The 72,089-nt window shown below is 42.1% G+C and overlaps 4 protein-coding genes and 1 pseudogene across 4 annotated transcripts; 4 read left to right on the forward strand and 1 right to left on the reverse strand.

The window, feature by feature from the left end:
* Nucleotides 1-26,406: 26,406 nt before the first annotated feature.
* LOC113344308 (cation/H(+) antiporter 15-like) lies at nt 26,407-30,865 on the forward strand. Its single transcript, XM_026588313.1, has 3 exons — nt 26,407-26,768; nt 26,842-27,891; nt 27,992-30,865. Exons 1-3 carry the CDS (start codon nt 26,559-26,561, stop codon nt 28,049-28,051), a joined length of 1,320 nt encoding a protein of 439 aa, XP_026444098.1. The 5' UTR covers nt 26,407-26,558; the 3' UTR covers nt 28,052-30,865.
* On the forward strand, nt 28,469-29,167 carry LOC113344367 (cation/H(+) antiporter 15-like). The gene has a single exon (XM_026588359.1). It carries the CDS (start codon nt 28,469-28,471, stop codon nt 29,165-29,167), a length of 699 nt encoding a protein of 232 aa, XP_026444144.1.
* LOC113344309 lies at nt 29,359-30,435 on the reverse strand (annotated as a pseudogene).
* An 8,939-nt stretch (nt 30,866-39,804) lies between the features above and the next one.
* Nucleotides 39,805-41,015, forward strand: LOC113344368. Its single transcript, XM_026588360.1, has 2 exons — nt 39,805-40,879; nt 40,987-41,015. Exons 1-2 carry the CDS (start codon nt 39,805-39,807, stop codon nt 41,013-41,015), a joined length of 1,104 nt encoding a protein of 367 aa, XP_026444145.1.
* A 13,047-nt stretch (nt 41,016-54,062) lies between these two features.
* Nucleotides 54,063-54,791, forward strand: LOC113344369 (F-box/kelch-repeat protein At3g23880-like). The gene has a single exon (XM_026588361.1). The coding sequence runs from the start codon at nt 54,063-54,065 to the stop codon at nt 54,789-54,791; it is 729 nt and encodes a 242-aa protein (XP_026444146.1).
* The last annotated feature ends 17,298 nt before the right edge of the window (nt 54,792-72,089 follow it).

Consider the following 72,089-nt stretch of genomic DNA (forward strand, 5'->3'; position numbering starts at 1 on the left):
TGCGTGTGTTAGTGTTACACAATAAGTCTTGCCCACTTCTCCCATCATCACTATCCGTCCATGACTTCCTGACACGTTCTTGTGATGGAGCGTTGTGCGCTGGACGCTGTAAACCGCCAGACCAACACCCCAGTATGTATCCCCCAGTTTGTGACATGATTGATGTCTCGAGTGTGTGGATCGTGGGACTCACAAAAAGCAGCATGTGATGCTAGATTAAATAACTAAGTTATTTAGGAAGTCGATACTTGTGAAGTATCGTGTGTATTCTATGCTAGTAATGCATCGAATATACTCAGCATGTATGAAGCATCGCTGTTTGAGCGTCCTAAAATAGCTTCATGTCCAACCTACTTCATGTGATGGTTTGGAGGCTGCGCAAGCAAGTCCTGACTTGGCCAACCACATGTTGTGGTAGAGTGGCGGATGATAATCACTACGACACCTCATTGACCAGTTAACTCCTGACCAGGGTTGTATAACCAAGCAGGTGAATTTGAACGGACGAGATGATCTTTGAGACACTCATCTGCGACCGTTAGTGGAATTAGGGTTTGTGAAGAGGTGCGCAAGCATCACTCTTCAGCTTGGTCGAAACCAAGATCGGGACATAATTTTGGCCAGGCCGATTGTGTATGCGTGTAAACGGCATGCCGGTATAGGCGCCTATACCTTGCTGCCCCATGAATGCGTGATTTGGACCGCTCAATCTGTCCGGTAAAGAGGAGCGGCTAGGATCGATTTGTGACAGAAATTTTGTGCCGCAAAGATCGCGAGACAAACCAACTTCGGGCGCGCGTTTCGAGACGACCAAGCTTGGTCGGTCTTGGCCGATCAGTCTGGCGTGCAGATGGCGGGCAGGTGTGCACGCATATACTTTACTATCCCATTGAAAAGTGGTCTAAGCCGCTCAATTTGTCCGGCAAAGTTGAGTGGTCGAGATTAGTTTGCAATTGGGAGGTGTGACCACGCCTAGTTTGGGCGTGCGGATCGAGGAAACCAGGCATGATAATCTTTGTCCGATCGGGTGTGGAGATAGATGGGTCCACAATGATCATGTTGATGTTCACCGGATCTGCTTAGTCTACTCCTAAACCCTTCCTCCGAGCAGGAGAAGATGGACGCTCGTGATCGCAACACAATCCCTAATTAGGGTTTTGTCGGCCGTGCGTCATGCCTTGTTTGGGCGCACGAATTGGGACGACCAACCATAGTTGGTCCTGACCGATTGGTCATGTATGTAGGCGGGCCCACGGTGTTTTGTTGACATGCTCTGGGCCCTTTGAATCTATATCTACACCCTCCATCTATGCCTGCGAAGATGGATTGAGACCGATTTGCGACACGTAATGTGCCGCAAACCCTAATTTAGGGTTTCACGTTCGCACTGCTTTTTTGGACGTATTAGCAAGCTATGCTACCCTTTTGGGGACGCCGACCATGGGGGTACGCATTGGGTCGGTGGTGAATACTCCAACACCTGCCTGGGGGTTATGGATCCGATCTAAGCCATCCAATCATGCTGGTGAAGTTGGATGGTCGTGATCGTTTCTGAGACTGATACGGACAGTCCAATGCTCGATCGGGCTAGTAAACACTCAGAGAGTTATAGCCTGTACAGGTATTTCGTATGCCTCCTTATTTGATGCTTGGAGATTCATGTTGCTCTGCTGAGAGAAACACTCAGTCGTCATGCCACATAATGATAAGAGTGAAGCAGTACAGGAAATACAAGATGGTCATGCATTAATTGGTAATGCTATAATTTATAGTGAAGAAGTATTCTCCACTTTATCAGTGGCTTTATCCTTTGCAGGATGTTAGCGCATAGTTTTGGCTTTTACAATTTTAGCCTTAAATGAAAATCCACCATCAACATTAAGTCCCCTGCCTAGCACATAATGGTTACACTATTGTGGGGTAGGCATGAGATGGTGACAAATTTGTATAAGGAAATGACTAAGTTAAAGTAAATACATTTACCGCATAGATAGACATCGCCAGGTGGAGCTGGTCAAATTAGGGTTTGGGAGAAAAGCACGACGGTCGGCGTCGAGACCTCCGGATAAGCTCTGTTGTAGCTGATTTGGTCTTCCTTTAGGGTTTCCTTCAACATGTATGCGGGGTTTAAAAACCGTTATTCATTGATAGGCTTTTCTTGCAGAAACTCTATCTCTTTGACATGTCGAACAACACAGATCATCTTCTTCATATCACCCAGGACTTCTGTTAAACGCGTACGCCCATCTGAGGTTCAGGATGAACAGCTTTGCGATGACTCTCCTGTTCGTGTTCGCCGGAAGACCGTACCAGTTCTCTCCTCCTCTTTTTGGAGACGCCCATGTGTGACAGTGGTCGATGATGATGATTTGACCAGTCCCCTTCCTTCAAATTCGAATACGCCCACTCCTGCGGATCTCGACGATGCCGATCTAGGTATCTCGTCTTACGAATACCCCAACGCAGGTCTTCCATTCGATATTCACATGAAATGGTCTTCTAGCTATCGAACCATCGGCGGATTCTTGGTGCGGAAGGAGTTCGTACCCTTATACAAAAAGTATGGAAGAGGTATGCCATATTCAACACTGTGCATCTGCTTTTTACCACGTAAACTGCCTTCTTCCCCTGATTGCTGAGATGGAGGGTATCTCCATCCGTAACGTTGCCGAATCAAAATTTGAAGAGTGGGAGAACATGGTGTCTACCTGTGAATCGATGGAATTCAATGTGGGTTGGCTGCGTCAGCGTCTTGACATCATCAAGGTTGATCGAGCCGGCATCCTTGCGAACGTAGTTCCTGCTGCGAAGGCTATCTTGGAAGAAGAAAAGGCTCTGGCTGCTGAATTGGAGAAGGTGGAGCAGGCAATACAGAACTTGAAGAATAGGACAGAGAGATATCAAGCTATACTGAAGATGATGCTCTCAAGGAATTATAATCTGTTAGATGACCTCTTCTAAGCCGCATTCAACTGTATTTTCTCATTGTTAACGACGTTCATGTCAAAAGGTTTTGAACATCTTTGCGGAATAAATTGTACTGGTTTTTTGATTGATGAAACAGGTTTTTCATTAAAGCATCTCTGAATAAATTGATAATTCAAATATGTAATGAAAATAAATGCATGTGTTGTTGTGTCATGAGACAGAGCGGACAATGATCAAGCATGATATGCCTTGAGCCATTTTCCGTTGATGACTGTCTCTAGCTTGCCCCCGTCTACTTTAATGATCTTGTAGTAGCCGGTATTGTAAGCCTTGGTCATCGTATAAGGACCTTCCCATTTCGGTGAGAATTTCGGTGCGGACATGTCTTGCTGGATGTGTTTGGCCGTTTTCAAGACCAAATCCCCCACTTTGAAAACACGTGGTTTCACAGTTTTGTTGTATGCCCTGGAAATTCTATTACTGTACACGTGAGTGTGTTCTTATGCTTTGCTTCTTCTGAAATCCAGAGTGTATAACTCCGTTACTCAAGAGTTGGATGCTTCAGCCTCATCCCAGTGGACCCCGGTTGCTGCTGCAATCCTGGCTGATGGGATTTTGATCTCTGCTGGGAGAATTGCGTCTGCACCGTAAACAAGTGAGTATGGAGAAACTCCAATGGAGCTTCTGGGTGACGTTCGATATGCCCATAGCGCCATTGGTAACTGGTCATGCCATTCTCTAGGATTGTCATGCACTGTTCGACTGATGATCCGGATCAGTGTCTTGTTGGTACTCTCAGCTTGTCCGTTTCCTTGAGGATAGTAGATAGTGGAGAAGACCTGTTTAATTCCATACTCTTCAAGTAACTCTCGTACCTGTTTGTTGGCGAAGGGAGTGCCGTTATCAGTGATGATATGCTTTGGCACACCGAAGCGACAAATGATATGTTCTTTAATGAAAGCCGCAATCGTTGCTCCTGTAATCCCTCGTAGAGGAATGGCTTCTACCCATTTAGTGAAGTATTCTGTCGCGGTTATGATGTACTCGTGCTGTTTTTGATTTTCCCGATAATGTCCAGTCCCCAGCTGTAAAATGGCCATGGACTGCTTATCGAGTGTAAAGGGGTGGAAGGAGCGTGAACAAGGTTCCCATGAATTTGACATTTGTGGCAGCTTTGAACGAAAGCGGCTGCGTCATCCTCCATGGTCGGCCAATAGTATTTCTCGTGTATCTGGAGAAACAGTTTCCTCTTCCCTTGATGTTCCCCTTCGTGCGTTTCCTTCAGCATGATTGGGATTTCTACCCCAGCCAGGCATCGCAATAGATCACCTCCGAAGCTCTTGCGATACAGATCCCTTCGTGATACGAACCGCTTGGCTTTTTGCTTTATCTTGACAGCATCCTTTTGATTAGTGGGAGTTGCCCCGTCGCGAGATAGCTAATGTACGGCTCTCTCCAGTCCCCAGTGTGGTTCACACTAAAAACCTCCAATTGGTGTGGCGGCGCTTGACAATTTGAGCAGGACTTCTGAAGTAGTCTGGATTGAGTCTCCATCTCTCCAGTAATAGCCCAGGCGTTGAAGTCGTCGGTAAAGCGTTACCACCAGTGATTGTCCGCAAATTTCATTGTGAACGGTTAAGCTGTTGTTGTGCCTCATCATCTCCAAGACATCTTGATAGAGAACCATCCGGGTTTCGATGATATAGCATACCATGAAGCATGAAGAAGTTCTGCAGGGTTTTGAGACTGACCTTTCCTTGGGAGAGTGAGCTGCTGAGCTCCTGAATGATCGGCGTTCGCCAATCGTGAGCCTCAGTGTCTTTGTATTGTGACAACCATGTTGATTCTATGGTTCTCCTCTTTACTGTCAGGGTTTCCTCAAAACGTTCGAACTTCAATTTGGAAGCCAGCGTTGCTAGGAAATCGACGTGTTTGTTGTTGCTGCGACCAATATGGGTTATGGTTGCATCGGCAAAGTAGTTTAGTAACCTTTGTGATTCTGACGGTATGGAGCTAGCATTACTTCCTTCAATGCGTATACTCCATTCATCTGATTCACCAGTAGTTTGGAGTCACCTCTTATCTCCAGACGTGTGACTCCTGCTTGTTTGGATATTGACAACCCTATGAGGAAGGCTTCATACTCTGCTGAGTTGTTGGTGCATTGGAAGTCCATCTTGAAGGAGTGTGAGAATACTTCCCCAGTCGGGGATACTAAGACCACGCCTTCTCCTCCGGTGTTACTGCTAGGGGTAGCGGAGCCGTCAAAATACAAGATCCATGCTTCTTCCTCGACAACAGAGATGTCTGGAAATTATCCAGGAAGATCTTCGTGTAGCCCTGTAGTGCCTTCTCCAGGGAATGCTTCTAATAAGTCTGCGACTGCTTTCCCCTTGATATCTCTAGGCGACGTATGTGTTATGTCCAACTCCGACATTTGGAGAAGCCACTTGGCCGTCCTTCCCATCAGGACTGGTTTTGAAATCAAAAACTTCGCAGGATCAGATTTAGATATGAGTACCACCTTGTTGGACAGTAGGTAATGTCCGAACTTCTTAATGGAATGGATTAGAGCTAAACATGCCTTCTCCTCCTTGGGATATCTTAGCTCAGCATCTCTTAATATTCGACTGAAGTAATATATGGGGCGTTCGATTCCCTCATCGTCTTCCTGGGCGAGTAAAGCCCCTACAGCGATATCGCTGGAGGCGGTGTAGAGACATAACGGCTTCCCTTGGACGGGAGACCTCATGATGGATGGAGATGATAGTATTTGTTGAATCTTTTGAAACGCTTCCTGTTGAGTTGCGGTCCAAATAAAATTTTCTCCCTTCTTCAGCAAGGGGGTGAATGCAGCGACAAGCTGGGCCAAGCCAGGTATAAAACGACGAATGTAGTTCACCTTTCCCATGAAGCTCTGAAGTTCCTTCACAGTTTGTGGTGGCGGCATCGTGAGGATGGATTGAGTCTTGTACGGGTCTACTTTGATCCCTTCAGCAGTCACTTGGAATCCCAGAAATTTGCCTGAAGAGAAACCGAAGGTGCATTTCAAAGGATTCATCTTCAATTTATATTCACGACACCTTTAGAACACTTGTCGTAAGACTCCTGTGTGATCTGCCCGAGCTCTTGACTTGAACACAATATCATCCACGTAGTCTTCTACTTGCTTATGCATCATGTCATGGAAGATTGCCGCCATAGCGCGTTGATACGTTGTACCGGCATTCTTTAAACCGAAGGGCATAATAATATATTAAAAATTTCCAAGAGGGGTTCGAAAAGCTGTCTTATATGCATCTTGTTCATACATCCTTATCTGATTGTAGCCACTGTAACCATCCATGAAGGATAACATGCCTTGTCCGCTGGTAGCATCTACTAACATGTCGATGTTAGGCAGAGAAAAATCGTCCTTGGGGCATCACTTGTTCAGGTCTCTGAAGTCCACGCAACATCGTATCTGTCCGTTTTTCTTATTTACTGGAACCACATTAGATAACCAGGTCGGATGGTGAATAGGTTTGATAAAGCCAGCAGCTAGCAACTTCCGAATTTCGATTTTGATTTGTTCTTCCACTTCGTGTCTGAATTTCCTCGGAGACTATTTGATCGCCTTGGATCCAGGTATGATATGTAGAGGGTGAGTGACCAATTTTCATCCAGACCAGGCATTTACTCACACGTCCAGGCAAATACGTCTTGATAATCCTTGAGAAGCTGTACAAGACTCGCGCGTTTTTCTGTGGACAAAGTCGAACTGATAAAGACAGGACTGAGAGATTCTTCATTCCCGATGTTAACAGTTTTGAGCTCGTAAGTTGTGGAGTTGGTGCCATCTTGTAACTGTCGCGGAGCGTCCAATACTTCTTCTTGCGGCCCATCGTTCTTGAAGCACTCATCTGGGAGGAGAGACTCGGTGCCAGTCTCTCTTGCTAATTGCTAACAGCGGCGTCGGTATATTGTTTTCCCCTTCTTATCACGGCTTGCCTCGAAAGTTCGTTCCCTCTTGGTGTGAACATGGGTTGAAGTTTCACCGGATAAAGATGGACGCCTCATTAGCAAAGGTGATGCAAGTCGGTCTTCTTCCTGAATTGAAGCCCACATGGGCAGTGTGGTGCACATGACTTTGTCTGATCTTCCCTGCGGAGTTTCTTTTGGCTCGAAAAGTTCCACTCCGCATATTTGTGCGTACGGAGACAATGATGCAGGAATACGGATGACTTCCTCATTTAGCATGGTCTTTAGGCACTGGTGATACGTTGAAGGGATGGCCTTGTTGTCATGAAGCCACGGTCTCCCTAGTATCATATGATAGTCCGTCTCCTTCTATATGACTTCAAATTTCACTTTTGATTGAACAGGCCCTACTGATAAATTCAGATTGACAAACCCGTATGTGCTGGTCTGGTTTCCTTCGAAGTATGTCATTGTGGTGGGCTATCGTACGATCTTGCATGGGAAAACCTTGACTGTCCTGAGATTCTTGAGATTAATCACATTCGAAGATTCTCCTGTGTCGATGAGGGCCCTTCTGAACTCTGAACCCTTGATGTATGCTGTAACATGCAGGGCTCGGTTGTGACCTTCTTCTTCCATCATATCTTCTTCTGTAAATGTAACATTATTTACAGATGTTTCCGATGCCCTTAGGACCTCTGGACACGAAGGATCCAGGTGTACTTCCAGGGCTATCTGGTTAATTGCAGCAAACGTCTCCGCCCGCTGATTCTTCGAGAGGTGTAAAAGTTCACACAAACTTTCCACTAGAGATGCCGCTTCCTGATCCACTGGCCTCTAGTTCGTAGTAAAGATATTGATTTGAGAGGGACCAGTCCCCGGTGTGGAAGCCTTTGGAACGCCCATCTCTGATGTTATCTTGACGAATAGGTCAAGTATGCCATTTATCGCTTCCTTGATCAGCTCCATGTTCTTCGTGTGAATCTCCTGTACCCGCGCTAGTTCACTCAACGTTGGAAGTCTCCTGATTATACTGTCAGGTACGCCGTTGGGAGGAGGGGTATCTCCGTTGGAGGAATCACCAGGATTTGAGGCCGTTGAGGCGATCCTAAGACCAACCATTTGAAATCGATCGAATGGTATTGAAGAAATTGACTTTACAATCGAGAGATTAACCTCCCGCAGTGGTCGCCAATTGTTTATGGGTGAAAACTATTCCTGCCGAATTTGGTAATTTGGGGTGTGGATGAGGAATGAATCTAAACCCTAAACAAATGCACTGCACGGAGTGCTTTGTGATTCGAGAAATCAATCTGTACAATTCTGGCCTAAACCAAGAAATGGCCGTTCCAGACTTGCTTCGGTCACAAAGTGAAGGAGATGGGGTTGATCTTAGGGAGGGAAGCGAAGAAGGTGTTGATATTGTGAAGGTCTTGGCTATGTATGACTGTATCAGAAAGCTGAATTGGCTGAATGTAAGCTATCAGTTCCGGTGTTTGAATACGTTTGTATCAACACTTGCTTATGTTGTCTTGTCCTATTTGAAAATAGAGAGGAGAACCTATTTATACAAGTCATTGAGCCTAACCCACGTCTCTCATGGGAAGTGGAGAAAGTGGAGTGATGGAGTAGTGGAGTGCGTGTGTTAGTGTTACACAATAAGTCTTGCCCACTTCTCCCATCATCACTATCCGTCCATGACTTCCTGACACGTTCTTGTGATGGAGCGTTGTGCGCTGGACGCTGTAAACCGCCAGACCAACACCCCAGTATGTATCCCCCAGTTTGTGACATGATTGATGTCTCGGTGTGTGGATCGTGGGACTCAAAAAGCAGCATGTGATGCTAGATTAAATAACTAAGTTATTTAGGAAGTCGATACTTGTGAAGTATCGTGTGTATTCTATGCTAGTAATGCATCGAATATACTCAGCATGTATGAAGCATCGCTGTTTGAGCGTCCTAAATAGCTTCATGTCCAACCTACTTCATGTGATGGTTTGGAGGCTGCGCAAGCAAGTCCTGACTTGGCCAACCACATGTTGTGGTAGAGTGGCGGATGATAATCACACGACACCTCATTGACCAGTTAACTCCTGACCAGGGTTGTATAACCAAGCAGGTGAATTTGAACGGACGAGATGATCTTTGAGACACTCATCTGCGACCGTTAGTGGAATTAGGGTTTGTGAAGAGGTGCGCAAGCATCACTCTTCAGCTTGGTCGAAACCAAGATCGGGACATAATTTTGGCCAGGCCGATTGTGTATGCGTGTAAACGGCATGCCGGTATAGGCGCCTATACCTTGCTGCCCCATGAATGCGTGATTTGGACCGCTCAATCTGTCCGGTAAAGAGGAGCGGCTAGGATCGATTTGTGACAGAAATTTTGTGCCGCAAAGATCGCGAGACAAACCAACTTCGGGCGCGCGTTTCGAGACGACCAAGCTTGGTCGGTCTTGGCCGATCAGTCTGGCGTGCAGATGGCGGGCAGGTGTGCACGCATATACTTTACTATCCCATTGAAAAGTGATCTAAGCCGCTCAATTTGTCCGGCAAAGTTGAGTGGTCGAGATTAGTTTGCAATTGGGAGGTGTGACCACGCCTAGTTTGGGCGTGCGGATCGAGGAAACCAGGCATGATAAGCTTTGTCCGATCGGGTGTGGAGATAGATGGGTCCACAATGATCATGTTGATGTTCACCGGATCTGCTTAGTCTACTCCTAAACCCTTCCTCCGAGCAGGAGAAGATGGACGCTCGTGATCGCAACACAATCCCTAATTAGGGTTTTGTCGGCCGTGCGTCATGCCTTGTTTGGGCGCACGAATTGGGACGACCAACCATAGTTGGTCCTGACCGATTGGTCATGTATGTAGGCGGGCCCACGGTGTTTTTGTTGACATGCTCTGGGCCCTTTGAATCTATATCTACACCCTCCATCTATGCCTGCGAAGATGGATGATTGAGACCGATTTGCGACACGTAATGTGCCGCAAACCCTAATTTAGGGTTTCACGTTCGCACTGCTTTGGTTGGACGTATTAGCAAGATATGCTACCCTTTTGGGGACGCCGACCATGCAGGGTACGCATTGGGTCGGTGGTGAATACTCCAACACCTGCCTGGGGGTTATGGATCCGATCTAAGCCATCCAATCATGCTGGTGAAGTTGGATGGTCGTGATCGTTTCTGAGACTGATACGGACAGTCCAAATGCTCGATCGGGCTAGTATAACACTCAGAGAGTTATAGCCTGTACAGGTATTTCGTACGTGCCTCCTTATTTGATGCTTGGAGATTCATGTTGCTCTGCTGAGAGAAACACTCAGTCGTCATGCCGCACGAGTAATGATAAGAGTGAAGCAGTACAGGAAATACAAAGATGGTCATGCATTAATTGGTAATGCTATAAGTTTATAGTGAAGAAGGATTCTCCACTTTATCAGTGGCTTTATCCTTTGCAGGATGTTAGCGCATAGTTTTGGCTTTTACAATTTTAGCCTTAAATGAAAATCCACCATCAACATTAAGTCCCCTGCCTAGCACATAATGGTTACACTATTGTGGGGTAGGCATGAGATGGTGACAAATTTGTATAAGAAAATGACTAAGTTAAAGTAAATACAGATTTACCGCATAGATAGACATCGCTAGGTGAAGCTGGTCAAATTAGGGTTTGGGAGAAAAACACAAACAGCGTCGAGACCTCCGGATAAGCTCTGTTATAGCTTATTTGGTCTTCCTTTAGGTTTTCCTTCAACATGTATGCGGGGTTTGAAAATCGTTATTCATTGATAGGTTTTTCTTGCAGAAACTCTATCTCTTTGACATGTCGAACAACAACAGATCATCTTCTTCATATCACCAAGGATATTCTGTTAAACGCGTACCCCCATCTGAGGTTCAGGATGAAAAACTTTGCGATGACTCTCCTGTTCGTGTTCGCCGGAAGACCGTACCAGTTCTCTCCTCCTCTTATTTGTGGAGACGCCCATGTGTGACAGTGGTCGATGATGATGATTTGACCAGTCCCCTTCCTTCAAATTTGAATACACCCACTCCTGCGTATCTCAAAGATGCCGATCTAGGTATCTCGTCTTACGAATACCCCAACGCAGGTCTTCCATTCGATATTCACATGAAATGCCCGTCTTCTAGCTATCGAACCATCAGCGGATTCTTGGTGCAGAAGGAGTTCGTACCCTTATACAGAAAAGTATGGAAGAGGTATGACCATATTGCAACACTGTGCATCTGCTTTAATTACCATGGTAAACTTCCTTCTTCCCCTGATTGCTGAGATGGAGGGTATCTCCATCCATAATGTTGCCGAATCAAAATTTGAAGAGTTGGAGAACATGGTGTCTACCTGTGAATCGATGGAATTCAATGTGGGTTGGCTGCGTCAGCGTCTTGACATCATCAAGGTTGATCGAGCCGGCATCCTTGCGAACGTAGTTCCTGCTGCGAAGGCTATCTTGGAAGAAGAAAAGGATCTGGCTGCTCAATCGGAGAAGGTGAAGCAGGCAGTACAGAACTTAAAGAATAGGACAGAGAGATATCAAGCTATACTGAAGATGATGCTCTCAAGGAATTATAATCTGTTAGATGGCCTCTTCTAAGCCGCATTCAGCTGTATTTTCTCATTGTTAACGACGTTCATGTCAAAAGGTTTTGAACATCTTTGCGGAATAAATTGTACTGGTTGTTTATTGATGAAACAAGTTTTTCATTAAAGCATCTCTGAATAGATTGATAATTAAAACATGTAAAGAAAATAAATGCCTGTGTTGTTGTGTCATGAGACAGAGCGGACAATGATCAAACATGATATGCCTTGAGCCATTTTTCATTGATGACTGTCTCTAGCTTGCCTCCGTCCACTTTAATGATCTTGTAGTAGTCGGTACTGTAAACCTTGGTGATCGTATAAGGACCTTCCCATTTCGGTGAGAATTTCGGTGCGAACATGTCTTGATGGATATGTTTGGACGTTTTCAAGACCAAATCCCCCACTTTGAAAACACGTGGTTTCACAGTTTTGTTGTATGCCATGGAAATTCTATTCCTGTACACGTGAGTGTGTTCTTCTGATTTGCTTCTTCTGAAATCCAGAGTGTCTAACTACGCTACTCTAGAGTTGGATGTTTCAACCTCATTCCAGTGGACCCCGGTTGCTGCTGCAATCCTGGATGATGGGATTTTGATCTCTGCTGGGAGAATTGCGTCTGCACCGTAAACAAGTGAGTATGGAGAAACTCCAATGGAGCTTCTGGGTGACGTTCGATATGCCCATAGCTCCATTGGTAATTGGTCATGCCATTCTCTACGATTGTCATGCACTGTTCGACTGATGATCCGGATCAGTGTCTTGTTAGTACTCTCAGCTTGTCCATTTCCTTGAGGATAATAGATAGTGGAGAAGACCTGTTTAATTCCATACTCTTCAAGTAACTCTCGTACCTGTTTGTTGGCGAAGGTAGTGCGGTTATCAGTGATGATATGCTTTGGCACACCGAAGCGACAAATGATATGTTCTTTAATGAAAGCCGCAATTGTTGCTCCTGTAATCCCTCGTAGAGGAATGGCTTCTACCCATTTAGTGAAGTATTCTGTCGCGGTTATGATGTACTCGTGCTGCTTTGATTTTCCCGATAATGTCGAGTCCCGAGCTGTAAAATTGCCATGACTGCTTATCGAGTATAAAGGGGTGGAAGGAGCGTGAACAAGGTTCCCATGAATTTGACATTTGTGGCATCTTTGAAAGAAAGCGGCTGCGTCATCCTCCATGGTCGGCCAATAGTATTTTTCGTGTATCTGGAGAAACAGTTTCCTCTTCCCTTGATGTTCCCCTTCGTGCGTTTCCTTCAGCATGATTGGGATTTCTACCCCAGCCAGGCATCGCAATAGATCACCTCCGAAGCACTTGCGATACAGGATCCCTTCGTGAGATACGAACCGCTTGTCTTTTTTCTTTATCTTGACAGCATCCTTTTGATTAGTGGGAGTTGCCCCGTCGCGAAGATAGCTAATGTACGACTCTCTCCAGTGCCTAGTGTGGTTCACACTAAAAACCTCAAATTGGTGTGGCGGCGCTTGACAATTTGAGCAGGACTTCTGAAGTAGTCTGGATTGTCTCCGTCTCTTTCCAGTAATAGCCCAGGCGTTGAAGTCGTCGATAAATCGTTACCACCAGTGATTGTCCGCAAATTTCATTGTGAACATGGTTAAGATGTTGTTGTGCCTCATCATCTCCAATACATCTTGATAGAGAACCATCCGGGTTTCGATGATATAGCATACCATGAATCATGAAGAAGTTCCGCATGGTTTCGAGACTGACCTTTCCTTGGGAGAGTGAGCTGCCGAGCTCTTGAATGATGGGCGTTCGCCAATCGTGAGCCTCAGTGTCTTTGTATTGTGACAACCATGTTGATTCTATGGTTCTCCTCTTTACTGTCAGGGTTTCCTCAAAACGTTCGAACTTCAATTTGGAAGCCAGCGTTGCTAGGAAATCGACGTGTTTGTTGTTGCTGCGACCAATATGGGTTATGGTTGCATCGGCAAAGTAGTTTAGTAACCTTTGTGATTCTGACGGTATGGAGCTAGCATTACTTCCTTCAATGCGTATACTCCATTCATCTGATTCACCAGTAGTTTGGAGTCACCTCTTATCTCCAGACGTGTGACTCCTGCTTGTTTGGATATTGACAACCCTATGAGGAAGGCTTCATACTCTGCTGAGTTGTTGGTGCATTGGAAGTCCATCTTGAAGGAGTGTGAGAATACTTCCCCAGTCGGGGATACTAAGACCACGCCTTCTCCTCCGGTGTTACTGCTAGGGGTAGCGGAGCCGTCAAAATACAAGATCCATGCTTCTTCCTCGACAACAGAGATGTCTGGAAATTATCCAGGAAGATCTTCGTGTAGCCCTGTAGTGCCTTCTCCAGGGAATGCTTCTAATAAGTCTGCGACTGCTTTCCCCTTGATATCTCTAGGCGACGTATGTGTTATGTCCAACTCCGACATTTGGAGAAGCCACTTGGCCGTCCTTCCCATCAGGACTGGTTTGAAAATCCACCATCAACATTAAGTCCCCTGCCTAGCACATAATGGTTACACTATTGTGGGGTAGGCATGAGATGGTGACAAATTTGTATAAGAAAATGACTAAGTTAAAGTAAATACAGATTTACCGCATAGATAGACATCGCTAGGTGAAGCTGGTCAAATTAGGGTTTGGGAGAAAAACACAAACAGCGTCGAGACCTCCGGATAAGCTCTGTTATAGCTTATTTGGTCTTCCTTTAGGTTTTCCTTCAACATGTATGCGGGGTTTGAAAATCGTTATTCATTGATAGGTTTTTCTTGCAGAAACTCTATCTCTTTGACATGTCGAACAACAACAGATCATCTTCTTCATATCACCAAGGATATTCTGTTAAACGCGTACCCCCATCTGAGGTTCAGGATGAAAAACTTTGCGATGACTCTCCTGTTCGTGTTCGCCGGAAGACCGTACCAGTTCTCTCCTCCTCTTATTTGTGGAGACGCCCATGTGTGACAGTGGTCGATGATGATGATTTGACCAGTCCCCTTCCTTCAAATTTGAATACACCCACTCCTGCGTATCTCAAAGATGCCGATCTAGGTATCTCGTCTTACGAATACCCCAACGCAGGTCTTCCATTCGATATTCACATGAAATGCCCGTCTTCTAGCTATCGAACCATCAGCGGATTCTTGGTGCAGAAGGAGTTCGTACCCTTATACAGAAAAGTATGGAAGAGGTATGACCATATTGCAACACTGTGCATCTGCTTTAATTACCATGGTAAACTTCCTTCTTCCCCTGATTGCTGAGATGGAGGGTATCTCCATCCATAATGTTGCCGAATCAAAATTTGAAGAGTTGGAGAACATGGTGTCTACCTGTGAATCGATGGAATTCAATGTGGGTTGGCTGCGTCAGCGTCTTGACATCATCAAGGTTGATCGAGCCGGCATCCTTGCGAACGTAGTTCCTGCTGCGAAGGCTATCTTGGAAGAAGAAAAGGATCTGGCTGCTCAATCGGAGAAGGTGAAGCAGGCAGTACAGAACTTAAAGAATAGGACAGAGAGATATCAAGCTATACTGAAGATGATGCTCTCAAGGAATTATAATCTGTTAGATGGCCTCTTCTAAGCCGCATTCAGCTGTATTTTCTCATTGTTAACGACGTTCATGTCAAAAGGTTTTGAACATCTTTGCGGAATAAATTGTACTGGTTGTTTATTGATGAAACAAGTTTTTCATTAAAGCATCTCTGAATAGATTGATAATTAAAACATGTAAAGAAAATAAATGCCTGTGTTGTTGTGTCATGAGACAGAGCGGACAATGATCAAACATGATATGCCTTGAGCCATTTTTCATTGATGACTGTCTCTAGCTTGCCTCCGTCCACTTTAATGATCTTGTAGTAGTCGGTACTGTAAACCTTGGTGATCGTATAAGGACCTTCCCATTTCGGTGAGAATTTCGGTGCGAACATGTCTTGATGGATATGTTTGGACGTTTTCAAGACCAAATCCCCCACTTTGAAAACACGTGGTTTCACAGTTTTGTTGTATGCCATGGAAATTCTATTCCTGTACACGTGAGTGTGTTCTTCTGATTTGCTTCTTCTGAAATCCAGAGTGTCTAACTACGCTACTCTAGAGTTGGATGTTTCAACCTCATTCCAGTGGACCCCGGTTGCTGCTGCAATCCTGGATGATGGGATTTTGATCTCTGCTGGGAGAATTGCGTCTGCACCGTAAACAAGTGAGTATGGAGAAACTCCAATGGAGCTTCTGGGTGACGTTCGATATGCCCATAGCTCCATTGGTAATTGGTCATGCCATTCTCTACGATTGTCATGCACTGTTCGACTGATGATCCGGATCAGTGTCTTGTTAGTACTCTCAGCTTGTCCATTTCCTTGAGGATAATAGATAGTGGAGAAGACCTGTTTAATTCCATACTCTTCAAGTAACTCTCGTACCTGTTTGTTGGCGAAGGTAGTGCGGTTATCAGTGATGATATGCTTTGGCACACCGAAGCGACAAATGATATGTTCTTTAATGAAAGCCGCAATTGTTGCTCCTGTAATCCCTCGTAGAGGAATGGCTTCTACCCATTTAGTGAAGTATTCTGTCGCGGTTATGATGTACTCGTGCTGCTTTGATTTTCCCGATAATGTCGAGTCCCGAGCTGTAAAATTGCCATGACTGCTTATCGAGTATAAAGGGGTGGAAGGAGCGTGAACAAGGTTCCCATGAATTTGACATTTGTGGCATCTTTGAAAGAAAGCGGCTGCGTCATCCTCCATGGTCGGCCAATAGTATTTTTCGTGTATCTGGAGAAACAGTTTCCTCTTCCCTTGATGTTCCCCTTCGTGCGTTTCCTTCAGCATGATTGGGATTTCTACCCCAGCCAGGCATCGCAATAGATCACCTCCGAAGCACTTGCGATACAGGATCCCTTCGTGAGATACGAACCGCTTGTCTTTTTTCTTTATCTTGACAGCATCCTTTTGATTAGTGGGAGTTGCCCCGTCGCGAAGATAGCTAATGTACGACTCTCTCCAGTGCCTAGTGTGGTTCACACTAAAAACCTCAAATTGGTGTGGCGGCGCTTGACAATTTGAGCAGGACTTCTGAAGTAGTCTGGATTGTCTCCGTCTCTTTCCAGTAATAGCCCAGGCGTTGAAGTCGTCGATAAATCGTTACCACCAGTGATTGTCCGCAAATTTCATTGTGAACATGGTTAAGATGTTGTTGTGCCTCATCATCTCCAATACATCTTGATAGAGAACCATCCGGGTTTCGATGATATAGCATACCATGAATCATGAAGAAGTTCCGCATGGTTTCGAGACTGACCTTTCCTTGGGAGAGTGAGCTGCCGAGCTCTTGAATGATGGGCGTTCGCCAATCGTGAGCCTCAGTGTCTTTGTATTGTGACAACCATGTTGATTCTATGGTTCTCCTCTTTACTGTCAGGGTTTCCTCAAAACGTTCGAACTTCAATTTGGAAGCCAGCGTTGCTAGGAAATCGACGTGTTTGTTGTTGCTGCGACCAATATGGGTTATGGTTGCATCGGCAAAGTAGTTTAGTAACCTTTGTGATTCTGACGGTATGGAGCTAGCATTACTTCCTTCAATGCGTATACTCCATTCATCTGATTCACCAGTAGTTTGGAGTCACCTCTTATCTCCAGACGTGTGACTCCTGCTTGTTTGGATATTGACAACCCTATGAGGAAGGCTTCATACTCTGCTGAGTTGTTGGTGCATTGGAAGTCCATCTTGAAGGAGTGTGAGAATACTTCCCCAGTCGGGGATACTAAGACCACGCCTTCTCCTCCGGTGTTACTGCTAGGGGTAGCGGAGCCGTCAAAATACAAGATCCATGCTTCTTCCTCGACAACAGAGATGTCTGGAAATTCTCCAGGAAGATCTTCGTGTAGCCCTGTAGTGCCTTCCCCAGGGAATGCTGCTAATAAGTCTGCGACTGCTTGCCCCTTGATAGCTCTAGGCGACGTATGTGTAATGTCCAACTCCGACATTTGGAGAAGCCACTTGGCCGTCCTTCCCATCAGGACCGGTTTTGAAAGCAAAAACTTCGCAGGATCAGATTTAGATATGAGTACCACCTTGTTGGACAGTAGGTAATGTCTGAACTTCTGAATGGAATGGATTAGAGATAAACATGCCTTCTCCGCCTTGGGATACCTGAGCTCAACATCTCTTAATATTCGACTGAAGTAATATATGGGGCGTTCGATTCCCTCATCGTCTTCCTGGGCGAGTAAAGCCCCTACAACGGTATCGCTGAAGGCGGTGTAGAGACATAGCGGCTTCCCTTGGACGGGAGACCTCATGATGGCTTGAGATGATAATATTCGATGAATCTTTTGAAACGCTTCCTGTTGAGTTGCGGTCCAAATAAAATTTGCTCCCTTCTTCAGCAAGGGGGTGAATGCAGCGACAAGCTGGGCCAAGCCAGGTATAAAACGACGAATGTAGTTCACCTTGCCCATGAAGCTCTGAAGTTCCTTCACAGTTTGTGGTGGCGGCATCGTGAGGATGGCTTGAGTCTTGGACGGGTCTACTTTGATCCCTTCAGCAGTCACTTGGAATCCCAGAAATTTGCCTGAAGAGAACCGAAGGCGCATTTCAAAGGATTCATCTTCAATTTGTATTCACGACACCTTTCGAACACTTGTCGTAAGACTCCTGTGTGATCTGCCCGAGCTCTTGACTTGACCACAATATCATCCACGTAGTCTTCTACTTGCTTATGCATCATGTCATGGAAGATTGCCGTCATAGCGCGTTGATACGTTGCACCGGCATTCTTTAAACCGAAGGGCATAAAATATAGTAAAAATTCCAAGAGGGGTTCGAAAGGCTGTCTTACATGCATCGTGTTCATACATCCTTATTGATTGTAGCCACTGTAACCATCCATGAAGGAGAACATGCCGTGTCCGCTGGTAGCATCTACTAACATGTCGATGTTAGGCAGAGGAAAATCGTCCTTGGGGCAGCACTTGTTCAGGTCTCTGAAGTCCACGCACACGTATCTGTCCGTTTTTCTTCTTTACTGGAACCACATTAGATAACCAGGTCGGATGGTGAATAGGTTTGATAAAGCCAGCAGCTAGCAACTTCTGAATTTCGGTTTTGATTTGCTCTTCCACTTCGTGTCTGAATTGCCTCGGAGACTGTTTGATCGGCTTGGATCCAGGTATGATATGTAGATGGTGAGTGACCAATTTTTCATCCAGACCAGGCATTTCCTCATACGTCCAGGCAAATACGTCTTGATACTCCTTGAGAAGCTGGACAAGACTCGCGCGTTTCTGTGGACAAAGTCGAACTGATAAAGACAGGCCTGGGAGATTCTTCATTCCCGATGTTAACAGTTTCGAGCTCGTCAGTTGTGGAGTTGGTGCCATCTTGTAACTGTCGCGGAGCGTCCAATACTTCTTCTTGCGGCCCATCGTTCTTGAAGCAATCTGGGCGGAGAGACTGGGTGCCAGTCTCTTGCTAATTGCTAACAGCGGCGTCGGTATATTGTTTTCCCCTTCTGATCACGGCTTGCCTCGAAAGTTCGTTCCCTCTTGGTGTGAACGTGGGTTGAAGCTTCACCGGATAAAGATGGACGCCTCATCAGCAAAGGTGATGCAAGTCGGTCTTCTTCCTGAATTGAAGCCCACGTAAGTAGTGGGGTGCACATGACTTTGTTTGATCTTCCCTGCGGAGTTTCCTTTGGCTCGAAAAGTTCCACTCTGCATATTGGTGCGTACGGAGACAATGATGCAGGATTACGGATGACTTCCTCATTTAGCATGGTCTTTAGGCACTGGTGATACGTTGAAGGGATGACCTTATTGTCATGAAGCCACGGTCTCCCTAGTATCATATGATAGTCCGGCTCCTTCTCAATGACTTCAAATTTCACTTTTGATTGAACAAGCCCTACTGATAAATTCAGATTGACATACCCGTACGTGCTGGTCTGGTTTCCTTCGAAGTCTGTCATTCTGGTGGGTTGTCGTATGATCTTGCACGGGCGAACCTTGGCTGTCCTGAGAGTCTTGAGAGTAATCACATTCGAAGATGCTCCTCTGTCGATGAGGGCCCTTATGAACTCTGAACCCATGATGTGTGCGGTAACATGCAGGTCTCGATTGTGACCTTCTTCTGCCATCATATCTTCTTCTGTAAATGTAACTTTATTTACAGATATTTCCGATGCGCTTAGGACCTCTGGACGTGAAGGAGCCAGGTGTACGTCCAGGGCTATCTGGTTAATTGCAGCAAACGTCTCCACTCGCTGATTCTTCGATAGGTGTAAAAGCTCACACAAACTTTCCACTATAGATGCCGCTTCCTGATCCACTGGTCTCTGGTTCGTAGTAAAGCTGTTGATTTGAGAGGGACCAGTCCCCGATGTGGAAGCTTCTGGAACGCTCATCTCTGATGTGATCTTGACGAGGAAGTCAAGTATGTCATTTATCGCTTCCTTGATCAGCTCCATGTTCTTCGTGTGAATCTCCTGTACCCGCGCTAGTTCACTCAACGTTGGAAGTCTCCTGATTATACTGTCAGGTACGCCGTTGGGAGGAGGGGTATCTCCGTTGGAGGAATCACCAGGATTTGAGGCCGTTGAGGCGATCCTAAGACCAACCATTTGAAATCGATCGAATGGTATTGAAGAAATTGACTTTACAATCGAGAGATTAACCTCCCGCAGTGGTCGCCAATTGTTTATGGGTGAAAACTATTCCTGCCGAATTTGGTAATTTGGGGTGTGGATGAGGAATGAATCTAAACCCTAAACAAATGCACTGCACGAGAGTGCTTTGTGATTCGAGAAATCAATCTGTACAATTCTGGCCTAAACCAAGAAATGGCCGTTCCAGACTTGCTTCGGTCACAAAGTGAAGGAGATGGGGTTGATCTTAGGGAGGGAAGCGAAGAAGGTGTTGATATTGTGAAGGTCTTGGCTATGTATGACTTGTATCAGAAAGCTGAATTGGCTTGCTGAATGTAAGCTATCAGTTCCGGTGTTTGAATACGTTTGTATCAACACTTGCTTATGTTGTCTTGTCCTATTTGAAAATAGAGAGGAGAACCTATTTATACAAGTCATTGAGCCTAACCCACGTCTCTCATGGGAAGTGGAGAAAGTGGAGTGATGGAGTAGTGGAGTTGCGTGTGTTAGTGTTACACAATAAGTCTTGCCCACTTCTCCCATCATCACTATCCGTCCATGACTTCCTGACACGTTCTTGTGATGGAGCGTTGTGCGCTGGACGCTGTAAACCGCCAGACCAACACCCCAGTATGTATCCCCCAGTTTGTGACATGATTGATGTCTCGAGTGTGTGGATCGTGGGACTCACAAAAAGCAGCATGTGATGCTAGATTAAATAACTAAGTTATTTAGGAAGTCGATACTTGTGAAGTATCGTGTGTATTCTATGCTAGTAATGCATCGAATATACTCAGCATGTATGAAGCATCGCTGTTTGAGCGTCCTAAAATAGCTTCATGTCCAACCTACTTCATGTGATGGTTTGGAGGCTGCGCAAGCAAGTCCTGACTTGGCCAACCACATGTTGTGGTAGAGTGGCGGATGATAATCACCACGACACCTCATTGACCAGTTAACTCCTGACCAGGGTTGTATAACCAAGCAGGTGAATTTGAACGGACGAGATGATCTTTGAGACACTCATCTGCGACCGTTAGTGGAATTAGGGTTTGTGAAGAGGTGCGCAAGCATCACTCTTCAGCTTGGTCGAAACCAAGATCGGGACATAATTTTGGCCAGGCCGATTGTGTATGCGTGTAAACGGCATGCCGGTATAGGCGCCTATACCTTGCTGCCCCATGAATGCGTGATTTGGACCGCTCAATCTGTCCGGTAAAGAGGAGCGGCTAGGATCGATTTGTGACAGAAATTTTGTGCCGCAAAGATCGCGAGACAAACCAACTTCGGGCGCGCGTTTCGAGACGACCAAGCTTGGTCGGTCTTGGCCGATCAGTCTGGCGTGCAGATGGCGGGCAGGTGTGCACGCATATACTTTACTATCCCATTGAAAAGTGATCTAAGCCGCTCAATTTGTCCGGCAAAGTTGAGTGGTCGAGATTAGTTTGCAATTGGGAGGTGTGACCACGCCTAGTTTGGGCGTGCGGATCGAGGAAACCAGGCATGATAAGCTTTGTCCGATCGGGTGTGGAGATAGATGGGTCCACAATGATCATGTTGATGTTCACCGGATCTGCTTAGTCTACTCCTAAACCCTTCCTCCGAGCAGGAGAAGATGGACGCTCGTGATCGCAACACAATCCCTAATTAGGGTTTTGTCGGCCGTGCGTCATGCCTTGTTTGGGCGCACGAATTGGGACGACCAACCATAGTTGGTCCTGACCGATTGGTCATGTATGTAGGCGGGCCCACGGTGTTTTTGTTGACATGCTCTGGGCCCTTTGAATATATATCTACACCCTCCATCTATGCCTGCGAAGATGGATGATTGAGACCGATTTGCGACACGTAATGTGCCGCAAACCCTAATTTAGGGTTTCACATTCGCACTGCTTTGGTTGGACGTATTAGCAAGATATGCTACCCTTTTGGGGACGCCGACCATGCAGGGTACGCATTGGGTCGGTGGTGAATACTCCAACACCTGCCTGGGGGTTATGGATCCGATCTAAGCCATCCAATCATGCTGGTGAAGTTGGATGGTCGTGATCGTTTCTGAGACTGATACGGACAGTCCAAATGCTCGATCGGGCTAGTATAACACTCAGAGAGTTATAGCCTGTACAGGTATTTCGTACGTGCCTCCTTATTTGATGCTTGGAGATTCATGTTGCTCTGCTGAGAGAAACACTCAGTCGTCATGCCGCACGAGTAATGATAAGAGTGAAGCAGTACAGGAAATACAAAGATGGTCATGCATTAATTGGTAATGCTATAAGTTTATAGTGAAGAAGGATTCTCCACTTTATCAGTGGCTTTATCCTTTGCAGGATGTTAGCGCATAGTTTTGGCTTTTACAATTTTAGCCTTAAATGAAAATCCACCATCAACACTGGCCTCTAGTTCGTAGTAAAGATATTGATTTGAGAGGGACCAGTCCCCGGTGTGGAAGCCTTTGGAACGCCCATCTCTGATGTTATCTTGACGAATAGGTCAAGTATGCCATTTATCGCTTCCTTGATCAGCTCCATGTTCTTCGTGTGAATCTCCTGTACCCGCGCTAGTTCACTCAACGTTGGAAGTCTCCTGATTATACTGTCAGGTACGCCGTTGGGAGGAGGGGTATCTCCGTTGGAGGAATCACCAGGATTTGAGGCCGTTGAGGCGATCCTAAGACCAACCATTTGAAATCGATCGAATGGTATTGAAGAAATTGACTTTACAATCGAGAGATTAACCTCCCGCAGTGGTCGCCAATTGTTTATGGGTGAAAACTATTCCTGCCGAATTTGGTAATTTGGGGTGTGGATGAGGAATGAATCTAAACCCTAAACAAATGCACTGCACGAGAGTGCTTTGTGATTCGAGAAATCAATCTGTACAATTCTGGCCTAAACCAAGAAATGGCCGTTCCAGACTTGCTTCGGTCACAAAGTGAAGGAGATGGGGTTGATCTTAGGGAGGGAAGCGAAGAAGGTGTTGATATTGTGAAGGTCTTGGCTATGTATGACTTGTATCAGAAAGCTGAATTGGCTTGCTGAATGTAAGCTATCAGTTCCGGTGTTTGAATACGTTTGTATCAACACTTGCTTATGTTGTCTTGTCCTATTTGAAAATAGAGAGGAGAACCTATTTATACAAGTCATTGAGCCTAACCCACGTCTCTCATGGGAAGTGGAGAAAGTGGAGTGATGGAGTAGTGGAGTTGCGTGTGTTAGTGTTACACAATAAGTCTTGCCCACTTCTCCCATCATCACTATCCGTCCATGACTTCCTGACACGTTCTTGTGATGGAGCGTTGTGCGCTGGACGCTGTAAACCGCCAGACCAACACCCCAGTATGTATCCCCCAGTTTGTGACATGATTGATGTCTCGAGTGTGTGGATCGTGGGACTCACAAAAAGCAGCATGTGATGCTAGATTAAATAACTAAGTTATTTAGGAAGTCGATACTTGTGAAGTATCGTGTGTATTCTATGCTAGTAATGCATCGAATATACTCAGCATGTATGAAGCATCGCTGTTTGAGCGTCCTAAAATAGCTTCATGTCCAACCTACTTCATGTGATGGTTTGGAGGCTGCGCAAGCAAGTCCTGACTTGGCCAACCACATGTTGTGGTAGAGTGGCGGATGATAATCACCACGACACCTCATTGACCAGTTAACTCCTGACCAGGGTTGTATAACCAAGCAGGTGAATTTGAACGGACGAGATGATCTTTGAGACACTCATCTGCGACCGTTAGTGGAATTAGGGTTTGTGAAGAGGTGCGCAAGCATCACTCTTCAGCTTGGTCGAAACCAAGATCGGGACATAATTTTGGCCAGGCCGATTGTGTATGCGTGTAAACGGCATGCCGGTATAGGCGCCTATACCTTGCTGCCCCATGAATGCGTGATTTGGACCGCTCAATCTGTCCGGTAAAGAGGAGCGGCTAGGATCGATTTGTGACAGAAATTTTGTGCCGCAAAGATCGCGAGACAAACCAACTTCGGGCGCGCGTTTCGAGACGACCAAGCTTGGTCGGTCTTGGCCGATCAGTCTGGCGTGCAGATGGCGGGCAGGTGTGCACGCATATACTTTACTATCCCATTGAAAAGTGATCTAAGCCGCTCAATTTGTCCGGCAAAGTTGAGTGGTCGAGATTAGTTTGCAATTGGGAGGTGTGACCACGCCTAGTTTGGGCGTGCGGATCGAGGAAACCAGGCATGATAAGCTTTGTCCGATCGGGTGTGGAGATAGATGGGTCCACAATGATCATGTTGATGTTCACCGGATCTGCTTAGTCTACTCCTAAACCCTTCCTCCGAGCAGGAGAAGATGGACGCTCGTGATCGCAACACAATCCCTAATTAGGGTTTTGTCGGCCGTGCGTCATGCCTTGTTTGGGCGCACGAATTGGGACGACCAACCATAGTTGGTCCTGACCGATTGGTCATGTATGTAGGCGGGCCCACGGTGTTTTTGTTGACATGCTCTGGGCCCTTTGAATCTATATCTACACCCTCCATCTATGCCTGCGAAGATGGATGATTGAGACCGATTTGCGACACGTAATGTGCCGCAAACCCTAATTTAGGGTTTCACGTTCGCACTGCTTTGGTTGGACGTATTAGCAAGATATGCTACCCTTTTGGGGACGCCGACCATGCAGGGTACGCATTGGGTCGGTGGTGAATACTCCAACACCTGCCTGGGGGTTATGGATCCGATCTAAGCCATCCAATCATGCTGGTGAAGTTGGATGGTCGTGATCGTTTCTGAGACTGATACGGACAGTCCAAATGCTCGATCGGGCTAGTATAACACTCAGAGAGTTATAGCCTGTACAGGTATTTCGTACGTGCCTCCTTATTTGATGCTTGGAGATTCATGTTGCTCTGCTGAGAGAAACACTCAGTCGTCATGCCGCACGAGTAATGATAAGAGTGAAGCAGTACAGGAAATACAAAGATGGTCATGCATTAATTGGTAATGCTATAAGTTTATAGTGAAGAAGGATTCTCCACTTTATCAGTGGCTTTATCCTTTGCAGGATGTTAGCGCATAGTTTTGGCTTTTACAATTTTAGCCTTAAATGAAAATCCACCATCAACAGCCATCTAGTTCTTCTCTCTTTTTTTTCTCTCCAAAGGAAAAAAAAAACAACAACCAAGCTTTCATCAACCTCTTGCTCAGATTTGGTCCTTTTGGACCAGTCTGAGCAAGATTTCTTTTCTTATTTAAGTTTTAATCATTAGTTAATGAAATAAACATGTTTTTTATTGTTTTGATGTCTTTCGGCATATTTCTTCGCCATGTGAGGCAGTTTTTCTTCGTCATTTTGGGCAATTATCTCCTCTTTGCGGGCGATTTTTGCAAATCTTCATGGCTTGATCGTGTCTTGCTATTCTCGATTAAGAAACACCAATCGTTCAGCATGGTATCACTTCGAATCTGTTTTTAATATAAGAGATTTAGGGCATCAGGCTTCGTTTGGCTATACAAGATTCAGGGCAAAGTACTCCTTTCTTTTAGGAGCATCTCTTATCAAAGAAGAAGAGAATCAGATTAAATGGTCGGAATTGCTTCCGGATAATACCATCATCTTTCCCTACTACATAAACAAAAATTGAGTATCTTTAAGGTTTATGGCTCTTTGTCTTCGCCATGTATTTGTAATTGGTATCTATAATTGTATTAGGGTTTTAATCATCTTGTATTTTGATGTTTTTGTTATTCTTGTAAGCGATCATGTAATCAGTATCTTGATCGGAATGAATTGAAATATGTTGATTGACCAAAAAACATATGTCATATTAAACTTATAGTATGATGAGCCACCTAGTGTAATAGAGTCCCAACTTTCTTTGGGTCATTTTGGGGGAGCTAGTTAATCAATAAATTTTACATTTCGCATCCAAAACTAAAATAAAATAACGCATGCGCTATACATGTAGTTTTTTTTTTTTGAAGCAACTATACGTGTAGTTGTTTGTCAATGGGTACCTCGCTCACGCCATAATGAGGTGGAATTTTCTTTTTAATGTTTTTATTTCATTTGTCTAATTCTGGTCTTTAAATAAATTATGATTTACACGGGTGAGTATCCTGACCCAACAGATTTACTGCCACTAAAAGTGGAGGTAGAAGTTTCTCTAAAAGATAAACCAGATGAAATTGTTCAGGTGCCACCAAAAATGCCCACTATTTTTGGAGTTGCCAGGCTGAATATCATCCACTACTTTTGATAATAGTCAAAAATAATCAATGGATTCATTCGACCTTATTTTGCTTCCAATTTTCTTTCCCTCATTTGGTCTGCAATTCCTCCATTGAAAACTCAGAAGACGAAAAACAGAAGGAAAACATCTGTTTTCTTTCCCTTTTGCTTCTTTTCTCCTCTTCTGGTGCCTTAGGGGTATACGGGGAGAGAGGCATGGCGCAAAATCCCCAGAACCATCGTGTATGTACAATTCCAGGCAAAGTCAGCTCACGAGGGTTATTTTATAAACATTTATCTAATTTTTCTAGTTTTGCTCCTCTACCAAGTATTTGCTTGCAAATTACAATGCTTTCTCTTGCACCTCATCTAGTGCACATCATATTGTCACGGTTCCATCAACCCTTACTTGTTTCTCAAATCCTGGTACGCTTATTGTGCTTAAATTATTTTCTCGAGTGCATATATTTTTATTGTTATTGACTATTTGCTCATACAGATATATGATATGTATAGGGAGGTGTACTTGCTAGTCCATGGATTCTTGGCTATCCGTTTTAAAATGAAAGACGGCAGGCCTATGGGGATTACGCATTTCGTATTCGCTCCAGAAGGATTTCAAGCACTAGACATGCTTGCTCAATTCAGTTCCATGTTTTTTATGTTTAAAGTTGGAGTTCAAATGGATCCCAAAATATTAAAGAGAGCTAGGTGGCGAACGTATATCATCGGGTTTTGTTGTATCCTCTGCTCTTATATATCCGGAGTTCTACTTTCACATAGATTCAAAAATTATCGTGTACCTGGAATAGAAGGGTTTCCCACCTCTACGAGAATTATAAATCTATTCCGCATGATTTCTGTCCCTGTTATCGCTTATGTACTCAATGATCTCACCATTCTTAACTCTGAACTAGGTAATTTAGCAGTTCAAATTGCAATGGTTGCTGATTTTCTTCATATGAGTGAAAAATTTACGACCTTATATCTCCATGTAACCGCGGATGGAAACCCAAGACAGGCACTAACTGTTGCGTCACTCTTATTGGGGACGTTGATATATATATATTTTATTGTGCGGCCGGCAGGGATATGGATTGTAAAGAATACACCCGAAGGAAGACCAGTGAATGATATTTACATTTCCTTATTAATGATTTCAGTTCCACTGTGTGGTCTAGCTAGTGAATATTGTGGATTGAATGGTACAGTTGGGGCTTTTTTTCTTGGTTTGGCTATACCTGATGGTCCACCTTTAGGATCTGCTCTAGTTGACAAGCTACGCATTGTTTCTGTATTCTTCATGCCTCTTCATATGGGTATCATCGGATATAGGACGGACATTCATAAAGTTCAGTTTTCGTATCTATGGCGGGTTTTACTGGTCATCCTCAGTTGTATCCTTGGAAAGATTATCGGGCTTTTCCTCCCAGCTGTGCTTCTTGGAGTGTCTGCGCGAGATAGTTTGCTGCTTGGAATCATTATGAACTTTAAAGGCATTGTCGAGGTTTCCATACTTAGCACCTGGCTAGATTTAAAATATCAAAGAGTGCGTCTTCATACACCAAGATTTTTTTAGTTATTGCAGAACAGCATCTCAACTTGAACACTTAATTAACATGTTTTGTTTTTCTTTTTTTATTCTGCAGGATATTGTAATTGCTTCAGATACAATAATGGTTCTCACACTTGTAGTGCTAGTCACGTAGCAAGCAGTTATTACACCCGACGTGAAATACCTCTACGACCCTTCATCGAAATACTTAACCTACAAAGGAAGGTCAATCTTGCAGTCGAACCAAAACATATCAGATTTTCGTGAACTTGCATGTGTTCACAGCCAAGATGATATTCCAGGCATTATCAGACTCCTTGAAGCCACTAACCCTACCAAACTCCACCCCCTCACCGTGTACGTCCTCCATCTCATTGAACTCGTGGGTCGTTCTACTCCTCTCTTTATTGCCCACCCATTGCGTAAACGTGCTTCAACATCAAACCCTACTAAATCGGAAAGGATAGTCAATGTTTTCCAACAATTCCAAAACCGATACCAGAACCTTGTTACGGTTCATCCCTTATCTACCATCTCTCCGTATGCTTCAATGCACAACGATATATGCACTATGTCAGTTGACAAGAAGACTGCTCTCACAATCTTCCCATTCTGCAGGCAAGATGATCTTGCAAGACCAGATATTTCTAATCGTTCTATCGAAACCCTTCTTAAAAATCTGTTGCGAAGCTCCCCATGCTCAGTCGGGATCTTAGTTAATTGTAATAATTACCAAGGACACTCTGCTCGCTTCCAAGGACAGGCAACTGGCTTCTTGCCTGACAGGCCTTACCGTGTGATAGTATTCTTTTTTGGTGGCCCGGATGATCGTGAAGCATTGGCTTTTGCGATGAACATGATTCGTAATCCATCAGTCTTCGTTACTCTTGTTAGGTTTCGTGGTCCTGCAAGTTTACCATCCGACGGAGTTATCGACTATTACAATTATGTTGAGAGACATGAGTTTCTTGATGATGAATTGGTAGATAATTTTAGGCTTAACGTTAACGCAATGTATGACGCAACTTTGATATATAAAGAAGTAGAGGTGAAAGATTGTGGGGAAACAATTTGGGCAATCCGGTCACTTTACGTAGATTATGATCTAATGGTCGTAGGAAGGCTACAAATCACTGATTCAAATATAATCCCAGGATTAGCAATTGACTGGGATGACTGTGAAGAGCTAGGAGCTAGCGGAAACACAGTAACATCTCTTGATTTTGGCGCAGAGAGCTCAATCTTAATAATTCACCAAAGCGTTAGTTAATCATGGCAAAAAAATGGTACACGCTTAATGATCTCCAATTTTCAGACTCATGTACACCTTATTACACGACATGCTACATATCCTACTTACGCCATGAGAAGAGTAGCCTAGCTACAGATCAGTTACATGAGTTCCATGTTATGGATGTGCATGTGCAGATTAACTATATCAGAATACTTAAAGAGCGCCACTTAATCTTCCTCAGAACTTCCCTCGCTACTATATTCACTGCTGCTATCACCCTGGTCGATATCAAGTTGTACAAACGGAACTTGTCTTGGATCGAGACTCTGAACCGGCAATGAATGTGGTTGTTGCACCTCAACTTTACCCCGAACAAGATCATCCAATGCGGGCAATGGAACAGGATTCCCTAGTTTCAGTGCATCTGGTCGCATTACTGGAAAATCGGTTGGCAGCTCCACTGGCATCATCCCAGGGCGCCCACCTGATGGAACTGTAAGCTTTGGTGGCACTAAACCTTCAGCCGCTGCTAAATCGACAAGCTTATTCTTCTCATTTATTTGGATCTTAGGTAATCCAATATCAAGATCAGCGAAATTATACAATTGCGATGCACGCATTTGTTCTTTTTGTGGGGCAGGAGGAAGAGCTCCTCTAAGCGGAGCTTGCCCCGCCCCAAATTCAGGTGGTGCGAATGTTGTGTGACTAATATTATGAGCATATGATAATGTATCATTCAGTTTCAATGAAGTGGGAATACAAGACATTTCAGTATCATCAGAATTGCGATGACCTTCGGTTTTCGATCTTTTAGGTCGATGATAATCAGAGTAATTATCAACTAAAAGATCAAGAACATGTTCAGCTTCTTTAAGTTTTTTCGCGAACGCAAGAATTGCAGCATCCTTTGTTTTAATCTCTAAAGTAATTTTCGTTTAGCTTCCTGAAGATGAAGAATTTCTTGAAGCTCAGCAAGTGATTCAAAGAGTTGTGAATAGAGAGGTGATTTCCTTAGGAGAAGTAGGAGAAGTTTCAAGTGGAGGTAGGGTTAGGGTTTGAGAAGCTAAGAAAGTGGGAAGTGAACCACGAAAAGACGTGAACCATGATGCTCGATCTGGGGAAACTTCAAAGAGTTTAGAAGCAAGAGAAGCCATTTGGAGAAGAAGAGATTGAGCTCTAGATAGAGGTGATTGTAGAGAAAGTAACGATGTTGAAGAAGTTGTTGTTATTGCAGGTAAATTGATTCTTAATGGTGAATTAGGGTTTGTTAACCCTAATCTGGCCGGAGATTGATTTTGTAACATTTTTTTTCTTCGTTCTTTGAGTTGCTAAAGGAGATGGTGCGAAAACAAATTGATTACCGGAATCTGGTTATGCTCAGATCATCTCACGCTCATAGAACTTGTTCGAAGATTTCTCTGATTGCATGGTGTCTAATCTTCTGAAGCTCGTTTTCAGTTATGTTCGTGCATGAGACGAAGTCTGGCAACTGCAAATATAGAATGTACTAATTTGGAGAAGAGAGAAGCTATTGTGTGGAATAAAAACGTTTAGGAATCTATTCATAGAATTTAGATATTTATCCTCAACTAATAGGGTCTCTCCTAAAGTAGGCAGCATCTATGTAATAAATTTCCGGTTAAATTGGGCCTGGTCGAGCCGCCCAAACCAAATTAAAACGGACGTGTTTGAGCTTATAAAAATTTCAAATTTCAAGCCGGGGAGTTAATTTGATGCCCAAAGCCCTTTTATTTTTTAATTTTTCATTCTTTCTGTCTTTTTTTCTTGTACAAGCAGGGCAAGGCGGGCAGGGCAAGCTGCTATCTCGATGTGGAATTTATTTACTTTTTGAATTTGAAATGTTTTATATTACGATAAAAATTTTATTATCACCTTATGAAAATAATTGATTAGTTTACAAAAAATACCATCTAAAAAAATAACCACTATATTGAAAGGAAAAAGGAGTATAAATTAATGACGAATACATGAAAAAACAAAACAAAATAAAAATTAATGATACATACAATAAGCCCAGTAAATTGGACAAACCGGGCCAAAACTGGAGTAACAGAAAAAAAAAAAAAAATTAACCGCATCGGAAATAAATGGCTGACAGACATTCCTTTATTGTTAGAGACAAAGGACGAGCATGAAATTGAATAAATTGGCCTTTTGGAAACCGAGAAACCTATTTGGAAAAATGATCTGCAGACAAATTTATTTCTCTAAACCCATGCCTGAACTGTATAGAACGAATCATAGGATAGACGCGACTCCATCTGACTTGAAAAAACCAAGGAAATCTCTCGTTACTAATTATAATCATTGACATAAAATCAGATTGCATAAGGAGATTCAAAAAGCCATTATGTACAGACCATCCGACTGCTTTGATAATTGTAATGATTTCAGCAACATAGTTTGTTGCAAAACCCATACCAATAGATTCAACATAAATGATCTCTGCAAAGAAAATTTTTGCCATGTATCGTTCGGATTATCTCTCGAGGTCTCATCACAGCAGGAGGTAATCCAAAAAACCAATCTACAATGCTAGAATGATTCAGTTTTTTACGCTGAATTCTAAAGAGATTGAGAATATATCTCCCATTATTGGACGTGTATATACAATGTGTGACAGCAGTGGCACCACAACCAGGTGCAGGTCACTGCAGTCATAACAACGAGTCCTGTGCAGTCATTGTTGTTGTATCTAGTTGTAACTTAACTCTATTCTCGTCATAATTTGTTTAGATTAGGAATGATTCTTTCAACTATTCTTTGTACTTGTTGATAGGATCCGGAAATACCTATATGTAATAACCGCAATCGCACGGTGTCTAACTAGTAGATAGAGACAAGTACGGGTCGAACCCACAGGGAGCGGTGGAAATACTGATAATCAATATATCTAATCCGGAACAAAAAGAATATTTTTGGATTTTTTGAATTGAAATGAAATAACAAAATTAAGTAAACTAATAAAATGAATCCAAAGGAAAAGTCGGTAACCATGGTTTCATGATATCCACTACTATTTATGTTTAATTACTGAAATGAAACGTAATTATGAATATGTGTTTATCTTTCGTTCTATTGACATCACCTATTATAAGGATAGTATCGCAAATGTCACCAGTATACTAAAAGCATAGCACATCAAAAGATTAAACCCAAGCATGCACTATCAAATTATATTAGCGAGAAAATCATACGAAACTAACATATTGATTCACAAATTGTATCTGGCTCTTCTAAGTATAACCCATCAAAGGATTCAACCCAAGCATGGACTATCAAATAACGAGACCAAAACTATTTGTAAAACTATCCAATTACGCACAAAGGTTTATAACACCGGTAACCCAACAACTCATATTTCCATCAATCAATAAACAATATTCAAGAACTGAACTATTCAAATCATAATGGTTTTTGCTCAATTATTCAAATCAAATAGCCTAATACCCCAAGTAGTTTCCACCATAAACCCTAGTTACATAAAAATTTAGCAAGACATGAATTTGGATTTCTCAAAACCCATTAAAATGAATTAAAAGAGAAAAACAAATTAAACCGTTATTGCCGTCAGCAATCGATCCTCTTCTTCTTCCCTTGTTTCGTCTTCTCAAGCTCTCTGGCCGTCGCCTTGCGGCTCTCTTTCCAGTAGCCGATTTCTCCTCCCTCTGCTCTATGTCTTATCTCTTCTATGTATCTCTTTTGCGAACTTACGAGGAAGCAAAAATAAGACCTAGACAATAATTCCTAAGCCCAATCGATTCGGTCCATTACCAGCTTCCGAACTCAGACCCATTACCAAGATCCGACCACTTGACGTCACCTCCTATTGCAACTGGCTCTATTCTTCGTTCTTTCCCCAGCACTACTTATACTGACCAGTTCTCAAGAACATAAACCGGGACACACTTCTTTTCATTCTCTGAACCTCTCGGCTATCATTGGCAGCTCAAAACTTTCTCCATTTTCTTTTATCAAACTCGAGCACATCACCATCCCCCATTCAACTTCAGCTCCTTCTCAGACTCAACACCTCCATTCACGAGTCCGGCGACTCCAAATTTTCCATCCCAGGCTCAACTGCCTTCTTGAACCCATCGTTCTCAGCCATCATGCGATACTCTCTCTGTTGCAGGTACCCAGTAAACACTACCAGCTTGGACCTCCTCGTTGCTGCAAAGAACACTAGCTAGGACCATCTTCAGTCCCAACTCCGGCCAAAGAACTTGATTAATTCAGCCACGAATATCCAGTTCGTCTCCAGTGTCTGCATCTCAGCAAATACACCTCCATTCTCGTTCAAAACCCACACTTTCTGAACTCCGAACAACACCAACCTTGACTTGTAAACCTTGTCAGTCTCATCCACACAACTTCTCCCTTGATGTTCATCCATCAACGCCAGTAGCTCCATTCTCGATCAACTCCCTATACATCCATCCTTACTAACACCAGGTTTTGTCAAACCTCATTGCAGGCACGAGAGAATACTGCACTGCCTTCATCTATATCAACCATCACCAATGTTAAAGATACCGGGTAATTTGTGATAATCTTAGATTATCCAATCAGGAGACGATGATAAACTCCAATGGGCTTGTCTCCATGTATAGGCCCAGTTTAGAAAAATCTAGTAAGGTTTCAGTCTAGTGAGGCTTTTGATCAGTCAGACAAGTTCTAGAATTATCTAGGCTAGCCCGTACAAGGAAGTAGCTAGACTAGTCAGTCAATATCTAGAGAATTCTTTCTCTAGTAATTTCTTTCTTACTTAGTAAAGTAGCACGTGTATTTTGACAGTTCTAGAGTAAACTAGAATTGTGTTGGTCGGTCACTCACTAGGCCTATAAATAGGCATTCCATGGTTTCATTTTGTATCCATCAAAAAATCCAAAATCAAAGTGAGTGAAGTAAGAAAGCTAGAGTGAGAGTTAAGAGTGAGTGCTAAACATCAAGAGCCAAAGTGCTTTTGTAAATTAGGTGAGCCAAAGTGCTACACTAAAACTTCTTGTAATATTTCATTTCCAAATTAATATAAGCCTCACTTATCATTCAATTAACCAACCTCTCTTCCTAAATTCATTTCCATAAACCCATCACATTTCCGCATTGCGCCAACAAATTTGGTATCAGAGCAAACCTAACCCAGTAATCCTAAAACTCTACCCATGGCAATTAACCAAAGTATTCAAGGTTTCAATTATGCCCAAAGTCTAATTCCAATTTTTGATGGTGAGAGTTATGATTATTGGAGTTTACAAATGAAAACATTATTCATTTCACAAGACTTATGGGATTTTGTAGAAGATGGTTATAAGGTACCCGAGTCGGCAGAAGCTCTATCGTCATGGACGGATGCAGAGAAAAAGGAGTACAAAGAAAACAAGAAGAAGGATGCTAAAGCACTACTATTTCTACAACAAGGGGTAAGAAAAACTATTTTTCCTCGAATTTCGGTGGCGAAAACTTCGAAGGAGGCCTGGAATATTCTCAAAGTAGCATTCCAAGGATCAGAAAAGGTAATCTCCATTAAACTACAAAACTTATGGCGAGACTTTGATAATCTACTTATGAAAGAAAATCAAACTATCCAGAATTTCTTTTCAAGAGTTACTGGTATAGTAAATCAAATTAGTAGTTATGGAGATACCATAGAAAATAAAAGAGTTGTAGAAAAGATTTTAAGGAGCTTACCATTCAAATTCGATCACATCGTCGCTGCCATTGAAGAGTCCAAAAATTTATCGACTCTCTCGGTACACGAATTAATGGGTTCACTCGAGGCGCATGAGAAAAAGGATAAATAGGTTCGCGGAGCAACCATTGGAGCAGTCATTTCAATCAAAAATAAATTTCAGTGAGAAGAAAAATACAGAAGCCAGAAAAGAAAGCTCCAGAGGGGGATCGTCATCCAACTCGCAGTACGAGAAAGGGTCGACGTCAACTCAAGGACCCAGAAATTTCTACCGCGGACGTGGAAGAGGAAAAGGAGGTTATAGAAACAACAACCAAAGGTACGGAAAAAATTACTCCTCAAATCTCCGATGCAGTGTTTGCAAAAAGTTTGGCCATGCAACTGAAAATTGCAAGTACAAGTGCACCAAATGTGATAACTTAAATCACATGGAAAAAGATTGTTGGCTTAAAAATAATGAAGCCAACTATTCCGAGAAAAATGATTCTCAAAATCAAGTATTTTATTCCTGCCTCACCTCGCAACAAGAAGCGCAAGGTATATGGTATGTCGACAGCGGATGCAGCAGCCATATGACAGGAAACAAAGAATATTTCGTAAAATTGGAGGAGCAAGAGATTCCACCGGTCAAGCTCGGAGATGGAAAGTTCCAGAATGTTGAAGGAAGAGGAGTCATATACGTACGTACAAGGTCAGGTAAAACTCGATACATATCTGATGTTCTTTATGTTCCTGGCCTAGCTCAAAATTTATTAAGTGTTGGACAACTTATAAGAAAGGGGTACTCACTACATTTCGAAGACGGAGAATGCACAATTTATGATAAAATTAACAAGCAATTGGTTGCAAAAGTAAAAATGTCAGGAAATTTTGTCTTTCCCTTATCTATGCCATCAATTAAAAATTGTGCAATGAGTACCAACCATATTGACGAAGGAAAGCTATGGCATTTGAGATACGGGCATCTCAACTACAGATCCTTAAAGGTTCTGAAATCAAAAGGCATGGTAATTGGTCTTCCCAATATCGACGGTGGAGATAAAGTATGTGAAGGTTGGATTCTTGGGAAGTTTCACAGACTTCCATTTACCAAGACATCGTGGAGAGCAAGAAGGCCCCTCGAATTTGTTGGCGCTGAAATCTGCGGTCCGACAAGAACAACTTCACTCAACAACAGAAGATATTTTCTCTTATTCGTGGACGATTATACAGGGATGATGTGGGTGTACATTCTCGAGCAAAAGTCCGAGGCATTCACTAAATTCCTAGAATTCAAGGCGCTGGCAGAGAAGCAAAGTGGCCATCAATTGAAAGTCTTCCGTACAGACCGTGGTGGAGAATTTACTTCAAAATAGTTTATCAACTACTGCAAAGAAAATGGAATTAAAAAGGAGCTCACTGTCCGATACACTCCACAACAAAACGGTGTCGCGGAAAGGAATAATCGTACGATCGTGGAAATGGCTCGCAGTATGCTAAAAGCAAGGAAGCTACCCAACACCTACTGGGCGGAAGAAGTCAACAAAGAAGTCTACATCCTTAATCGCTCTCCAACAAAAGCGGTTCACAACAAAACTCCATACGAGGCGTGGCATAAGAAAAAGCTCGAGGTAACTTCTTTCAGAATTTTTGGTTGCGTAGCATACTCACATATTCCATCCCAATATAGAGAAAAATTCGATGAAAAAGGAGAAAAGTTAATATTCATCGGATACAGCGAAGAGTCTAAAGCCTATAGACTTTTAAAGCCAGAAACAAAGGAACTGGTGATTTCAAGAGATGTTATCTTCGATGAATTCAAAGCTTGAGATTGGAATGATGAACCAGACAACCACGAGTTACCACTACTCAATGAAGATGAGCCAGATAAGCCACGCCAGGAAGAAAGTACTCCACCAGCAAGCCCGAGATCTCCTAGTCCAACACGACAAAGTCCAAGTTCATCAGAATCAAGTGCAAGTGCCCCACCAAGAAAGGTGCGTTCCCTAAGAGATATATATGATATATCTAATTGTGCATTTATAGCACTAGAGCCTCAAAAATATGAGGAAGCGGCGAAGGAAGAAAAATGGAGATATGCTATGGATGAAGAAATGCGAGTAATCGATAAAAATAAGACATGGGAGCTTGTTAATCAGCCAATTGACAAAGAAATAATTGGTCTGAAATGGGTCTACAAGACAAAATACAACGAAGATGGTTCGATTCAGAAGCACAAGGCAAGGCTAGTTGCAAAAGGATATTCACAGCAACCAGGAATCGACTACAACGAAACATTCGCCCCAGTCGCTCGCATGGAAACAATCCGGATGGTGTTAGCTTTGGCAGCTCAAATAAAAATGAAAGTCTACCAATTGGACGTAAAGTCGGCGTTCCTAAACGGAGAACTTGAAGAAGAGGTTTATGTCGAACAACCTCAAGGATATGTCCGAAAAGGAAACGAAAAAATGGTTTATCGTCTCCGCAAAGCACTTTATGGTCTGAAGCAAGCACCGCGTGCATGGAACAACAAAATCGACAAGTACTTCCGAGATAATGTATTCGAGAAAAGTCCAAGTGAGCCATCCCTCTACATAAGAAAACAAGGTACGGATTTCCTAATCGTCTGTCTCTACGTTGATGATTTAATTTACGCCAGCACAAAACAAGAAATGGCAGAAAAATTTAAGAAGGAGATGATGAAAGAATATGAGATGACAGACTTAGGACTTATGCGATATTTTCTTGGGATTCAAGTAAAACAATCTCCAGGAGAAATATTCATTTCCCAAGAAAAATATGCAGATGACTTGCTGAAAAGGTTCAACATGATGGATTGCAAACCAATTGCAACTCCAATGGGTACCAATGAGAAATTGGCCAAAAATGATGGAGCGACTAAAGTCGACCCGACCTTATTCAGAAGTCTAGTCGGCTCACTGATCTACTTAACAAATACAAGGCCAGACATCGTCAATGCAACCAGCATTGTTTCTCGGTTTATGAGCGAACCAAGCAAGTTACACTATGCCGCCGCAAAGAGAATTCTCCGATATATCAAGGGAACAAAGAATTTTGGCATCAAGTATACAAGAGAAAAAGATAATGATTTAATTGGCTTCACAGATAGCGATTGGGAAGGTTCTATTGAATACCGAAAGAGCACATCAGGCTATGTTTTCTGTATGGGAACAAAAGTTATCTCTTGGAGTTCTAAAAAACAAAGTACGGTGGCACTATCGTCAGCCGAAGCAGAGTACATAGCATCAACAAGTGCAGCATGTGAAGCAGTATGGTTGAGAAGAATAATGACCGACCTACAACAAAGGCAACATCAGCCGACCACTATCTACTGTGACAATATGTCTACAATCGCAATGACAAAAAATCCAGTCTTCCATGGACGAACGAAGCACATAGATCTACGACACCACTTCATCAGAGAGCTGGTAGAAAACAAGGAAATCGAGCTTCAATTCTGTCCAACACAAGAACAAAATGCTGATATTTTCACGAAAGCAGTCACGGTAGAAAAATTCAATCACTTTAGAGAAAAGCTTAACATCACAAATTAATAGGGGGTGTTAAAGATACTGGGTAATTTGTGATAATCTTAGATTATCCAATCAGTAGACGATGATAAACTCCAATGGGCTTGTCTCCATGTATAGGACCAGTCTAGAAAAATCTAGTAAGGCTTCAGTCTAGTGAGGCTTTTGATCAGTCAGACAAGTTCTAGAATTATCTAGGCTAGCCCGTACAAGGAAGTAGCTAGACTAGTCAGTCAATATCTAGAGAATTCTTTCTCTAGTAATTTCTTTCTTACTTAGTAAAGTAGCACGTGTATTTTGACAGTTCTAGAGTAAACTAGAATTGTGTTGGTCGGTCACTTACTAGGCCTATAAATAGGCATTCCATGGTTTCATTTTGTATCCATCAAAAAATCCAAAATCAAACTGAGTGAAGTAAGAAAGCTAGAGTGAGAGTTAAGAGTGAGTGCTAAACATCAAGAGCCAAAGTGCTTTTGTAAATTAGGTGAGCCAAAGTGCTACACTAAAACTTCTTGTAATATTTCATTTCCAAATTAATATAAGTCTCACTTATCATTCAATTAACCAAACTCTCTTCCTAAATTCATTTCCATAAACCCATCACATTTCCGCATTGCGCCAACAACCAACTGCATCCATCTCAACACCCAATGTGTTCACAGCCACAACAATAGCACCTTCATAGCTTACTAGCATCAGCAATGAAACTCCATTCATGCAAACACGATTTGCATACTGCCACAACACTGGGATATGTCATATCCATCTCCAGAACCCAGCCTTCTAAATCTTGTAACAAACTGAGCATCACTTCTTATCCTTCCGCGAGTAGTGTCCATCAGCAAATGGGTTATATTCTCATGCAATTTATCCCCAACTTGAATGGCAGCACCAACTTATCTCTGACACTCCATCCAGTTTGTCGACTGAGATCAAACCATCCATACCCAACACCTTCAAAAGCTCCAGCCACATGATTTGATATAACGAATACAGGTGCTCCTTCAATAACTTCCCTGATGCAGTAGAATTACAAGCCAGTGGGACACAGTTGTAAGCATGACAATTGAGCTGGTTTCTCCTGATGATTTGGATGATTTGCTCATATTTGTCGCAAACGCCAATTAACATCTATTTATTCTTCTCTGACCGGAGTTCACTTGTACTTTCTACAAAAGTACTAAAATAGTATTGTTAGATAAAATATTGAATCCTAGCTAATATAAATATGGGTACAAAATGTAGCACTTACGTGCTTATCACTTGTATCCATATAAATACCTAATAAAAAGATACATTCGACACTATTGTGTGACTATTCCACATATAAATCTAGAAATCTAAGATGGTATCCTTGTAGTTCCTAGGAACCCTAATTTCAAATCTTCCGCTTCATCTCTGTTTCTTATCTTTTATCTAGATTTTTCACCATGCCTGAATCAGATCAATCCTCCCCAAACTCTCCAGTTCACAACTCAAACCAAACCAATAACAACAACTCCCGCATCCTTGATCCCTATGTTATACACCCTAGTGATAATCCATCTATTATTCTGTTCTCTCCATTGCTTCAAGTTGATAACTATGGTGCCTGGGTTCGAGGAATTACCAAAGCGTTGAATGCCAAAGGAAAGCTGGGATTTGTTGATGGCTCCTTACCACCCCCAGAAGATGATCTCACGCATCGCTGCTGGAAACGTTGTGATGACCTAGTGGGAAGCAGGATTTTAAATTATGTCCATCCAGACATCCGTGAAAGCTGTCTCTATACAGCTTCTTCTCATGCTATATGGAAGGACTTACAGGTACGGTTTTGTGTATCTAATGATCCAATTCTATTTCTTTTGAAATCAGCAATTGCTTCCATCAAGCATGAATCTATGCCTGTTTCACTCTACTATACAAAGATTAGAACCCTTTGGGATCAGTATGATTCTCTGGTCGCTTCTATGGAAGCTTGTATTTGTGGTGCTGGAAAACACATGTTGGAAAGGCTGGAAAGAGATCGTGCCATGGAGTTTTTGCAGGGACTCCATGATAGGTTCTCCAATCTTCGCAGCCAAATATTGACTACGGATCCCTTCCCTACTGCTCTGCGCATCTTCAACCTGGTTCAACAGGAAGAAGAACAACAACACATAACTGTTGCTCCCTTTCCAACTGTTGAAGCTGCTGCTCTCAACTCCAATCGACACTTTCCATCAACCTCTCGTGCTCCGGTAAGCCAGAACAAACGCCGGCGCCTACACTGCGATTACTGCAACAAACACGACCATGTTCGAGACAAATGCTACCGCCTGCATGGTTTTCCTACCACCAACAGTTCTCAGCCTCCAGACAACAATAATCTGCAAATCACTGCTGCTGGTACAGCCGTTCCAGCTGATACATCTGCCATTCAGCAAGCTTTCCCAACATTGTCTGCTGATCAATATGCTCGTCTTCTAGCTTTGATCGACCCTGCACCAGAATCTGCACAGGTTGAACCACGTGCCAACTTTGCAGGTATGACTCTATCCACGTCTTTTGTTGATCCATGGTTCGTAGACAGTGGTGCAACACATCATATCTGTAACTCTTTGCACTATTTTACATCATATATGCCTGTTCAGTCTTTGATTCAAATGCAATTACCGGATAGTTCATTCTCCGTTGTTAAACATATTGGCGAAGTTTTTTTCTCGTCCACACTTAAAACTTTCGAATGTGCACCACATTCCTAATTTCAAGTTCAATCTTATTTTTGTAAGTCAGTTGACTCGCCAAACCAATTGTGTCGCTTATTCTTTCGACAATGTTTGTTTCTTTCAGGACCGTGTCGCGAGACAAGTGATTGGTCAGGCTGATTTCATCTCTCCAGCTTATATCATCTCCAAGTTCATCCACAACAGTCAGTCAAGCTTAGAGTCTTCTGTAATAAAGCATCTGCCGATGTTTGGCATTGCCGGCTAGGTCATCCTAGCTTAGAACGTTTTAAATTTCTATGTCTTACGTTTGATTATATTAAGTCCAGTTCTTCTCATTTTTGTGATGTTTGTCCTTTGGCTAAACAAAGTCGTTTATCGTTTAATAAAATTTCATTATCTTCAACACGTTGTTTTGAACTCATTCACTGCGATATATGGGGTCCCTTTGTGACACCATCACTTACTGGTGCAAAGTATTTTCTCATACTGGTGCAAAGTATTTTCTCACCATAGTCGATGATTTTTCCCGCTGTACATGGGTTTATCTCATGCACACCAAAAGTGAAACCTTTAAATTTCTCCAGTATTTTTTTAATTTTGTTATCACTCAATATTCTAACAAAATTGATCACATATCTACTGGTACTCAAATTCCTTTTTCTTTCTACCTTGCAAAGACTACAGTGTGATAATGGCTCGGAATTTCTATCCCGAGAAATGCAAACATGGTTTAAAGACCGTGGTATTCATCATCAACGGAGTTGTGTTTCCACTCCTCAACAGAATGGTGTTGTCGAACGCAAATACCGGCATCTACTTAGTGTCGCACGAGGTCTTCGTTTTCAATCCCATTTACCCATCACTTATTAGGGTGAATGTTTACTCACGACATGTTATCTAATTAACAAAATGCCTACTCCTGTTTTGCACCATAAAACTCCACATGAAGTTCTCCTTGGTATTGTACCTAATTACCGTCATCTTCGTATTTTTGGATGTTTGTGTTATGCTCGGAACACAAAGATCACCTCTAAATTTGATCCACAAGCTAAGCCTGGTGTCTTTTTAGGATATCCCTATAATCACAAAGGCTATATAATTTTAGATCTTGCCACGAAGACCACTTTTGTGTCTCGAGATGTTGTCTTTCATGAGTATTTGTTCTCTTTCAAAGATGCTAAGTTGACATCTGATGCTATAATTTCACCCTCTATAGAACCTGATGTTTTCTATGAGGACTACACGTCTGTAGTTCCAACACTTCCTGTGTTGAATGCGCCATCCACTATCATTTCACCTGCTTTGCATCGTGATGATTCTACTTCATTCACTCAACCTACAGGTGATACTAATACTTGTACAGGGACTGAATCTACTCTCGTTTCCAACTCTCCGGCCACTACTACTTATGTAGTGATTTCTAATCCTACTATTTCTGCCGAAGACATTTTTTTACGAAGATCGACTAGGGAACATCATCGCCCTTCTCATTTGAAAGATTACATTGGTTCTGTTAACAAAGGTACGTCTAATTCACTCTTTCCTCTTACCAATTACATTTCTTTTGATAAATTCACTCCGCAACATCGTGTTTTTCTCTCTTTGGTTATTGCTAATGATGAACCGTGCACGTTTACGGAAGCTATTTTAAATTCCAGAGTGGCGTGATGCCATAGTTAGAGAACATACTGCTCTACAAGATAATGATACTTTTACTATGACTACTCTTTTCCCTGGGAAAACTGTCATTGGATGTAAATGGGTATTCAAGATTAAATATAAGCGGAATAGTGAAATTGAACGTCATAAGTCACGTCTGGTTGCCAAAGGATACACACAACAGGAAGGTATTGATTATCATGATACTTTTGCTCATGTTGCTAAATTAGCTACTGTTCGTGTTTTGTTATCTATTGCTTCCATTTTCAATTGGACTCTTCATCAACTTGATGTCAACAATGCCTTTTTACAAGGCGATCTTAATGAATATATCTACATGAAACTTCCTCCAGGATTTCAGAAAAGGGAGATACTCGTGTTTATAAACTCAATAAATCTCTTTATGGCCTTAAGCAAGCCTCTCGTCAATGGTTTGCTAAATTTTCTACGGCCTTACTTGAGGAAGGTTTTATACAGTCTCGTGTTGATTATTCTCTTTTCTTCTTTCATTCAGGCACAGTTTCTATTTATGTTTTGGTTTATGTCGACGATATTATTATTATAGGTACTAATGACTTGGCTATTCAAGAGACGAAACATAAAATGGAATCCAAATTCTCGCTCAAAAATCTTGGGCGTTTGCAATATTTCTGGGTATTGAAGTTTCTCGTTCTCCTAAAGGTATTTTTCTTGGACAACGTAAATATATTCTAGACATTGTTCAGGATTCTGGTATTTTAGGAGCTAAAATTGCTACATCCCCTATGGAACTCGCCCTGATATCACTTATTTTGTCAATTATTTAAGTCAATTTTTATGCAACAACCTTGTTCTGGTCACTTGGATGCTTCTTATCGTGTGGTTCTCTATCTCAAAGGAACCGTTAGTCATGGAATTTTTCTCTCTGCAACTAGCTCACTTTCTCTTGCTGGTTACACTGATTCGGATTGGGCTGGTTGCCCAACTACTCATCGTTCAACGACAGGATATTTCACAATGTTGGGAAATAGCCCTATCTCTTGGAAATCCAAGAAACAACCAACTATTTCATTATCTTCTGCTGAGGCAGAATATCGAGCTCTCGCCAGGGTAGCTTCTGAGTTACAATGGTTACATTATTTATTCACTGATCTTCGTGTTAAAATTCTGAATCCCATTCCAGTCTATTGTGACAATCAGGCTGTTATTAACATCTCTGAAAATCCAATTTTTCACGAACGAACTAAACATATTGAAATTGATTGTTATTTTTTTCGCGAAAAACTATTATCCGGTCTTATCAAGCCAACTCATATTCCATCTGCAACTCAATTGGCTGATCTCTTCACCAAACCACTTTGGGTGAATAACTTCAGACGTCTTGTCAGCAAGTTGGGCGTTCGACCTCATAATCCTCCCGCTCCAACTTGAGGGGATATTGGACGTGTATATACAATGTGCCACAGCAGTGGCACCACAACCAGGTGCAGGTCACTGCAGTCATAACAACGAGCAAGTCTTCAGCAAAGTCCGAGTCTCGTGCAGTCATTGTTGTTGTATCTAGTTGTAACTTACCTCTATTCTCGTCAAAGTTGTTTAGATTAGGAATGATTCTTTCAACTATTCTATGTACTTGTATCCATATAAATACCTAATGAAAAGATACAGTCGACAATATTGTGTGACTATTCCACATATAAATCTAGAAATCTAAGACCCATGCGTAGTATTTCACATATTACCAGTTAATCTAATACTACCTTCATGAGTTAGCTGAATAACTCTTTTCTTGATGTTGTCAGAAGATGGAGTGACAGCTTCAAAGATCAATTGTTCATTGCATACCATATTTTTACAATCAAAATGAAGGAATCAATAATCCAAGCTTGTTTGCTGATAAGACTCTTTCTCTTATTGAGAACCACCAAGTCAGAGAATGAATGAGGATTAACACAAACAAAAATACTTCCCATCCAATTCCAATATTGCAAGCTGAAAGAGCAATTCCAAAGAACATGGTCAAGATCATATGCACACATCAAAAACAACATCTCGAAACCATATTTTAGCCTGTAGCCTGCATATTCTCATCAGTAGCACATATATGTCTGTATAATTTCCATATATTACTACTGTATATGGATGGATGGATCCAAGTTTTCCAGAGAAGTTTATAAAAACTGGAATTGTTGTTATTAAGTCTTACTTTGTTATAAGCATCCATAGTTTTACATCTCCAAAAGGTTACTACTCCAAATTCTCTTATCTCTATTCCTTGCAATAATTAGGAGATCGTCAATATCAATTATATATCAGCAGAGAGCTATAAATCAACCAATTGTTGTGTTAAATAAATTCTTGAACTTTCATTTCCATATTAAAATTCTATCAAAATATGATATCTTCCCACTTCTTCAAGAGAGTTTAACTAACAAGCCACCTATCATACCAAACAAAAATGGAGTCATCTTTTCGTACAATCCATCTTGTATCCTCGTCAAGTGAGTTCAAAATCCATTTGATTCCAGTCTAGCTAGATAGATGATTTATAAAATGAGAAATCCATCTTCTATGAGCATTTTGATATGTGGATTTGAAGAACTTAGCTCATTCACATTCATTGTGAAGAATTCTCCATCACAGTCTCATCAGCAAAGCGTTGTCGGTATCTTCAAGCTTCCTTGTACCTAAACCTCCTTCAGATAAAGGAGTGCATACAATATCCCAACCCAGAGGGACCATTTTCCTCTTTTCAAAATCTCCATACCAGACAAAATTCCTCCTAATCTTCTCACGTTCGTCAATGGTTTTTGGTTTCGTCCATTTATAAAGTGACATATTATAGACTGGTATGCTTGAAAGAACAAACTTTATTAGCAACTAATATATTTTGTAAATATAACCATACTTTTCTATAAGAGTCAACCTTGAAAAGAGATGAGTCTTCCTTTCCAAGCAGTTAATGAGTTTTGTAAATATTCTATAAAAGAATTAACAATATTATTTGTCAGGAAATGATGGCAAGTCCATTCGAATAACTCTGTAATAACTGCACAAAAATACTTTTATAATTAATAAAATATTATTCTAAATATTTTAGAAAGACTGATTTTAAATAAAAATAAATATATTCCATTTTTCTTTGATATACAATTATAAAACCATAGCAGATTTAGAAATTACTAAAAGATTTTAGTAATGAATTTTGAACGGGCAAATGGGACAGGCGTAAATAAAAGGCTTTGGAGCGAAAACCAAGATGGGAAACAAATTTAATTTAAAGAAAAAGCCAAAGACCGACATCGCTCAATAAACTGATACATGCCAGACCATGGGATCCATGAGGTGCTTTGGGTACCCATGGGTATATCGGATTCGGGTAAAACGGACTAAACCAGGTCGGGTCTGAGCTTCGATGACAATATTCATACCAGGGAAACACTAATCAAGTCGTGGTGAACAATACACCGCTAAATCCCAGTGAATTAGTAATTTAAGATGCGCAAAACAACATCGAAGACGAACTGTCTGCACGTGCCATAGTCAGAGATCATATCGTACAACGAGTACCCGTGCCAAGACCGGAAGTGACTCCTGATTGACGGCGTGGTCCCAACTAAACAAATCCTACAGGCTTCCCTGAGAAGACTTTCCACTATGAACAATCTGTATAAGACATGTAAAGGGTTATTTAACTTTTAGTATCATACAAATAACCAATACCTGGCTTTGATACCTAACACTTGAAATATTAAGGGATGGTATCTGGATCCGTCATTCACCGTCAAAGATTAGGTTTGACCTGACTTATAATTTCAATTTTATTAATTATTATTCGATTTTCAATATTTTCTTCCCTAACTGGTGTATCCGATTCTTTTTTAGTACCGATTCTTATTAAATTAACCTCCGCCTCCTACTTCCTCGTCGTCTCTCTCCTTCTTGCTCAGCTCTCTTCCTCATCTCTGAACTTTGTACCTTAATCTCCTGTAAAGAAAATTGATCAGCTAAGATATTAAAAAATCCCCAAATCTCGCTGCCAGACCAGTCTGGTTCCTAGAATCTCATCTTCTATTGTTTTTCTATTCGTTCTCTCTATACTGTTTTTTCTCAAACCCTAATAGAATCTCCAAACTTCAATCCCTAAATTTCAGTCCTTACAACATCAAGAACAATTGAGGAAGAAAAGATAACAAAAAAGCAACAATTGATGTAAAGTGTTCATTAACGACAAAGTTTTGTGTTTCGTCTTGGTTTGATAACTTCTCCGGCTATTTAATCCAATTCTTTATGCGACCAGAAGAGGAGTGTTCCTCTTGTTATTGAACAACATAAGCAGAAAAAACAGAGAAGGGGTATAACGAAGTTTCCATGGAACGGCGGTTCTGCTCAATTTAGGAAAAGTGAAAATGAAAAGACGAGGGTACCCAAATACACCACAATCTTTTATTTATCCACCTATAAGTCCTATACCGAAAGTGATTGTATATGGACTAAGTCGAGACAATACAACAAATCGGTTCACACTTCGTGTGATCGTCTATGGATACGAGATCGAGACAATACGACAACAAGATAACTTTTGTGATTAACTATGGATACAAGATCGGGACAATACAACAACGAAATATGATACTTGATATAGGTTCGGACTTTACCAAACTCTATATGCGAAGTTAAAGTTTGTATAATTTACTTTAAATTATATAAACAAATACAATCGCGGAAAATAAATGTAAATCACACAACAATATTTTGTTAACGAGGAAAACTGCAAATGCAGAAAAACCCCGGGACCTAGTCCAGACTTGAATACTCTCAGAATTAAGATGTTATACAAAATCTACAGTAACTTCGTACAGTTGAGATCAGGAAACTACCCCTCTTTCACTTAGTTTCCTTAGTATCCATGCGCTTCTGACATCAATGAGTGCGGGCACTGGAAAAATTCCTTTGGATTGTATTCCAGACAGTAAAGGAACAACAAATCTGTATGGTAACAACTCTTTTGATTCTTTCAAGATGAAGATTTCTTTAAGTCATACGCAAAGGCTCTTCCGTTTAATCTAATAAACTTCTTTGTATGGTTATATTAATCTATCCAATAACTACCAAAGTAGTCAAGTTTAGATTCGAACTCAATCAAAATAAATCTCAAAGAAATATATTGAGAATGCCGATCTCACACAACTAATCAATCGAATAAATCCGATTCTAGTTGGATCCAACCCGATCAAGGTTTTTGCACCCAAAAATATGATAAATAATAATAAATCTTCTCCGTCTTCAAATCTTCTTTAATCTTCAATAAATTCCTGCACAACACCACTTGAATCCCTTGTGATCAATCACACACAAAACAGAGTTTGTTAACAATAAATTATCAAAAAATGTCTTTAAATCTACAAACAGTTCTAAAGATCCCATCGACACTTCAATCTAGTTTGAGTGAATCTTATATCAGAAGAGAAGATTCTCAAGAATAAACAAACTAGGTATAATCAAAGTTTCACCAACCGTGAGTCAATCAAATCAATCGAAAACTAATAAAATTGCAATTATCTAGTTTCCCACCAACGGTACTCGTAGATCTCTTGATCCCACAGAAGTCTTTAAACGAGCGGTCGTAAGAGATTTCACCTAATTAGGATACTTTTCCTCTCCGAATAGACATCTCCACCAGAAACAAAAAGAATGAAGTTTGCCTAGCTCTTAGGATGGTTTGTTATAATGCAAACTTAGGTATTTATAGACCAAGGATGTTTGGACACCAAGGAATTTCCAAAACCGAAAATATTCTCAAGATACGCATTAAATATCAAAATTTGGTTTTCCTAATTCCAATAAATGCTTATCCAAAATTCCGGAAATCTCTCAATAGAAAATCTCCAATTAGTAAATGCACATCACTAATTTTTATTCTCTAGAGATATGCATTTAATTGCTGGTAACTAAAGCATATAAAACCAAAAAACCTTAATTAAAAGATACTCAATTTATTTTGGCGCGGGATCTCCTTGAGTACTAAGGAATATCTTTTAACAATAAAAGATAAGAGTTAATGTACGTGTTCAATGTATGTTGACATGTTTTCACTGTAAATCCTTATTTATATTTACATGGATTTACATTCTTGGAACCGGTTATACCACACTTCCAAACAAGTTTAGAATTAGTTCGCCTGTATTCCAAGATTACTGTGTGATTGATCAAATATCAAATCACATAATGAGTTCAATCGGTTCTACGAATCACTAGGCTCGGTTATACCTTAATATGGAAATACTTATGATTGGTCACACAAGTTACCAGGACAGGTTACATCAGTTACCAGGATCGGTTACATTAATTACCATGACCGATTACCATATTCTCATGGTATTGCTTGTGATCGGTCATACCAGTTACCAGGATCGGTTACACCAATTACCAGGACTGGTTACCAATTACAAGGATCGATTACACAAAAGTCTGTAATCGATCACACCAATTACTAGGATCGTTCACACCAATTACAAACATCGATCATACCATCTCATGGTGATTATTTAGGATCGGTTACACTAATTAATAAAAACTAGTCATACCAAATCATAATTCAGGCATTGCGATTGGTTTTACCAAGATACCTAACAAACTTACGATCGGTTCTACCATCTCACAGATATGGTAATCCAAAGATTTGCAATGAATAGCCATACCAATAAGCCTAATAATTTTCCTTTCAATTCGTAAAACAAGTTCATGAATGTACTTCCTTTAAACAAATGCAAAACATTGTTTCCTAGGATGAAATCTTCACCATAACCCATTCACATAATCATAACAGTATACATAAGATTATGTCGATGTCATATTTACGAAGTTCAAAAGATAAGCGTTATACTTCCTAGTCTAATTCCCTAATACTATGATCATACATATATGACCATGTAACATCACTAGAGTATTATACAATATGTACAGTATATACAACTTCGCAGTTATGTTTTCAATATAGCACGACTTGAAAGATACGTTACGAATAAAACAGTTCAAGTCAATATTACTAACCTCAGGAGGAAGGATGATGCTGTCCTTGTAGTTCGCTTTTTCTTCACTTTCTTCAGGTCTTCGGAGTAATACTTGTATGTCTCAAGCGACCTAAACGAAGTTGACTCTAGTATATAATCAAGCGACTTTAGATGAGTTTTGACACACTAAAATATGACAACTAATGCTTGGTGAGTTCAACCGATCTATACTCTAACAGAAAATAAAGGAGAAGAAAGTTGGCTGCTTTCATTACCAGATGTGCTTGATCATGACCGATGTGATGAATATTGATTTGAAGTGTGGTTCAATGGGTTTTTAAATCTGTTAGAAGGCATGGGTCGTGAGTGAAATTGAGTTTTCAAAACATGAATTCAGTTGAGTTAGTGTTGATTGCTCTCGGTGATTAATTGAGTGGGGCTTTGGTCGCCGATTCCATCAAGTATAATTATGTTTTGTTTTACCAACTCATTTATATGTGATTGATTTAAAATTTCTCTAGATGAACCCACACCAATTCTTACACTTTGTATGGAATTTGGTGATTGAATTTTAACTATAACACATCATCATGTGGTTTGTAAATGCAAGATTTAGAAATTAGGATCATAATTTTTTGCTGGTTAGGTGTAAATAATAATAAATTTATGGGTATAATTGTAAAATCCTAAAATTTATTATAAAATATGAATTAATATGTAGTGAAACATGGACTTTGACGGTCAACCATTGGTCCAGATACCAACGATTAATATTTTAAATATTGGATACCAAAGTTAGGAATTGAATATTTACTGGGTACCAAACGTTAAATAGTCCTAAGATAAACTCTAGACTTAATCAATCAATTTTATACAAGCATTGCAACAGTTGTAAAGAATCCGCATACCATTTATTTCTACATTGTTTGGAGGTATTTAGAATTTTAGAGTACTTCATTAATGAAGCCAACATACACTTTCTGTGCCAATTGTTGTTTTGGATTTTCTTTCAAGGTGGAAATGCTCTAATATTCCTGAAACACGTAAGCAGCTTTGGCGAAGGCTTCTAGCGGCTGTAATGTTGGGTGTGTGGAAGGGAAAAAATGTTCTTCTCTTTTCGAACAAGGTCTTCAAAGTTCAGGATATCATTAAATATATTAAAATTAATGTTTTTCATGTTTCAAATGCATGGACACTTTTATAGTTATTACGGGATGGAACTAATTTTTTTGTTGTACTATTAAATATTAATATTAAAAATAATATTTAAAATAGGATAAAGAGTACTACATTAACTAGCTGGAAGTCTAACAAGGTAAGCTCCAATAACATACTACTACATTAATTGAAAAGGTTGTTATGTTTGCCTACCAACGAGCCTCATGGGTAACCTAATATTAAAACTAATATTAATTTTAATTTTAATATTTAAAATTAATATCAAAACTAATGTAATATTCTTTTGGAGTTATTTTAGCTCTTGTTGTATGTAGGGGTTGGTGTCTTCTTCCTGCCTTTTAACGGTGGTTGTTTATGGAGTATTGTTCTCCTTTCTTCACAAAGTTTCTAGCTTTACCAATTAAAAGGAAAGACAATACTAATTCTACTCTACTTATACCCGACGCATTTTAGTAATAAAATGGTATTAAGATCTTGTTTAAATTTTCTTGATATCTTGTCTCAAGTAATTCTTGGGAGAGGAAATGTCAAAAAATAAGGTATTGGTCCTACAAACAATATATTAGAGAGAATCTAGTCCAATTGGCCTAGTCAATTATCTGTTTGGTCATATTTGGTAATATAAATTATAGTTTGGTCCTAAAAATTATAGTTTGGTCCTAGGGTGATGTCATGGATGATGAAAATGTCATCTTGTAGTGGCAGAAATACCCTTTTGGATAAGGACCATATATATAGTCAAAAAGTAAGAGAAAAAGAATCATTCTCAGATTTACTTTCTCTCTCCTATATTTTCAGATCTAGAATTTCTTTCTCCCTTTTTCTTTTTTATTTTCTTCCTGCTAGTGATGAAGAAGATGAAGATAATGATGAACGATTCTCTCTTCTCTCTATTTTTTTCTCTGCCAGTGATGAAGAAGATAAACGATGAACGATGATGATGATGAATACGATGAAGTTTTGCGTTTTTTTTTTTTGATGTTTTGCTTCTGTTTTGATGATGAAGACGGTGAGGTTGAAGATTCTGCTGCTATTTATGATGATGATGAACCTTTATGATCTTACATGCTTAGGTAAGTTTCGGATCTACAAAAGAAGATGAAGATGACGGAGTTCATTTCTGGAATGAACTCTGGTTTGTGATGAAGATTTTGATGTTTTCCCGTCTGTTGTTGCTGCTGATGATGGAGAGGATGAAAATGATGAAGATGAGTTGTTGTTGCTGATGAAGAAGATGAAGATGGCGGAGTTCATTTCAGGAATGAACTCTGGTTTGTGATGAAGATTTTGATGTTTTTCTTGATGAAGATAGATTTATGTTTTTCTTCATCGCTGCTGCTCCAATTGTTGAAGATGATGAATTTGATGAAGTTCATTCTTCAAATGAACTCTGTTTTCTTTTGAAGATGATGATGAAAACAATGAAGATGATGAAGACGACGATAGATTTACGTTGAAGATGACGATGAAGACGATAGATCTTGATTTTTTGATGTTTGCTGCTCAAGTTGAAGATCTTGAATTTGATGTTGTTGTTGATGATGAAGAAGAAGAAAACGATGAAGACGATTCCATGGATCTGTTGCTGCTGCTGTTTGAAGACAACGAAGATGATGCTACTGCAGTTCATTTCTACGAATGAGCTCTGATTTTTATGGATTTTTTTTGTGTGTGTTCATGTAAAGAATGAACTCTTTTTTTTTTAGGTTTTTATATGGAGTTCATTCTGGAATGAACTCTGTTTTTTTAGGTGATTATACGGAGTTCATTTATGGAATGAACTCTGTTTTTTTAGGTGATTATATGGAGTTCATTTCTGGGAATGAACTCTGGTTTTTTAGGTTTTTTTTTATGGAGTTCATTTCTGGAATGAACTCTGATTTTTTTATATTTTATATGGAGTTCATTTCTAGAATGAACTCTGTTTTCTTAGGTTTTTATATGGAGTTCATTCCTGGAATGAACTCTGGTTTTTTTATGTTTTATATGGAGTTCATTTCTGGAAAGAACTCCGTTTTCTTAGGTTTTTATATGGAGTTCATTTCTGGAATGAACTCTGGTTTTCTTAGGTTTTTATATGGAGTTCATTTCTGGAATGAACTCTGGTTTTTAGGTGATTTCGGAAAAAATAAGTATAAATTAACAGGAGTTCATTTTGACGAATGAACTGCTACAAAAAATAAGTAGAAATTAACCCGAAAGGGTACTTTTGTCCATTTAATATTTTTAAATAATTATGGACCAAACAGTAAAGGTGTTTGACCAAAGGGCTAAACTGACATGGGCCCACCTAAAAAAGGACCAAACGATTATTTTCCCAAAAATAAGACGGGCATCCCTGGATCTGGTGGGCCCTCATGGTTATGAGAATGATGCAACTGAAAGACCCTTAAAAAAGTTCATTATTAAAATTCCTTGTAATTGATGTTCTTATTTGTATTAGGGTTTTGATTATTTATTTTTTTTTGATGTTTTTATTATTCTTGTAAGTGACCATATAATACCGATTTTAATTTAAATAAATTGAAATATGTTGATTGTCCCAAAAAAAAAAAAAAAAAAAAAAGAAATTTCTTATTGCCTTCCCAAAAGGAAAGGCGGTGCCGGTAGGAGGGGTATGTACGTTAGTTTAGAGTCTTCTTTTAAAGTCGGTCTGAGTAGACCACAGCAATCGTTCGATTCAACAACCATCGACGGACCAGATTAAGCACCGATAATTCCACCGATAAAATGTTAACATCCTATGTCTTTTCATTTTCTCGATAAAAAACACTTTGGTTTTTCCTCCTCCTATCTCATTCATTTCATTGAACTTCCAAAGACAAAACCAGTCACTGAACATAATCTCTTTACCCTTACTTTTGTTTTCAAGAAGAAATTTCTCAGCGTTCATTCCTGCTGCTGATGCTGGTACTTTCTCTCACAAGCATATTCTACTTTGCCACAGTATGTATTTTTATTTATGTTTTGGAGAATCATGCATGTGGGTTTTTTAGGTTTTAATTGATGTTCCTTTTGTTGTTGATATTGAAGATTTAGAACTGAAAACTTGAAAAAAAATGTGTAGGTTTCTTTAGAATTTGAGGATAACTTTGTATGCATTTTTTTGTTTGTTTTATTTAAATTCATTTGTGGAATTTGATATGTTGCATGTTTGTTTCAATTGTAGTGATGGTGAACATCCCAGAAGATATTATGTTAGACATATTGGTTAGGTTGCCCGTGAAATCGATTGGGCGATTCAGGTGCGTAAACAAAGCTTGGTCCAACTTATTGAAAGACACTAAATTTGTTAAAATGCACCTAAAACATGCAGTTGAAATGAACAAATTAAGTCTTATGCTTCGTCAGGATAGCGATAGCATTAAAACCATAGGTTATAATCTATCGTTGTCTACAGATAATGGTCTCGTGAATGTCGATTATCCCCTTAAATATGAAACCAGAGGAGTTCAATGTTTGGGATATTGTGATGGATTGGTTTGGTTTGTTTGCGAGGGCTGGCTTGCGACAAGTCATGTTTGCATTTGGAATCCGGCTACAAATGAATATAAAGAATTACCGGTTACACCACCTGAGTCACTAAACGGCATGAGACGTTTTGAATGTGGATTTGGTTATGATTACGAGATTGAAGATTTCAAAGTGGTGAGTCTAATGAGCTGCGATTCTTTTGAGGGTTTTTGGTCCGAGGTTCAAGTTTACACATTAGGATCGAACTCATGGAGAGGAATTGGAAAAATCCCTTATGATGTTTATGATCCAATGGCTGATATGGCACGGGTGCCTGTTAATGGAGCTCTTCACTGGATCGTTGTACGTACCACTGGTGCTTCGAGTGTTATCATTTCTTTTGATTTAGCACAAGAGATTATCCAAGAGATAGCACTGCCTAACTAGATTATCCAAGAGATAGCACTGCCTAACTTGACAGATGAAATGTACGAAATAAGTCTTTGTGTTTTAGATGGGTCATTATGCTTATTAGGTAATGATGATGAAGTGTGGGAGTTGTGGGAGTTTAAGAAATACGAAACAGAAGATTCTTGGACTAAACTTTTCACAATTCACCCAGAACAAATTTTTGGATTCGAAGCATATTTGATGCCCTTACATAAATTAGAGAATGGTAGTATTCTACTAGGACTTCACAAGGTTCACGCTGGTTTTCATTTGATAATGGATGACCCAAAACAGGAAACGTTTACTATTAAGTTCTACGAGGAAGTGGAGTGTCACCATTTTTGCACTTCTATCTATGTGGAGAGCCTGGTTTCCCTAAACTCGGGTGCTTATATATCTGTGGAAACTGTGAAGGAAAGTTATGAAAAAAGAGAACAATGGCTACAATGGGTACAAACACAAGACGCGAATGAAAACGACTACTTCAGCTTCGGTGGTGATGCTGACAATACCAGTGACACTGATGTAGAAGAGTAAGATAATGAAAGCAGAAAATATTAAGGAACTGAAACATCACTTTTTCATCTGTATTACATGTGTTTCCTTCGTAATAAACAACCAGTAGTATCTGTTTATGAATGTGTCAAGGTTGGGATGTTCTAGTTATAAGATGTTTGATTGTTTTTTTTTTCTTTTTATGGTAGTTAGTAGTGTTTTGTATGGTAGTGTAATTAGTGCGGAAAAACAAGAGTCTTGCTTTATTTTCTTTATTATGTTCTAGTTCGGCCATACAGGGGTGCTTATGATTACAAGGTATCTTGTTTGATGGATTTGCTTGTAAGTTTTATATTTTCCAAAGACTGATTCAGGTGTTTCATCTAGAAGCAAATTAGGAGCTCTTATGTATTCTCCAGGCTCATCAGATAGGTTCTTATTTTATGCCTTCACATGCTTCACTTTGATCAACCAGTTTAATCATGAATTTAATTTAGAATATTTTTAAGTAATTCCCTGAGCCTAAGGCAAGAAATATGCCAAATCTCCCATTCATTATATATCATCTACTGCCAGACACGAATGGAGATCCCAGCAATTTCTATCCTGATACTCCTTTATTGTTATTATATATCATCCGCCTGCTGTCTCACTCATATACCCACCCAGTTCACCTCTATATAAGAGGAGATCTGCTGGTATGGGTTTCATTTTAGTCTGAAATAGTAGAAACGGGTTTTGTAGTATATTGACGGCTGATTGGAAATGGGAGATTAGACTCCCAGGTATAGTGGGAATATGTGGTTGGGAAATATAGCTGTCTCTGTTTCTTTTATGTTCAAGCTCTTAACTGCGAAAGAATAAAGGAAACAATTTATTTTCCCATACAACCTATTCCTATTAGTTCTGTGATTTTCTCCCTTTTCCCATTGTGCTCTTCGTATCTGTGATTTGTTGGTCACCTATCATCAACGAGTATGTTGGTGCTTCCGGGAGTTGAGAAAGATCGTGTTATTAACTAGTATATTGTTTGGTTAATCGCATTTGGAACCAAGTCTCTTTAGTTTCTGCAAGCAAAACATGTTCTTCAGTGATTTTCTTAAAGAAACGTAACTAAATCCCGAAGACCAACGGAGAAATCTTTATCACCAACAAAGCTACAGACGTTTGCAACCACAGTTTGTAGAAGTTTATGTTTGGAGAAACCTTAGGAAAATCCGCTTCTTTTCCCTTCTCGAGGTCAGGTCCAGTCCCCCCCTTGTTCTTTTTTCTTCTTTTTTATGAATAAAATCTCCTAGTGAGCTTTGAGGAAAAAATAAAATAAGAAATTCATAGATTTATGTAGATTGCCCAAAGTATCTTATATAATTTCACCAAGCCAGCCGAGGTTCCCTTCCTCTTTAGTCTTTACTACTAACAGGTTTAGGAGACCACCAGGAGCTTTGTATAAACATCTCTTAGGTCAAGTTGAGGCGGATTACTTACATTTGTTGATAACTCATAGCAGCCTTTTATTTCTTGTACATCGAGAAAGCGATAATCCTTTTTTTTTTTTTTTTTTAAGTTGCATATGATCAAAACACTAGGATATTGCTTAAACAAAATTAAAAACAACAAAGAATCAGGTAGTGGAAACGATCATGTTTGGCTCTTACATTTAGTTGAAGTTTTCCAGTAGCTTTATTTTGACCAAGTTTTATCACCGGCATGATGAATGAGAAAAATAGAATAGTAAGCTCCAATGCATGGTCAGACGTACACCTTCCAATGCTTATTGCACACAGTCTGCGAAATTAAATTTAGAGGTCGTCAATGCATTTGGCCGCCATCGCATGTTATACAACGCTGCCCTTCCGATTTTCTCAATTCGCCTGAAAATTCGACATTTGTAAGTGATTAACATCGATATTTACATAGCGTGAATTCTTGGTCAGAATACACTAACAGGTTTATATATGCATTATATGAGAATTTGCCAGCATCGTATTCTGTTTTTGCATATACAAATCCGTTCTCCGCAATTATAACAAAATCTGGTTTTACATCTGCAAAAGGAGAAAAGAAAACAAATAAGAACAGACAATTAAGAGTAGAATAATGATTCATTATTGTAAAGAATTTAGATTAATGATCAAGTGCTGAAGTACACAAGCACATGTTACTCAAAAGTCTTAATTACCTGCATGTAATGGAACTACATCCCTGGTTGCGCTCAACATAATGGCTGCACGACGGACACCGTACCCACTTGTTGTGATTAACATTCTCTATGAACAAAACATCACTACTGTCAATAGTCTCACTTCTATCAGTACAACTATGGTTCTCTTTCCATGGAACCATGAAAACAGAAGAGCTTTTTGCAGTTAGGACAGTTTGATTTAGTCACCCTGGTAGTACTATTAGTTTCAACACATTCATCCAAAACCAATTCAGAACAATCTCGATAAGGGCAGTAAGATCTTCCATAAGCAAAACCACCTTTTGATGATTCTAAGAGTAGTGCGGTTTCGCAATGAGCAATGAACACGGCACCACTTCTCGAATACGTTTTCGGAGAGGATTGAACGACATGACAGAGTATCTAAAACAACACTGCAGTTGGTACTAGGGCATTTGTTTTGTGACATGTTGTCTTGACTCAAAGTAGTTATGAAAACATACGTTTTTGAATTTTGCGTTTAATGGAACATTTTCTACACAAATATCACAGGTGAAGAAGCTACCATCATCGTACCTGCTGTTGGCTCAAAGTGTGATGGGTTTATGGAAATTGATTTAGGAAAAGAGGTTGTTTAAGAAAAGTGAGGCTTTAATTAATTGAACTTGGAAATGTTACAAGAGGATTGGTGCAGCAACTTTGGCTTACACGTCTGTTTACAAAGGCAATTTTGGCTCTTACTTACTCTAGCTCTCGCTCTCACTCACACTTTACTCACTTGAGTTTTGGATTGTCCAAATGATTCCATCGACTGCCTATTTATAGGCTTTGTCCACCGACCATATATTTCTCTAGATAGTTCTTCTAATCTCTATCTAGATCTTTCATTACACTCACCATTGACCGACTTCACTGGAACAATCTAGAGACAGAATACTCTAGATATTACATGACTGGTCTAGCCTAGGGCTGCACATGGGACGGGAGGGGTTTTTGCCTAGCTCAGTACCTATACCTCCCTATGGCCGGTACCTGTACCTTGTGTGGTACGGGACGGGATGGGACATGTACCTGTTTAATTCGGTACGGGACGTGACGGGACCGGTTCTTTACCTGTAGTGTATGTAAAAAAAAAACGCAAAGCAAAAAATCTTGAAAGTTCTAAGTTTAAAAACTTTAATTGTTAAGTTTTAAGACCTGAATTCATACTTTAAGAAAAATATTTAAACTTCTAAGTTCAACAACATCAAATATTTGATACTTCAAGTAGAAAAAACAGAAAGCAAAGCAAAAAACAACATTTCGGCAGTTCGACTTTGGGAATTGACCCCTTAAGTTTGCCGCGACAAAAAACGAACTCCATCTCCAAGCATCAAGCATCCAAGACTCCCGTTGAACCACACCCAAGATGTCTGCAACAACAATTTATATTTTAGTTAGTGAGTGTTTTGAAGTTAGTCTAATACGTGCAAAAGGCAGCGAACCAAGCAACAACTAATACATCAATCAACCGTTGATTCAAAGAAATCATAATCAAACAAAGAAAAGATTATATTACCTTCCTCATCCTTAGAGTTATCATCTGGTACATACAGGTTTAACAAATCCCTATAAATGGTCATACGACTCGGGACTTTGAATTTAGGCTCCAACACTTGTATTAAGGACCTAAACGCTTAACCTTCAACCATTCTGAATGATATCTCATCAACAATAATAAACCTAGCAAGAGCCCTTCTACACCTTTCCTGACTATAATTAGATGCAGCTAATTTACTATCCTCACCTGGATTTTGTGGTTCAAACACCAACAACTTCTTCTTATTAGGATTCTGGGTGCAATGCCTCCAATGTTTCCATAAACCAGAAGTACCGTTCTTTTGACTCCCGGCTTTGAATTTCTTCTTACAATGCTTACATTGTTCCCATTGTTTATCTCTAACTTTATAAAATCCGCCCAAACTTTTGAACTGACTTTCGGATTCGCGGCTACATCACCAGCAGTAGTTGTAGCTTCAGTTGGATCTCCTTGTGCAGCTTGTTGAGCATCAACAGAAGGTGCAGGTACAGATGTATGGGGAATAGAGGAACCAACTTCAGTTGCAGCTTGACTTTGAGTTGTATTGCATCCATCTGAAATGAAAAAACAAATTAAAGTGTTAAACTGAGAGCTCATCCATCTGAAATATATACAATGGATATCTCTGAAAGTATAAAAGGGCCATCGTATCCATACAGGCAACAAATAAGAAGGTACACCAAATTATGAGTGAAAAATGTTATAGTTAACTGATATTTTCACCAGTGTAACTCAGTAGAATGTTAATTCATTTATCTCCATATCAATCAGACTAGATTATTGCACATTCATCTATTCCATCTCCAAAACTATTCAAATTAAAGAAAAAAGAATGACCACAAGCAATCAAACAGACAAAAACAAAAAGATCCAATAAGACTCCATAGTCCCAGCCATTAATCAAGCTAAAATTTCTTCCTTAATCTAGAAAAAAGGATACAAACCCTAACCCCATATTGAAGAACAATTGAAAATCAAATACAAGTTAAAACAAAACCCTAGCTAAATTCAGAATCAGAAAATCAAATCCAATACCTGATGTTTGTATCAACTGATGAACAAACTGATGATTAATTCTTCCAAGTTCCAACCCTAAAATCGAAAAAAAAAATCATATTAGAACAATGAATCTTATAATCGATCAACAAATTCAAATCCTAAAATCTATTTTGAAACCCTAAGATCCTAATACCGATGATGAACAAACCCTAAAATCGATTTACAAAAGACTTACAAGTAAATCTATACTGAAGATGGTGGTGCGTCGACGATGATTAGAACTTAGAAGATGGTGGTGCGTCGAAGATGGCCCCTTCTCTTCTCTTCTCTGAGAGGAAAATCAAAACCTAAGAGAGGGAAAAAGAAATGAGGAGAATAAGATAGATAAAGGGTATAACCCCTACTATCAACGGCTAGGATTTAACCCTAATTTCAACGGATAGAGATCCTCGGTACTACGAGAGGGACGGGAATAGCATAGAACCGTTACTCGTACCTACTCTAGCCACAGTACCAGTTTTTGGTACTTGTACCTGTCCCATCTGACCGCGGTTCTGGGACGGTACCGGTACGGTTCCTGCGGTTCCGGTACGGTTACATGGGACGGGATGGTTCCTATGCATCCCTAGTCTAGCCATCTTCTGGTACAGACTTAGCCTAGATTATGAGTACTCTGGAAATTTCTAAAGACACAACATCACAAATTAGTAATTATCTTTAACACCCCCTTTTAATTTGTGATGTTGAATTTCCTTAAGAAATGTGGGAGCCCGTCTGCTTGGCAGGCTTTCACTGTTCATTTTCGACTGAGCGGCGGGAATAAATATCTCATTATAATTAATTCTTTGTTGTTTGGAATGTCCTTTTGCCACTAATCTTGCCTTGTTATTTTGAACCAAGCCATTTTTGTTATTTGTCTTTTACGCTAATTTTTGACGAATTACTTCTTTGCCAACCGGTCGGTTAATATGCTCCCGTGTCTTATTTTTCTTGATTAGCCATATTTCTTTTTTCGTAGCGTTCCTCCACTTTTCTTCTTTTTCCAGTTCATCATATTTTTATGGCTATATTGCTGTAAACGCAACATTAGAAGTATCGTAAATATGTCTTAGGGAACACACTCTTTTAGGTGCGTATTTGAGGGTGAAAACGATTTCTGCTGATTTTGGTAATTTCGGGTGTATGAGTGAGAAACGAATTTAAACCCTAAACAATGTACTGCAAGGGAGTACTTTAGATTCGAGAGATCAATTTGTACAAATCCGGCCTAAACCAAGAAATGGCCGTTCCATACTTGCTTCGGTCACAAAGTGAAGGAGAAGGGTTGGTTTTGGGGAGGGAAGCGAAGAAAGTGTTGAGACCAGAATAGTAGATTCTGGAAGAGTAGTTGTTTTCTACGACTTGTATCAGAAAGTGGGAAGCTAACAGATGGAAATCTAGCAAATGTTTTCTGAGTGTTGTATGCTCCTGACCTGAGCCATTCGTTCGGTGGAAATAGGTAATGCCTATTTATACAAGTCGAAGCGAAACGTACTCTGGTCTCATTAAGAAATGAAAAACGGGTGAGTAAATGGGAGGAGGTGGTAACCGGTAACGCATGGAATTGATGTTCCATAAAAGAAAGCGTTTCACCATTACTACCTGTATTTACTAACCGCCTCATCCTTATGACACTTTCTTATAACGGGCGTAGTGTACGCCGAATGCTGTAAAACCGCCAAACCAATACCCAATGGGCATCCCCCAGTTTGTGACATGCGTTGATGTCTCGAACGTTTTCATGGAAAACATGTAGCATGTTGTTGTCGTATGGCAAGTCGATCTTGGGAGACTTGCCGGCTTGGTGTCCTTCGACGATCGAGATTTTGCATTTTAGGAGGAAAGATAGCCGTTGATTATTACAACCTTTCGTTTGGTGGCCAGTGGCATGCAAGCATGCTCGGTATGGCTTTAATATGGCCTGGTTTAGGCGCGGCCAAAAGTTAGGGTTTTGGCTTTGTTTAGGCGCGACCAAACTAGGGCCAAAAGTTTCCATGCGTTAGCTGGTAACCTTGGACGGCTAAGATCTGCATCTTAGATGAAAAGATGGCGTTGATCGTTGCGGGCCTTCGTTTTGGCATCCGCATAGGAAAGGCCGGTATGGTGTAGCGCGGCAAGGTGGTTGGCATGCCATTGGCACATGTGGCATGGCGTGCCTTGGCACGGTTTGGCGTGGCCAAAACTAGGGTTTTGGGCCAAAGGTTACCATGGTTTGTCTGGCGACCTTGGACGGCTAGGATTTGCATCTAGGATTGAAAGGTGGTCATTGATCATCGCACACCTTCGTTTTGGTAGCCGCATAGGAAAGGCCGGCATGGTATGACGCGGCAAGGTGGTTGGAATGCCATGCCTTGGCGCGGTTTTGCGTGGCCAAAACTAGGGTTTTGGGCCAAAGGTTACCATGCGTTGTTTGTCGACCTTGGACGTCTAGGAATTGCATCTAGGATTGAAGGGTGGCCGTTGATCTTCGCACGCCTTCGTTTTGGTAGCCGCATAGGGAAGGCCGACATGGTATGGCGCGGCAAGGTGGTTGGCATGCCATTGGCACATGTGGCATGGCATGCCTTGGCGTGGCCAAAATTAGGGTTTTAGGCCAAAGGTTACCATGTGTTGTCTGGCGACCTTGGACAGCTAGGATTTGCATCTAGGATTGAATGGTGGCCGTTGATCGTCGCACGCCTTCGTTTTGGTAGCGTCATAGGGAAGTACGGCATGCTAGGGCCAAGTCAAATGGTACGGACGACTTGGAATAGTGGGGCCAAGGCAGAATGGTGTGGACGGCTTGGCATAGTGGGGCCAAGGCATAATGGTGCTGACGACTTGGCATAGTGGGTCCAAGGAAGAATGATACAGACGGCTTGGTATAGTGGGGCCGAGGAAGAATGGTGCGGATGGCTTGGCATAGTGGGGCCAAGGGTTTGGAAGGCTTGGCATGGTAGGGCCAAGGCAAGGTGCGGTTGGCTTGGCATAGTGGGGCTAAGGGTTTGGACAGATTAGCATGGTAGGGCCAAGGCAAGGTGCGGTTGGATTGGCATGGTGGGGCCAAGGGTTTGGCATGCCATTGGCATGTGGTGCGGCCAGAATGGCTAGCGCCAAGGGTTTGGCATGACATTGGCATGTGGTGCGGCCAGCATGGCTAGCGCCAAGGGTTTGGCATGCCATTGGCGCATGGCGCGGCCAAGGGTTTGGCATGTCATTGGCGCGTGGTGCGGCCAGCATGGCTAGGGGAAAGGGTTTGGACGGCTTGGCATGGTATGGCCAAGGCAAGGTATGGTTGGCTTGGGATGGTGGGGCCAAGGGTTTGGCATGACATTGGCGTGTGGTGCGGACAGCATGGCTAGGGCCAAGGGTTTGGCATGCCATTGGCGCGGCCAAGGCTTTGGCATTCCAATGACGCATGGTGCGGCCAGCATGGCTAGGGACAAGGGTTTGGCATGCCATTGGCGCATGGTGCGACCAGCATGGATAGGACCAAGGGTTTTGTCATTCCATTGGCGCATGGTGCGACCAGCATGGATGGAATGCCTTGGCGCGGTAAACGTGGTAGGCATGGCTTGTCCATTGGCACAGTGGTGCGGCTAGCATGGTTGGCATGCCTTGGCGCGAAGATGTGGCTGGCGTGGTTTGCCATTGGCACAGTGGTGCGGCTGGCATGGTTGGCACGCCTTGGCACGAATATGTGGCTGGCATAATTTTCCATTTGCATAGTGGTGCGGCTGGCATGGTTGGCATGCCTTGGCACGAAGATGTGGCTGTCATGGTTTGCCATTGGCACAGCGGTGCGGCTGGCATGGTTGGGATGCCTTGGCGCAAAGATGTGGGTGGCATGGTTTGTCATTGGCACAATGGTGCGGCTGGCTTGGTTGTAATTCCTTGGCGCGAGATGTGGCTGGCATAGTTTGTTATTGGCACAGTGGTGCGGCTGGCATGGTTGGCATGCCTTGGCGCGAAGATATGGCGTGGCGTGGCGCGGCAAGGTGGTTAGCATGCCATTGGCACATGTGGCATGGCGTGGCCAAAACTAGGGTTTTGGGCCAAAGGTTACCATGCTTTGTATGGCGACCTTGGACGGCTAGGATTTGCATCTATGATTGAAAGGTGGTCGTTGATCGTCGAACGCCTTCGTTTTGGTAGCCACATAGGGAAGGCCGGCATGGTATGGCGCGACAAGGTGGTTGGCATGCCATGCCTTGGCGCGGTTTGGCGTGGCCAAAACTAGGGTTTTGGTCCAAAGGTTACCATGCGTTGTCTGGCGACCTTGGACGGCTAGGAATTGCATCTAGGATTGAAGGGTGGCCGTTGATCGTCGCACGCGTTTGTTTTGGTAGCCGCATAGGGAAGGCCGACATGGTATGGCGCGGCAAGGTGGTTGGCATGCCATTGGCACATGTGGCATGGCATGCCTTGGCGTGGTTTGGCGTGGCCAAAATTAGGGTTTTGGGCCAAAGGTTACCATGCATTGTCTGGCGTCCTTGGACAGCTAGGATTTGCGTTTAGGATTGAATGGGGGCCGTTGATCGTCGCACGCCTTCATTTTGGTAGCGTCATAGGGAAGTACGACATGCTAGGGCCAAGGAAAATGGTACGGACGACTTGGCATAGTGGGGCCAAGGAAGAATGGTGTGGACGGCTTGGCATAGTGGGGCCAAGGCAGAATGGTGCGGACGGCTTGGCATAGTGGGTCTAAGGAAGAATGGTACAGACGGCTTGGTATAGTGGGGCCGAGGAAGAATGGTGCGGATGGCTTGGCATAGTGGGGCCAAGGGTTTGGAAGGCTTGACATGGTAGGGCCAAGGCAAGGTGCGGTTGTCTTGGCATAGTGGGGCTAAGGGTTTGGACAGATTAGCATGGTAGGGCCAAGGAAAGGTGCGGTTGGATTGGAATAGTGGGGCCAAGGGTTTGGCATGCCATTGGCGTGTGGTACGACCAGCATGGATAGCGCCAAGGGTTTGGCATGCCATTGGCGCATGGCGCGGCCAAGGGTTTGGCATGCTATTGGCGCGTGGTGCGGCCAGCATGGCTAGGGCCAAGGGTTTGGACGGCTTGGCATGGTATGGCCAAGGCAAGGTATGGTTGGCTTGGTATGGTGGGGCCAAGGGTTTGGCATGACATTGGCGTGTGGTGCGGCCAGCATGGCTAGGGCCAAGGGTTTGGCATGCCATTGGCGCGGCCAAGGCTTTGGCATTCCAATGGCGCATGGTGCGGCCAGCATGGCTAGGGCCAAGGGTTTGGCATGCCATTGGCGCATGGTGCGACCAGCATGGATAGGACCAAGTGTTTGGCATTCCATTGGCGCATGGTGCGGCCAGCATGGATGGAATGCCTTGGCGCGGTAAACGTGGTTGGCATGGTTTGCCATTGGCACAGTGGTGCGGCTGGCATGGTTGGCATGCCTTGGCGCGAAGATGTGGCTGGCGTGGTTTTCCATTGGAACAGTGGTGCGGCTGGCATGGTTGGCACGCCTTGGCACGAAGATGTGGCTGGCATAATTTTCCATTGGCATAGTGGTGCGGCTGGCATGGTTGGCATGCCTTGGCACGAAGATGTGGCTGTCATGGTTTGCCATTGGCACAGTGGTGCGGCTGGCATGGTTGGGATCCCTTGGCGCGAAGATGTGGCTGGCATGGTTTTCCATTGGCACAATGGTGCGGCCAGCATGGATGGAATGCCTTGGCGCGGTAAATGTGGTTGGCATGGTTTGCCATTGGCACAGTGGTGCGGCTGGCATGGTTGGCATGCCTTGGCGCGAAGATATGGCTGGCATGGTTTGCCATTGGCACAGTGGTGCGGATGGCATGGTTGGCATGCCTTGGCGCGAAGATGTGGCTGGCATAATTTTCCATTGGCATAGTGGTGCGGCTGCATGGTTGGCATGCCTTGGAACGAAGATGTGGCTGTCATGGTTTGCCATTGGCACAGTGGTGCGACTGGCATGGTGGGATGCCTTGGCGCGAAGATGTGGCTGGCATGGTTTGCCATTGGCACAATGGTGCGGCTGGCTTGGTTGGCATTCCTTGGTTCAAGATGTGGCTGGCACAGTTTGTTATTGGCACAGTGGTGCGGCTGGCATGGTTGGCATGCCTTGGCGCAAAGATATGGCGTGGCGCGGCAAGGTGGTTGGCATTCCATTGGCACATGTGGCATGGCGTTCCTTGGCACGGTTTGGCGTGGCCAAAACTAGGGTTTTGGGCCAAAGGTTACCATGCTTTGTCTGGCAACCTTGGACGGCTAGGATTTGCATCTAGGATTGAAAAGTGGTCGTTGATCGTCGAACGCCTTCGTTTTGGTAGCCGCATAGGGAAGGCCGGCATGGTATGACGCTTCAAGGTGGTTGGCATGCCATGCCTTGGCGCGGTTTGGCGTGGCCAAAACTAGGGTTTTGGGACAAAGGTTACCATGTGTTGTCTGGCGACCTTGGACGGCTAGGAATTGCATATAGGATTGAAGGGTGGTCGTTGATCGTCGCACGCCTTCGTTTTGGTAGCCGCATAGGGAAGGCCGACATGGTTTGGCGCGGAAAGGTGGTTGGCATGTCATTGGAACATGTGGCATGGCATGCCTTTGCGTGGTTTGGCGTGGCCAAAATTAGGGTTTTGGGCCAAAGGTTACCATGCGTTGTCTGGCGACCTTGGACAGCTAGGATTTGCATCTAGGATTGAATGGTGGTCGTTGATCGTCGCACGCCTTCGTTTAGGTAGCGTCATAGGGAAGTACGACATGCTAGGGCCAAGGAAAATGGTACGGACGACTTGGCATAGTGGGGCCAAGGCAGAATGTGTGGACGGCTTGGCATAGTGGGGCCAAGGCAGAATGGTGTGGACGGCTTGGCATAGTGGTTCCAAGGAAGAATGGTACAGACGGCTTGGTATAGTGGGGCCGAGGAAGAATGGTGCGGATGGCTTGGCATAGTGGGGCCAAGGGTTTGGAAGGCTTGGCATGGTAAGGCCAAGGCAAGGTGCGGTTGGCTTGGCATAGTGGGGCTAAGGGTTTGGACAGATTAGCATGGTAGGGCCAAGGCAAGGTGCGGTTGGATTGGAATAGTGGGGACAAGGGTTTGGCATGCCATTGGCGTGTGGTACGACCAGCATGGATAGCGCCAAGGGTTTGGCATGCCATTGGCGCATGGCGCGACCAAGGGTTTGGCATGCCATTGGCGCGTGGTGCGGCCAGCATGGCTAGGGCCAAGGGTTTGGACGGCTTGGCATGGTATGGCCAAGGCAAGGTATGGTTGGCTTGGTATAGTGGGGCCAAGGGTTTGGCATGACATTGGCGTGTGGTGCGGCCAGCATGGCTAGAGCCAAGGGTTTGGCATGCCATTGTTGCGGCCAAGGCTTTGGCATTCCAATGGCGCATGGTGCGGCCAGCATGGCTAGGGCCAAGGGTTTGGCATGCCATTGGCGCATGGTGCGACCAGCATGGATAGGACCAAGTGTTTGGCATTCCATTGGCGCATGGTGCGGCCAGCATGGATGGAATGCCTTGGCGCGGTAAACGTGGTTGGCATGGTTTGCCATTGGCACAGTGGTGCGGCTGGCATGGTTGGCATGCCTTGGCGCGAAGATGTGGCTGGCGTGGTTTTCCATTGGAACAGTGGTGCGGCTGGCATGGTTGGCACGCCTTGGCACGAAGATGTGGCTGGCATAATTTTCCATTGGCATAGTGGTGCGGCTGGCATGGTTGGCATGCCTTGGCACGAAGATGTGGCTGTCATGGTTTGCCATTGGCACAGTGGTGCGGCTGGCATGGTTGGGATCCCTTGGCGCGAAGATGTGGCTGGCATGGTTTTCCATTGGCACAATGGTGCGGCCAGCATGGATGGAATGCCTTGGCGCGGTAAATGTGGTTGGCATGGTTTGTCATTGGCACAGTGGTGCGGCTGGCATGGTTGGCATGCCTTGGCGCGAAGATATGGCTGGCATGGTTTGCCATTGGCACAGTGGTGCGGATGTCATGGTTGGCATGCCTTGGCGCGAAGATGTGGCTGGCATAATTTTCCATTGGCATAGTGGTGCGGCTGGCATGGTTGGCATGCCTTGGAACGAAGATGTGGCTGTCATGGTTTGCCATTGGCACAGTGGTGCGGCTGGCATGGTTGGGATGCCTTGGCGCGAAGATGTGGCTGGCATGGTTTGCCATTGGCACAATGGTGCGGCTGGCTTGGTTGGCATTCCTTGGTTCGAGATGTGGCTGGCACAGTTTGTTATTGGCACAGTGGTGCGGCTGGCATGGTTGGCATGCCTTGGCGCAAAGATATGGCGTGGCGCGGCAAGGTGGTTGGCATTCCATTGGCACATGTGGCATGGCGTTCCTTGGCACGGTTTGGCGTGGCCAAAACTAGGGTTTTGGGCCAAAGGTTACCATGCTTTGTCTGGCAACCTTGGACGGCTAGGATTTGCATCTAGGATTGAAAAGTGGTCGTTGATCGTCGAACGCCTTCGTTTTGGTAGCCGCATAGGGAAGGCCGGCATGGTATGACGCGGCAAGGTGGTTGGCATGCCATGCCTTGGCGCGGTTTGGCGTGGCCAAAACTAGGGTTTTGGGCCAAAGGTTACCATGTGTTGTCTGGCGACCTTGGACGGCTAGGAATTGCATCTAGGATTGAAGGGTGGTCGTTGATCGTCGCACGCCTTCGTTTTGGTAGCCGCATAGGGAAGGCCGACATGGTTTGGCGCGGCAAGGTGGTTGGCATGTCATTGGCACATGTGGCATGGCATGCCTTTGCGTGGTTTGGCGTGGCCAAAATTAGGGTTTTGGGCCAAAGGTTACCATGCGTTGTCTGGCGACCTTGGACATCTAGGATTTGCATCTAGGATTGAATGGTGGCCGTTGATCGTCGCACGCCTTCGTTTTGGTAGCGTCATAGGGAAGTACGACATGCTAGGGCCAAGGAAAATGGTACGGACGACTTGACATAGTGGGGCCAAGGCAGAATGTGTGGACGGCTTGGCATAGTGGGGCCAAGGCAGAATGGTGTGGACGGCTTGGCATAGTGGTTCCAAGGAAGAATGGTACAGACGTCTTGGTATAGTGGGGCCGAGGAAGAATGGTGCGGATGGCTTGGCATAGTGGGGCCAAGGGTTTGGAAGGCTTGGCATGGTAGGGGCGCCAAAAATTTGATGGTTTTCAAATAGTGATTGTAGTTGTAGTGGTAAACAGGGTTCTTTAGGACTTGTGAAGAAAACAATTTTTCTAGATTTAAATTAAACATGCAAATAAATAAAATAGTTCAAACTTTTGGAGATAAATACCAAGACTAGGATTCCACCATTGATCCATTAATTGATAAACTCTAAATAAAAATCATGCAATTCTATCTTTAAAAATAATTCTAATATTTGCCTCAAATATATTCTTGAAGTAATAGTTGTAATCAACGAGTATAAAACATCAAAAGTATTTAAAACCCAGCATGCTTCATCAAATTAATTCACAACTATTCAATAAGAACTAATATTTCAATTCAATCCCATGCAAATAATCAAATAATAATATTGCAAATAAATAGTAAAATTAGAATTATACCAATTAATGTGGAACAATGGCTTCCTCCGTCGCCTTGGCTAATGGGGTTTAGCTCCTCATCCCAAAAACATGATCATAAGATGTATCCATGGCTTAATAATGTGTTTTTATTGATGAAAATGGTGTAAAAAAAGTTTGCAACGCTGTATAAATGTTACAGCGTCACTGTTACAAAGTGGAAGGGTCTTAAAAACAACGATAGTAGCACTAACTGCTGTAAAACAACGACAGTTGCTGTGACTATTGAAAAACGACGGTTTAGAAGCGTCTGTTCTTCGTCTTCTTCAACTGTGCAGCAGCAGAAAATATTTTCTCTGAAAGTTTTTCTCACGCCTCTCCTGGTCTTTCTCTTGCTCCCAAATCTCTCCTGATGGTTTCTAACCTTTTCTATGACTTGAAACCACTCTTATAGCCCTCAAATCCCAAATAACTCGTATAAATTCCGACTTTTTCTTCTCTGCGCTGTTGAGAGAATAATCCCTTCTGTTGAGCTTTTTCACGTGTTGTTAGCTATAAAATAGCTACCAAACTCTTCCCTAGACTTGAATAAGACCATGTACATGTTAATCCATCGTCAAATTCCTCCAGAAATCTCTCAAAAATCTTTGAAAGTGCACAACAGGACACGTCTCTCTGTTTTAACTTTGATTGCTTCTCCCGGATATTCTAGCCCAATTAAGCCCATGAAATCATCCATACTAGAATTTTATATCCATATCACGTCCAGCCCAATCAATTTCCGGTGTTTAATCTCCCTAAAACAGCTCCAACAATCGGATCAAAAATCAACAGCGAAATGCATGGCCTTTCCCGCCAAAACCAGTATTTGAAATTTGAAGAAGACCTCCCCCTATCCAGTTCTGGTGTCCCTTTAGCAGCTGCCTGGAAATGGGTCACCCCTTAGTAATTAGGTTACCCCTTATCCAAAATCAAGGATCCGTATAGCAAGTGTCCTCTGGGGCATTTTCCGCACTTTTTTCGGGGTTCCTCCGGGGTATTTCTGGGATACTTCCGGTACACTTCTGAGGCGCTTCCGGTACGTTATCAACGGAGGTCCAAATGCCACATTTTTAGCCAAATTCGCCGCAAGTGATTATTTTCCAAAAACACCTACAAATACATAAAATAATCAAATAAGTACAATATCGAGTACTAACAATATATACAAATGAGCTATATTAGACACATAAATGCGTCTATCAAATGCCCCCAAACTTATTATTTGCTAGTCCCGAGCAAATCAAAACTACAAAATAAAATCCTAACTCACTGTCGCAGGCATCGTCGATTGCATTTAGCGTATGCAATAAGCCTTTAAACCCCTAGGTGGCCCTAGTGGCCGAGTTATAGTCTCGGGTGGGCTTACAGAGGTATACCCACAAAACCTGTACTCCAGACCTTAGCTATCTACGCAGAACCTTGGAAGGCACTAAAGAATCTCCTTGGTTGGCATACTTATTGACTACAGGAAGAAGTACCCTGATGCGAAATTCCAATTGCTGTACACGAGTTTGCACTCAAGCATACTAAAATTCATATAAAGTGACAGAGCTCTACTCAGATAGTTGCACTATGGACATCATATTCGGAGTCAAACTAATCACATGGATAGATCAAGAAGATGGATATAGAAAACATAGATGGTTTTGATGTTTACTAAGTGAACGACGTTTCCCATATCTGTCTGAAGGCCTCCGCCAAAATGAACCTATCCTAATGGATTGAGATACTAGTCTGACTAATATCAACACATGGCATATACAAGGGTACCAGTGGTCGATAACCTAACTCTAGGTCAACACAACTGGCATATACAAGGGTACCAGTGGTCGACTTTATTGAATTTATTCCTTTTGGTCAAATGGTCTGGTCTCAATTTCTTTTCTTTCTTTTTTTTTTTTTTTTTTTTTTTTTTTTTTTTTTTTTTTTTTGGTAACTACCATTTTTTTTTCATCTTTCTTTTTCTTTTTCAACTTTTTTTTTTCAACTTTTTTTTTTTTTTTTTTTTTTTTTTGGTATCTCAATCACTCTAATTCACCCTAGCATTGGTAACAACTTGAATCGTGGGCCCCACCTATCACTTAGAGAAACATAGTTTAAAAACAAAATAAAATAAAAATAGAAGTGAAAAGGACTCAACGAGATATGGTGAAACTATCATGTTATTTCTAACACTGAGCTCTGTGCTTTTATGAATAGACTCTTTAGATGTTTCCATCTAATCAGATTGGTTCCTCAAACTCCTACAATCAAAATGCTTCCATCCACTTAGATTAGTTAGTGCAATCCTCAATAGGCATAAATTTCTAGGCTCTGGAGTTTATTTATTGCAACTAAAAGCTAACAAAAAGTGTTTCTTCCCCACCCCCAAACTTAAATCTTACATTGTCCTCAATGTTCTAAGGATGAAAAAAAAGCATGAACAAGGAGAAACTATTACCACTGGAGGGAAAAGAAATAAGGAAGGATATTACCGTATCACATGAACGCGGGAGCCTCC

Source organism: Papaver somniferum, unplaced genomic scaffold (assembly GCF_003573695.1).
Source record: "Papaver somniferum cultivar HN1 unplaced genomic scaffold, ASM357369v1 unplaced-scaffold_76, whole genome shotgun sequence".
NCBI lineage: Eukaryota > Viridiplantae > Streptophyta > Magnoliopsida > Ranunculales > Papaveraceae > Papaver > Papaver somniferum.

Coding starts and splice junctions, on each gene's coding strand:
- LOC113344369 (XM_026588361.1), top strand. CDS start 54,063: ATGGTGAACATCCCAGAAGATATTATGTTAGACATATTGGTTAGGTTG.
- LOC113344367 (XM_026588359.1), top strand. CDS start 28,469: ATGTCAGTTGACAAGAAGACTGCTCTCACAATCTTCCCATTCTGCAGG.
- LOC113344308 (XM_026588313.1), top strand. CDS start 26,559: ATGGCGCAAAATCCCCAGAACCATCGTGTATGTACAATTCCAGGCAAA. Junction 26,769..26,841: donor TACTTGTTTCTCAAATCCTG/GTACGCTTATTG, acceptor TTGCTCATACAG/ATATATGATATGTATAGGGA. Junction 27,892..27,991: donor TAGATTTAAAATATCAAAGA/GTGCGTCTTCAT, acceptor TTTATTCTGCAG/GATATTGTAATTGCTTCAGA.
- LOC113344368 (XM_026588360.1), top strand. CDS start 39,805: ATGCCTGAATCAGATCAATCCTCCCCAAACTCTCCAGTTCACAACTCA. Junction 40,880..40,986: donor ACCACGTGCCAACTTTGCAG/GTATGACTCTAT, acceptor ATGCCTGTTCAG/TCTTTGATTCAAATGCAATT.